Source organism: Suncus etruscus, chromosome 11 (genome assembly GCF_024139225.1).
Source record: "Suncus etruscus isolate mSunEtr1 chromosome 11, mSunEtr1.pri.cur, whole genome shotgun sequence".
In the NCBI taxonomy this organism is placed as follows: domain Eukaryota; kingdom Metazoa; phylum Chordata; class Mammalia; order Eulipotyphla; family Soricidae; genus Suncus; species Suncus etruscus.
In genome coordinates, this window is record NC_064858.1 from 75,608,344 (window position 1) to 75,680,432 (window position 72,089).

The window sequence follows — 72,089 nt, forward strand, 5'->3', positions numbered from 1 at the left end:
GAGCATAGAGCCAGGAGTAAGTCCTGAGCACCACCAGGTGTGGCTTAAATTTCAAAAGAAAATGAAAAAAAAAAAAAAAAAAGAATATCATAGGGCCAGAATGACAGTACTGTGGGCAAGGCACTTGCATTGCACAGGCCTGACCAGGGTTCAATATCTGGCATCCCATATGGTCCCTGAACAGCACTGCGTGCAAGACAAAACCCTACCTATGTTTTCTCTCTGGCTGAACTCAACATTTATTGAGAGTTGACACATGTAAGACTTTGTATCTTGGATACATAATGTCATTCCCCTATTACCTTTTGTTGTTGGGGATTCTTGTTTATTTGGCTATATGTTGTCTGGCTGGACAGTGGAATTAATTTTTGTTGCCTTAATATAAAGCTTACATATTGAGATGTTGGGAACATGTTCAAAGGGCTGGTGCACGTGTTCTGCACACTGGAGACCCATATTTGATCCCTGGCATCACGTGGTCTCCCTAGCAATAATACATTAGGAATGTCTCTCTGTAGTGTTAAGAGGTAGCCACCAAGAACCAGAGTGTGGCTCAAAAATAAAATGAAGGGCCCGGAGAGATAGCACAGCGGCGTTTGCCTTGCAAGCAGCCGATCCAGGACCAAAGGTGGTTGGTTCGAATCCCGGTGTCCCATATGGTCCCCCGTGCCTGCCAGGAGCTATTTCTGAGCAGACAGCCAGGAGTAACCCCTGAGCATCGCCGGGTGTGGCCCCCCAAAAAAAAATAAATAAAATGAAACAAAAAAGCCAAACCTATCTAATACTTCCTATACTTCAAGGAGAAGAATCAATGATGGAAGGGTTGTTCTTTTAGGTGGTTTCTTACTAGAAATGCTCTCAGAATAATGTTTAAAAATAGTGTTCTGGGGCTGGAGAGATAGCATAGAGGTAAGGTGTTCAAAGGTGTTCAGAAGGTCGGTGGTTCAAATCCCGGCATCCCATATGGTCCCCCGTGCCTGCCAGGAGCGATTTCTGAGCATGGAGCCAGGAGTAATCCCTGAGCACTGCTGGGTGTGACCAAAAAACCCAAAAAACAAAAACAAAAAATGCACAGTGTTTCAAAACTATAATAGAAGGATATGCAAAGTTAGAAGTTAGGATGAATCTTCTCAGGAAGCACATGATATGAGCCAAAGATGGATATATGCAGAGAGAAAAGTGAGAGCAGGGGATGAGAATGTCAAGAAGTGGGATTAGGAAGCAAACAGTGCAGATGAAAGAGAAGAAATAATAAAAGTTTCACTGGGGCCGGAGAGATAGCACAGTGGTAGGGCATCTGCCTTGCATGCAGACAAATGGTGGTTCGAATCCCCATATCCCATATGGTACCCCAAGCCTGCTGTGGTGATTTCTGAGTGCAGAGCCAGGAGTGGCCCCTGAGTGCTGCTGGGTGTGACACCCCCCCAAAAAAAAAAACAACAATTAAAAAAAGTTTCAGGGCCTGGAGAGATAGCACAGTGGTGTTTTGCCTTGCAAGCAGCCGATCTAGAACCTAAGGTGGTTGGTTCGAATTCTGGTGTCCCATATGGTCCCCTGTGCCTGCCAGGAGCTATTTCTGAGCAGACAGCCAGGAGTAATCCTTGAGCTCCGCCGGGTGTGGCCCAAAAAAAAAAAAAGTTTCAGAAATAAGCAATAAAGAACACAATTACTATTCTAGTTTTAAAACTCAAATAAAATGAGTAAAATTTTAAAATAAATATTCTGATTCCTGCTCATTTACTATTCCACTCTATAACTGCCTTGCAACAATAGAATTATCTCAAAACTACAATAGAACCTCTCTGATGATCACTTAATGCAGACTTACCCTACTTTGTGATAACTCCTATAAACGCAATTCCTGGGGAAGCATAAAATTTTTACTTATGTCATAATCCCTCTTCCCGTAAAACATGAGCAGTAAAATCAATTCAATAGGGAGTACTCTTTTAAACAAACACAATAGTCTTTTGGATTTCATAAAAAAAAAAACAAAGTATTTTTATGGGGGCTGGAGTGATAGCATAGCGGCATGATAGCATGCCTTGCACGTGGCTGACCAGGGATGGACCCAGATTCAATTCCCAGCATCCCATATGGATCACTGAGCCTGCCAGGAGCGATTTCTGAGTGTAGAGCCAGGAGTAATCCTTGAGAACCTCCAGGTGTGCCACCCCTCTGAAAAAATAACCAAAGTCTAGGCTCAGAGAGATAGTACAGCAGATAGGGTGTTTGCCTTGCACGTGACTGACCTGGGATTAATCCATATAGATAGTAGTTCCCGAGCCTTGCCAGGAATGATCTCTGAACACAAAATTAGCCCTGAACATGCTGGTATGATCCAAAATTTAAAAACAACAAAAACAAAAATCTAAGACATAAAAGTAAAACAAAAATGGGACATATCTAACTAAAATTATTTTGCACAAGAGAAATCATGAAAAAGTGAAATTTTTTTTCATACAGAATAAGGGGCAAATATGTTCAAATAATATATCTGAAAGGGGTTAATGTTTTTTTGTTTTTGTTTTTGTTTTTGGGTTACACCCGGCAGCGCTCAGGGGTTACTCCTGGCTCTGTTTTCAGAAATCGCCCCTGGCAGGCTTGGGGGACCATGTGGGGTCGAACCACTGTCCTTCTGCATGGAAGGCAGATGCCTTACCTCCAGGCTATCTCTCTGGCCCCGGGGTTAATGTTTAAAAATAAATAAATAAATAAATAAATAAATATTTTAAAAAGATTAAGGGAGCCACAGAGATAGCACAAAAGGCAGCTACCACAAGTCTTGCATTTAGGATGCCTTAGTTCAGCCCCCAGTACTGAGAAATACTGAGTGAGTCCAAAGCACTAAGACCAGGGGTCTCAAACTCAATTTACCTGGGGTCACAGGAGGCAAAGTCAGGGTGAGGCAGGGCCGCATAAGGGATTTCACACACACAAAAAAAAGTCCTCAAACGTCATTATTAACAGTTTTAATTATTTCTTCTGAACATGAATAGAACATTGAGTGAAGATTGAAGATTATGAACAGTTCTTCTGAACATGGCATCTTTTGCCTATTCCTTGCTGCCAGAGACTTGACAGCGCTTCTTCTCACAAATCTGAACCACATTTGGCTTTAGAGAGGAAGCAGTTGAGACCCTCAGTATGGCTTGAAGATGATCATCATTAGGTCTAGACCTGTACTTTGACTTATTGAAGTTCAATGTGGAGAATAACTTTTCACACAAATATGTGCTCCCAAAAAGGCACATGGTGTGCTTGAACATTCGGGAAAGCTCAGGGAAGCTGGGGGCAATTCTCTCAAAACTTGCCCATGCATGTCTGTTTTTCCACTAATCTCCCTGAATTTGGCTTTGAGATCAGAGTTGCATTGCAGGTCAATGAGCTCCATTTGAAGCACAGGAGGGACATCTTGCACATCAAAGGAAAAGGGGTCCACAAAAATTTGGAAAGTGGCTCTGTGCTTTTTGAAGTCTGCAAATCTGTGATCAAATTCCTTCTCTAGCTTAAAAATAGCATCAACATATTTCTCACCACTGAATGGTATGCCTGCATCCACAAGTTCCTTGCATGCTGCTGGGAAATGGCAAAGGTTTGTCTGAGAGAGCTGGGATTTCCATAACACAAGTTTTGTGGAGAATGCTCTCACCTTGTCATGGGCAGCACTGATAAGCTGCCCCAGGCCTTGTAACATCTTGTTTAGTACATTCAGCTTATGTGTGATATCAACAAGAAAAGCTAAGTCCATGAGCCATTTGTGATCACTCAATTCAGAAACAGCATTCCCATCCTTCTCCATGAAGGCTTTCACTTCTTCTCTCAACTCAAAAAATCTTTTCAGGATATTTCCCCTGCTGAGCCAACGTACCTCAGTGAAATAGAGCACATCTCCATATTCTGACTCCATGTCCTCTAAAAAAGCACGGAACCTCCTGTGCTTTAAGCCCGTGGATCTGATTTGGTTGATGCATTTCACAACAACAGACATCACATTGTCACATGGCAGGCATTTACTGCAAAGGGCCTGCTGATGGATAATGCAGTGAAGAGCAATGGCCTTCTCTATACCTTCCTCTTCAAGTTTTTTTTTTGAACAAGTGCCACCAATCCATTTTCCTCCCTGTCATCGATGGCGCTCCATCGGTTATTATTCCAACAAACCTCTTCCATGGCAAACCTGCATTCTCAATGGCATCATACAGATGCTGAAATATCTCATTAGCAGTGGTCTGGCCATGCATTGGAATTATTGTGAGCAGCTCCTCTGTCAATTCAAAATTGCAATCAACACCACGGACATAAATTGTGAGCTGCACAGTGTCTGTTATATCAGTGCCTTTGTCAAGAGCAACTGAGTATGCATCAAAACATTTGGCTTTCTCACACAGTTGATGATAATTGTCACTTGACATGTCAGAAATGCGCTCTGCCACAGTGTTGGCAGAAAGGCTGATTTTGGGGCCGGGCGGTGGCGCTAGAGATAGGGTGCCTGCCTTGCCTGCGCTAGCCTTGGATGGACCGCGGTTCGATCCCCCAGTGTCCCATATGGTCCCCCAAGCCAGGAGCAACTTCTGAGCACATAGCCAGGAGTACCCCTTGAGCGTTACCGGGTGTGGCCCAAAAACCAAAAAAAAAAAAAAAAAAAAAAAAAAGAAAGGCTGATTTTGCTAAACTGACCTTTCTTTTCCAGACAGATAATACTTGTGGCCTGTAACATGCATATATATATATATATATTTTTTTTTTTTTTTTGGTTTTTGGGTCACACCCGGCAGTGCTCAGGGGTTACTCCTGGCTGTCTGCTCAGAAATAGCTCCTGGCAGGCACGGAGGACCATATGGGACACCGGGATTCAAACCAACCACCTTTGGTCCTGGATTGGCTGCTTGCAAGGCAAACGCCGCTGTGCTATCTCTCCGGGCCCTAACATGCATTTTTTTTAACAAACTCTCCTGTGAATGGTTTCCCTGCCTTAGCAATCATCTCACTAAACATGTAACTAGCTTCAACTGATGCAACATTCTCTTTGGTTGCTTTCTTGAAGAAATCTTGTTGCTTCATTAGACATGCTTTAAGACTGGCAACCCGCTTGGCTCTCTCATTTTCTTGATATTTTGCACATTCCTCTGCATATTTAGTTGAATAATGGTATTTCAAGTTGTATTCCTTGTGCACTGCAACTTTCTCTGAGCAAATAAGACATATGGGGATGCCCCTGTGCTCAACAAAGAAATGCTGCGTCTCCCACTTTTCCTGAAATTGTCTGTGCTCGTCATCAATCTTTCTCTTCACTGCAGGCTTTGATGAAGTCATGATGAGGGTATGACAAAAATCTAATTCTGTAATAAACTTCTCTCCCTTCTCTCCCTTAGGCCTCCGATAATGCAAGGGACAGCGGGCAGGAGCAGCGGAAATGACGTCTGCGCTAGGCGCAAAGTATTCGCGATTATTCGCTTACCAAATATTAGCAATAAAAAATCGTATTAGTGGGCCCGGAGAGATAGCACAGGGGCATTTGCCTTGCAAGCAGCCAATCCAGGACCAAAGGTGGTTGGTTCGAATCCCAGTGTCCCATATGGTCCCCCGTGCCTGCCAGGAGCTATTTCTGAGCAGACAGCCAGGAGTAACCCCTGAGCACCGCCGGGTGTGGCCCAAAAACCAAAAAAAAAAAAAAAAAAATCGCATTAAACATTTGCATACCCCGAACGGAACTGCTCGGGGTATGCGAATGTTTAATGCGATATTTTTCTTACTAATGCGATTTTTATTGCGATTATTTGGTAAGCGAATAATCGCGAATATTGCGATATTTGAAGGGCGGCCGTGGGCCACAAAATGTTGTATGGAGGGCCGCGAGTTTGAGACCCCTGACTAAGACAGATCTATCCCCTGAAGACCAGCACGTGTAACCCTAGACTTCCAGACTTGTGACTGCCTGCAAATAAAGAGAAAAAAGCTGGGGATCTGGCTCAGCAGTAGCATTGCGTGTCTGAGACTCTGGGTTTAAAGAGTTAGAGAAATTGACTGGACACATTTCCAAAGACACAAGCAGATGCAAATTAGTTAGTATATGAACAACAGTAATTGACATCACTAATTACTAGGGAAATGCAAAATAAACTCATATCACCTCATCCCTGTAATAATAGTAGCCTTTCTAGGGGCCAGAGAGAGTTCAACAATCTGAGTGCATGTTTTTCATACCAAAAGTTTGGGTTAGAACTCTGGCACTGCATAGTCAGTTGCCCTGAGCACAAAGCCAGAAATAGCCTCCGGAGCACAGCCAGGTGTGATGAAAAACAACAACAACAGGGGACTGGAGAGATAGCATGGAGGTAAGGCATTTGCCTTTCATGCAGAAGGATGGTGGTTTGAATCTTGGCATCCCATATGGTCCCCTATGCCTGCCAGGGGAGACTTCTGAGCATAGAACCAGGAGTAACCCCTGAGCGATGCCGGGTGTGACCCAAAAACAAAACAAAAAAAAACAAATAGAACAATGACAACAACAACAACAAAACCAACGAAACCAAATGAAAAACAACAGTAGCTGTTATGGGACTGAAGTGATAGCACAGCCGTAGGGCATTTGCCTTGTACAAAGATGACTCGTGACAGATCCGGGTTTGATCCCCAACATCCCATATGGTCCCCTGAGCCTGCCAGAAGCGATTTCTGAGTACAGAGCCAGTAACAGTTGAGCACTGCCAGGTATGGCCCAAAAATAAAAAACAGAGACCAGAGCTATAGTGCAGTGGTAGGGCCTTGCACGCAACAGACCCAGGAAGGACCTGGGTTCTATCCCTGGAGTCCCATATGGTCCCACACGCCAGGAGCAATTTATCTGTTTAGGCTGTTATCTAAAGGACAAGAGAGAAAAAGTGCTGGAGAATGCCTTGCCGTGACATAAGACACCTCCAGATGTATCTGCAGATTTTCCTGGAGCAATGACCTGATAATCCCCAAGAAATATTTTAGTCAGCAGGCCAGTTGGTGGACGTTAATTATACCTCCTATGTGGATTACTGGCAATATTTCTGTAATTCATGACATGATAGTGACATTATAATTTCTTTCTTAATATCTGGCACATTTTCTCCCTTGCAAAATTACAGGCCAAAATTACAGGCCTCAGTCAATGACTCAGGGACATTTTCAGCACCAAGTCTACAAAGAGTTTCCCTACTGGCCTAATAAATCTGCATCCCAAAAGCCTAGGACCAAGGAAGACATACCATTGCTCTGGCATTGACTTTCTCCGAAGAGTGCTCTCAACACCTAGACGACTCAGCAACAGCCTGCTTGCAGGGCAGATCGCTCCGCATCTAATGGTGTGCAGAAACTAGGGGATGCTCCACATCAACCTGAGTTCCATGAAAGAAATGCATAGAATCCAGAATCTTTAAATATAGGAACCTGTGGGGCCGGAGAGATAGCACAGCGACGTTTGCCTTGCAAGCAGCTGACCCAGGACCTATGATGATTGGTTCGAATCCTGGAGTCCCATATGGTCCCCCGTGCCTACCAGGGGCTATTTTTTTGTTTGTTTGTTTTTGTTTTGGGGCCACACCCGGCAGTGCTCAGGGGTTACTCCTGGCTGTCTGCTCAGAAATAGCTCCTGGCAGGCACTGGGGACCATATGGGACACTGGGATTCAAACCAACCACCTTAGGTCCTGGATCTGCTGTTTGCAAGACAAACACTGCTGTGCTATCTCTCCGGGCCCCCAGGGGCTATTTCTGAGCAGATAACCAGGAGTAACCTCTGAGCACCAATGGGTGTGGGCCAAAACCCAAATATATATATATATATATAGATAGATATATATAGATATATATAGATATATATATATGAACCTGATACCAACAACAGCTAAAGTGTGAAAAAGTTTCACCGGGACCACAGAGAATGACTCGGGTTGGACAGACTGGTATGCCTGGAGCCCAGAGTGGGTCTTATGCCAATAAACCTCAGGGGTGAAGCCTTCTTGTAATCAGGGTTTTTTTTTTTTTTTTCGTTTCCCCATATTTTTTTTTTTTTTTTGGTTTTGGCCCACACCCGGTAACGCTCAGGGGTTACTCCTGGCTACGCGCTCAGAAGTTGCTCCTGGCTTGGGGGACCATATGGGACACCGGGGGATCGAACCGCGGTCCGTCCAAGGCTAGCGCAGGCAAGGCAGGCACCTTACCTTTAGCGCCACCGCCCGGCCCCGTTTCCCCATATTTTTCTGGGCTTATGCAAACAACGGCGATTGCCACTGTCACACCTTTACTATTTTTTTTAGCCCTTATCCTTTAAGAAAAAAAAATTACTAAATTTAAAAACAAATAACTGTAGTAGAATGCCTGTCTCGAATACAGGCAGGGGATGGGAAGGGGGGCATTGGAAGGGGAGGGGGAATGTTACACTGGTGAAGGGGGGTGTTCTGTTTGTGACTGTAACCCAACTATAATCATGCTACATAAATAAAAAATATATTAAAAAAAAGAAAAGCCTAGGACCAGGTAAGATGCAAACCCCACCCCCTCTTCTTCTTAGGTTACTTCCTCCCTTTCAGCTTGGATTCTTTTTACTTGTACTGGCTAGCTTTTGATATGTATATTTTAGGGCCTGCTGTCATTGTGTCTCTTCTATGACTCCCCGCCTTTTTGTCAGTGAGGAAATTTCTGAGACTGGGTTGAGGGTATATTACCAACATGGAAGAGTAAAATTGTCTCACATCTATTGAAGACACGGATCCCATGCAATTTATTTTGTGTGATTTTATTATCTCATATGCATATTTCGCCACCCATGCAATCCACTCTCCCTGAAGTGGATTCACTGAAATCCCATTGGTGCTGTAGAACAGAAGCCACCTACAGCAGGAGAAGATATGGAGAATACGTAATCCTTGTGTAGGGTTGGAGGCAATGTAAATGGATGTATCACTATATAAAACTATGGGAAGTCTTCAGTAATAAAAGAATATGTAGTTCAGGGGCAGGAAAGATAGTACAGCAGGTAAAATGTTTGCTTTGCACTCCACCAACCCGGGTTCAATTCCCAGCATCCAATATGATCCCATATAGTCGCCCAAGCCTGCTAAGAGTAATTTCTGAGCACAGAGCCAGGAGTAACCCCTGAATGCCATCAGGTGTGACCCCAAAACAAAACAATCATAAAGCGGGGCTGGAGAGATAGCATGGAGGTAAGGCATTTGCCTTTCATGCAAGAGGTCATCGGTTCGAATCCCAGCGTCCCATATGGTCCCCCGTGCCTGCCAGGAGCAATTTCTGAGCATGGAGCCAGGAGTAACCCCTGAGCACTGCTGGGTGTGACCCAAAAACCACAAAAAAAAAAAAAAAAACAATCATAAAGCAATGTGTACTCCAGAAATTCTACTTCTGTATATATATATATATATATATATATATATATATATATATATATATATATGTATATATATATATACATATATATAGGAAAGACAAAATGGTTATCTCAAGGGGCCAGAGCAGTGGTGTGGAGCAGTAGGGCGTTTGCCTTGTTGTGCTAGCCTAGGACGGACCCCCGTTCAATTCCCTGGCATCCCACATGGTTGGTTGCCCAAGCTAGGAGTGATTTCTGAGCTCACAGCGCCAGGAGTAACCACTGAGCATCACCGGGTGTGGCATAAAAATATAAAATAAAATAAGTAAAAATTGTTATCTCCAAATACTATCTCCATTACTATCTCTGTGCTCATGCAGCTTTGTCATGTAGCCAAGACATAGAGTTCATCTCTGGAAGAATGAACAAAGAAGGTGTGGTATGCAGTTATGTGGGCACACATTGCCCGTGCGCGCGCACACACACACACACACACACACACACACACACACACACACACACGTGGTTATTTATCCAGTCCAGTCACAAAAAAAGAAGGGAATTCTGCTATTTATGGTAATATGAATGACTGTGATAGTTTTATATATATTAGGTAAAAATGTCAGATCAGGAAAGACAAATGCTGTACAACTCAATTAGAAGTATAATAAGAAAATATAAACTCAGGACCAGCTAGACAGTACAGTACATACCTTGCATGCAGAAGACTCAGGTTAAATTCCTAGCTCCGGGCCCAGAGAGATAGCACAGCGGCGTTTGCCTTGCAAGCAGCCGATCCAGGACCAAAGGTGGTTGGTTCGAATCTCGGTGTCCCTTATGGTCCCCCATGCCTGCCAGGAGCTATTCTGAGCAGACAGCCAGGAGTAACCCCTGAGCACCGCCAAGTGTGGCCCCCCCAAAAAAAAAAATCCTGGCTCCACATATGGTCCCCCAAGCACCACCTTGAGTGACTATATCAAGTCAAGCTAATAGTGACCCTAAATAAACTATAATACTTAAGTCCTGGCAGATAGTCCAAGATCAAGATACCATTAGGGTATTTCTGTGAGCCCTTTCTTCCAGTGATGCAAGAAGCCACCTTTTTATGTTTCCTTTATGATTTTTTTCCTTTGTGTACATGTGGAGAGTTCCTAGAGTTTTTTTTTTGTTTGTTTGTTTGTTTGTTTTTGGTTTTTGGATCACACCCAGCAGTGCTCAGGGGTTCCCTGGCTCTGCACTCAGAAATCGCTCCTGGCAGGCACAGGGGACCATATGGGATGCCGGGATTCAAACCACAGTCTGTCCTGGATAAGCCACAGGCAAGGCAAATCCCCTACCACTGTGGTATCACTCCTGCCCCAGAATTGTGTTTTGTTTTGCTTTGCTTTTTGGGCCACACTTGGTGACATGCAGGGGTTACTCCTGGCTTTGTGCTCAGAAATCTCTCCTGGCGTGGGAGACCATATGAGATGCCAGGGGATCAAACCACAGTCTGTCCTAGGTCAGACGCATGCAAGGCAAATGCCCTACCACTTGTGCCACCGCTCCGGCCCCTCATTTATTTGTTTTTTAATTTTTTTTTCCATAAGCAGTGATGCTCAGGGCTTTCTCCTGACTCTTCAGGAGTTATTCCTGGAGAGCTCTGGGACCTGTCATGTTGGAGGGCTGAACCCAAGTCGACACAATCAAGACAAGTGTCCAACCCATTGTACTATCTTTCTAGCCCCAAGAGTTTCTACTTAATACAAGTGACCAAGGGGGGGAAAAAAAAAGAAGAAAAAAAATACAAGTGACCAGTTTATTGGATTAGGAGACCACCCTATTGGCCTCACTCTCCCACAGTTCCCTCCCTTAAAGATATTATCAAAACTAGTCACACTAGAGACTAGGACTTCAAGATATGACTTCAGAGTAACATGTTTAGTCTATAAAGAAATATTAATATTTTATTTATTTATTAATTTATTATTTATTTACTTTCTATTTTGGTTTTTGGTCCACACCCGGCAGCACTCAGTGTTTACTTTTGGATATGTGCTCACAAATTGGAAATGCACTCAGAAATTACATGTAGGGAATCATATGAGATGTCAGGGATTGAATCTGCGTTGGCCGTGTGCAAGGCAAACACCCTACCTGCTGTGCTATTATTCTGGCCTCATAGTCATTATCTTTTATAACCCTGTAAGAAGGAGATATCATCCTCATTACTTAGGTGAGTAAACAGACAAGAAGTTAAGTAGGACTAAAGAAGATAGTACAGAGGTTACAGGGCTTGCTTTGATTGTGGCTATGACTGTTGCTACAATCCTTTGTTTGAATTCCCAGAACCACATAGGGTTTCCCCAAACACAAACCCAGGATGATCATCAGCAGGTGTGATTTTAAAAAAAGTTGAATATATATAAGGTCATATATCTAATAAGTGTTATCCCTGGCACTGAGTCTGGCATTATGATTCTTTTGTGAGAAGTGAGAGGTTAGAGAAGACTGAAAACATGGAGGCTAGCTTGAGGATCCTTTAGTTTCTAGGGAAAAATATTGCTCTTAGTTAATTGCTTCTACCTCCTTATTTATGCCTACCAGGACACATCCACATCATTCCTATCCCTCTTCTCAAAGGGCTTTAGAAAAATGTTTATTTTCTAAGAAAGGTTTTGTTTTGTTTTGTTGTTTTGTTTTTGGGTCACACCCAGCGGCGCTAAGGGGTTACTTCTGGTTCTGCACTCAGAAATCGCTCCTGGCAGGCTAGTGGGAGGGGGGGACTATATGGATTGCTGGGATTTGAACCACCGTCTGTCCTGGGTTGGCTGCATGCAAGGCAAACGTCCTAACACTGTGCTATCTTTTTGGCCACTTGGAAAAATTTGGGAGAGAAATCTGAACACAGATATTTAAAAGTTTTTTTTAAAAATAATTTACCAAAAACAGAATGTTCTGGTAAGGCCTTGTATATTTCCAACCCTGTTATGAATCATGATCACTACATATAGCCCCCAGCACCACCAGGACTCACTGCTGAACATAGAGCCATTGAATAGACTTTGAGCACTGTCCTGGGGTGATCCAAAAGTCCCAAAACAACGAACCCTTTACCTCCAAAATACCTCAGATTGTTCTTCTTTTTCTCTTTGCTGATTAATCCTTACTCATCTCTTAAAATGTGGCTTAGTTCACCTCTTTCATGCCTTCTCTGGGTTGGACTGAGAGTATTTCTGTGAATGTCCCATCCTATCTCTATCATCACACCATGAAATCATCAGATTGCATAATTTCCTCCAGGGCATATTCCTAATATCCTGTAATAGCACCCACTCGATGTCTGTTATATGCTCAGTGAGCAAATGAAAGATTTAATACCTAGTCACAGTTTTCTCACATAATAAGAGTCTTTATTCTTATCCTGCTCCCCTCCCCCATACAATCTGTTTCTGTCATTCAGGAAACAAAACCCCCTAAGCAATTTAAGAACACAAGGATGGAGTGTTCACAGAATCAGTTGCAAAGCCTAGAGGAACCTCTTCTGGGCTAAAACTTTGGGAATGACATCCAGAACATGGTGAGCATGCTCTACCTGGGAAGCTGTTGTTGCCTCTGCCGTAGGCAGGTAGGTGGTTGGGGTAGGGGTGCTAGAGGAGTTTACTGATGATTAGTTTAATCAAGTAACGACAGCTGTGATCAGGAGATCTAGAAGATCAGGACATTGCTGCTACATTATGATGCAACCATCTCTCAATATTTGCAAAACTAGAGACAGACTGACTCACTCTAGAGATAGAGCACATTGCTATGGCCTTGTTTGTGAGGCAAAATAGGCTCAGCTGCACTACAATGTGAACCTTTGTTTCACATCTGATTTTTTTGCTGAGAAGGGGCCTGGGCACACCCAGCTGTGATCAGAGTTTACTTGTGTCTCTGTACTTGGGAATCACTCCTGGTGATACTGAGAACCATATTTGGTATCAATGGTATAGACTGATTGCGAGGCAATTAATTGTGTGCCTTAAGAAACCGTGCTGTGGGGCTGGCAAGGTGGCACTAGAGGTAAGGTGTCTGCCTTGCAAGCGCTAGCCAAGGATCAGGACCGGGGTTCGATCCCCCGGTGTCCCATATGGTCCCCCCAAGCCAGGGGCAATTTCTGAGCCTTAGCCAGGAGTAACTCCTGAGCATTAAATGTGTGTGGCCCGAAAAACCAAAAAAAAAAGAGCGACTTCTCAGCACATAGCCAGGAGTAACCCCTAAGCATCACCGGGTGTGGCCCAAAACCCAAAACCCAAAAAAAAAAAAAAAAAAAAAGAAACTGTGCTGATGGGGCCGGAGAGATAGCATGGAGGTAAGGTGTTTGCCTTTCATCCTTTCATGCAGAAGGTCGGTGGTTCGAATCCTGGCATCCCATGTGGTCCCCTAAGCCTGCTAGGAGGGATTTCTGAGCCTGGAGCCAGGAATGACTCCTGAGCGCTGTGACCCCAAAAAACAAAAAAAAACAAAAAACAAAAAAAGAAACTTTGCCAGGCTGAGAGATAGCATGGAGGTAAGGCTTTTGCCTTGCATGCAGAAGGACTGTGGTTCGAATTCCGGCATCTCATCTCATATGGTCACCCAGGAGTGATTTCTGAGCTCTTAGCCAGGAGTAACACCTGAGCGCTGCCGGGTGGACCCAAAAACCAAAAACCAAAAAAAAAAAAAAAAAAAGAAGAAACCCTGCTGTTTTTTTTGCCCCTTATAAAGCATTGTTAAAGGAAGTAAAAACAAGTCACAAATTGAGAGATTTGTAAATCACATTTTCTGACTTGTATTCAGAATACATAAGTAAAAAAATACATTGATAAAAAAGAATTCAAAGGGGCCGAGTGGTGGCGCAAGTGGTTAGGGCATTTGCCTTGCATGTGCTAACCTAGGATGGACTGCAGTTTGATTCCCCGATGTCCTATATGGTCCCCCTAGCCAGCAACGATTTCTGATGCATAGGCAGGAGTAACCTTGAGCATCACTGGGTGTGGACCAAAAAGCAAAAAAAGAAAAAAGAAGAAAAAGAAAAGAAAAAATAAAGAGTAGCTAGAGCGATAGCTCAAAAGGTTGGGGTGCAATACTTTGCAAGTGCAAGACTAGAGTTTGATCCCTAGTATCATGGGATGACCTTGGTGGCTCTCTGCACTGCTAGGCCTAAGCAGCACTATAGTACTACCTCAAGAACTACTAGTAAAGACTTTTCCTTTTTATTTTATTTTATTTTATTTTTTTGGTTTTTGAGTCAGAATGAGAAATTGATTCCCATCCTCACAGACAGGAGGGTTAGGGGGTAAAAGATTGGGCAAGGAGAGTCCTTTGTTTACCTGCTGCAAGCTCCAAAACACAACTTGAGCCAGCCAGCCAACTCTGGCAAAAGACCCTGAAAACCTCGCTCCCAAACTATTTATTCGGCTCTCAACAGCGCCCCCACCTGGAAGGTCAAGGTGGGACAACAGGCAAATAATAATCTTATGGAAATATTTTCATATACAACCAAGACCAGCTGTTATGTGAGGAAGACACTCAATCATGTAAAGTTTCAGGTATGGAATAACTGAGCCTTTTTTGTCTCCCCTCATAATTGAGGCTTTTGCTAGCAAGGAACTGAGGTGTCCTGCCAAAAGTCAAGTGAATGAGACAAAAGCAATCAAACCTCAATATAACTGGATATATAGCCTTAATGCAAGATCCTGAAGTAGAAACATCCAGCTAAGCCTCCAGTGATTTAATATGAAGGTATGAGAATATGGTGCTGCTTAGTACCTGCAGTGCCAGGGACCACAGGGCTATCCTTGCTATACTCAGGTACTCCAGGGCCAGACCCAGGAATGGTCAGGGATATCCACAGTTACACCTGACAAGACTTGGTTGACAGGGTGGTTCTGATGTTTGAACCAGTCAGGTGCAGTGCCTTCCCAGTCTAACATTTTTAACTGTGTCTAACATTTTTTTTTGTTTTTTTTTTTTGTTTGTTTGTTTGTTTGGTTGGTTTTTTTGGGGGGGGGTTCCTCCTGGCTCTACGCTCAGAAATCGCTCCTGGAAGGCTTGGGGATCCATATGGGATGCTGGGATTCGAATCACCGTTCTTTTGCATGCAAGGCAAATGCCTACCTCCATGCTATCTCTCTGGCCCCTTTTTAACATTTTTTTTTGGGCCACACCCGGCATTGCTCAGGGGTTACTCCTGGCTGTCTGCTCAGAAATAGCTCCTGGCAGGCACGGGGGACCATATGGGACACCGGGATTCGAACCAACCACCTTTGGTCCTGAATCGGCTGCTTGCAAGGCAAACGCCGCTGTGCTATCTCTCCGGGGCTTTTTAACATTTTCTAATGGTGGTGTGCCTCGTGATTTTTTTTTTCATGAAAAAAGTGTGCCTTTGCACAAAAAGGTTGAAAAACACTGGATTATTTGGATGAGGGTGGCTACTAATTTCTAGTCCAATCCCTTTGCGCCTTCCCAAGAGGCACCTCCAGGTGGCGCCATCCCAACTGTAGCTCTGAATCCTCAAGGCCAAAGTCCTTCATGCCTGCAGCTGATGAAATGCCCAACCAAGAACTGTCCAGGTCTAGACTTGTCCTTTCTGCAAGTCAGAATTAGTGCGGCTGTGGAAGAGAATAGATAGCTGACCCCAATACAAATGCTATCTCTCCGGCCCCCCCTTTATTTTTTTTTGTGGTTTTTGGGTCACACCCGGCAGTGCTCAGGGGTTATTTCTGGCTCCATGCTCAGAAATTGCTCCTGGCAGGCACGGGGGACCATATGGGACGCCGGGATTCGAACCGATGACCTCCTGCATGAAAGGCAAACGCCTTACCTCCATGCTATCTCTCCGGCCCATCTGGCCCTTTTTTAACATACAAATACATTTCACCTGTTTCTATTCTATTAAATTCTATTGAATATATCTGCTATGTGCAAAGAAAGTACAGTTAAATTCTTGGGAAAACAAGTGACAAAGACCAGTGCCTGCCCTGAAGAAACTCACTATGTAGGGTTGTTTTGTTTGTTTGTTTGTTGTTGTTGTTGTTTTGATTTTTGGATCATACCCAGCAGCACTCAGGGGTTACTCCTGGCTCTACGCTCAGAAATCGCTCCTGGCAGGCTCAGGGACCCTATGGGATGCCGGGATTCGAACTACGTCCTTCCGGAGAGATAGCACAGCGGCGTTTGCCTTGCAAGCAGCCGATCCAGGACCAAAGGTGGTTGGTTCGAATCCCAGTGTCCCATATGGTCCCCCGTGCCTGCCAGGAGCTATTTCTGAACAGACAGCCAGGAGTAACCCCTGAGCACCGCTGGGTGTGACCCAAAAAACAAACAAAAAAAAATTTTTTTTGGGACCGGAGAGATAGCATGGAGGTAAGGCGTTTGCCTCACAATCAGAAGGTTGGTGGTTCGAATCCCGGCGTCCCATATGGTCCCCCCGAGCCTGCCAGGAGCAATTACTGAGTGTAGAGCCAGGAGTAACCCCTGAGTACTGCCGGGTGTGACCCAAAAACCAAAACAAAACAAAAACGAACTACGTCCTTCTTGCATGGGAAGTTCTTTTTTTGTTTGTTCTTTGTTTTTATTTATTTATTTATTTATTTATTTTTGGTCGTCACATCCGGCAGTGCTCAGGGATTACTCCTGGCTCTACGCTCAGAAATCACTCCTGGCAGGCGCTCAGAGGACCATATGGGATGCCGGGACTTGAACCACCATCCTTCTGTATGCAAGGCAATGCTATCTCTCCGGTCCCTGTGTCTAACATTTTTAATTGAATATAATATATAGAAAGCTCAGTAATTGCACCATATGTCAGACAAAACTTCATTTATTTTTGTAGCTAAATCATATTTGCACTGTATTTTTTTTTAATTTGTGCTACAACTAGCAGTTCTCAAGACTTACTCCTGGCTCTATGCTTAGGAATCACTCCTGGTGTTGCTTAAGGGACATTTTGTGGTGCTAGGGTAGACCATGTGCAAGGCAAGCGTCTTTTTTTTTTCTCTTTTTTTGGTTTTTGGGTCACACCTGGCAGCGCTCAGGGATTACTCCTGGCTCTACACTCAGAAATCGCTCCTGACAGGCTTGGGGGACCATATGGGATGCCAGGATTCGAACCACCGACCTTCTGCACACAAGGCAAATGCCTTACCTCTAGGCTATCTTTCCCGCCCCCAAGGCAAGCATCTTAATCTCCTGCTATTACTCTGGTTCAAATACAAAGTAATTTTTGTCATGATAGTTTATTTATACTAATTATTTTTCTAATTATATAATTATATATATATATAAATATATATATATTTGGTTTTTGGGCCACACCCAGCAGTGCTCAGGGGTTACTCCTGGCTGTCTGCTCAGAAATACCTCCTGGTAGGCACGGGGGACCATATGGGACACCGGGATTCGAACCAACCACCTTAGGTCCTGGATCGGCTGCTTGCAAGGCAAACAGCGCTGTGCTATCTCTCCGGGCCCAATATAAATATTTTTGTTGATGATAATCAACAAATATACCCAAATATACAAATATATACAAATACATACATATCTATGTATATATTATACAAATACATACATATATAAATACATATATATGTATATATACAAATACATACATATATATAGAAAAATGTGAACAAAATTTATGGTTAAGTTTTATTCCAAATTTAATTTGAATTTATTTTCTTTATCATTATCTTGCTGTTATTATTTGGGGGGACCACATCTAGTTGTACTCAGTGTTAACTCTTCATTCTGTGCTCAGAGGTCACTTCTGGCACAGCTGGGTGGACCTATATGAGGTGCCAAATATTGAATCCAGGTCAGCCATGTACAAGGCAAATGTTCTAACAACTGTACTATTGCTTCAAACATCATTCAGAATTTTAAACTACAAACATAGACTAACAGCTATCCTAACCATGTTCTATATATATTGGCAGGGATGGTAATCAAATCCAGGACCTCACACATAAAAGACCTTTGACCATAGGTAAATACACATAGTCACCTCTGATTCACATCCCTTGTATCCTTGTACTCGTTAAGTCGTAATCACAGACTTTCCAGGGTATAATTTCATCAGAAGACCAGTAATGTCATTTGTTCATGCCTCATTTGAACTGACTTAAAATTGACCAGGGGGTGACAGGGAAATAGTACCCAGCACTACATGCCCCCCAAAGGATTGGTAGGTATAGCTCTACGGGCCCCCCAATACTACCAGTGTGGTCCCTAGCAATGCAGTATCTAAGTAGTACCACATCCTCAGGGTCCCCAGTGGTCCCGGAACCCTCAAGCACCACTAGAAGATCAAAAAATATGAATAAATGAATTAAATTGATCCAGAGATGTGGCTCTTTGGTAGAGTGCATGCTTTGCATGCGTAGGGCCTTGGGTTTGATACCGAGCACTTTAAAAAATGACATAGAAGGGCTGGAGCAGTGACGCAAGTGGTAGGGCGTTTGCCTTGCATGCACTAACCTAGGGCAGATTGTGGTTCAATACCGCAGTGTCCCATGTGGTCCTCCAAACCAGGAGGAATTTCTGAGCACATAGCCAGGAGTAAATCCTGAGTGTCACCAGGTGTGACCCAAAAAGAAAAAAAAAATAAATAGAAGCTGGAGAAACAGCACAGCTGGGCCAAAGAGATAGTATAGATGTAGGGCATTTGCCTTGCATAAAATCTACATAGGAAAAATCCGGGTTTGATCCCTGGCATCCCATATAGTTCCCGAGCTTGCCAGAAGGAATTCTTGAGTGCAGAGCTAGGAGTAACCCCTGAGTGCTGCTGGGTGTGGCCCCAAAACAAACAAACAATAAAAACTAAAACTAAAAAAAGACATAAGAGAGAACATGATATCACCATATCCACCAGAAGCAAAAGATATAAGTTGAAAGGGGCCTATTGATATTATGAGCAATAGTCTCAAAAGCACCTGTAAATGACTAGATGAGAAAATAAGGCAATTCCCAAAGGTCTCTGTAATATATGTATCGAGTCTTTTGTAAACAGGGAGGTAGTATGTGGTGATATATAGAATAAAAGGCATGTGTTGTCACTCTTGTTCTCTAGTGCTGTGGACTCCACAGTCAATAACACTGACAGGAGGGACCAGAGTGATAGCACAGCCTTGCACATGGACAACTCGAGTTTGATCCTCAGCATTCCAGTTTAAGAACTAAACTGCCATGAGTAATATCTGAGTACAGAGCCAGGAGTAAACCCTGAGAGCTTCCTGGTATGGTTCCTAAACAAAAAACAAACAAAAACACCAACAGGAGAGGATCAACACAGGGACCTATAAACACAACTCAATCCAGTTGAGTTAGTAGACTATTGGCAGCCCCAACACCTAAAACCATCTATGACCCCAAATAGACACATCAGCACCATCCTGGAAATCCAGTCTCCATAAATTTAAAAAATGCTGTGCTGGCTAGCAAGGGTGATTGGCTTGCCAGGATACTCTCTTAGAACTGAGACTGTGTCACAGGATATTAGGATGATTTCCTAGGTAGGTGATACAGAATTCCAGGATCAAGGCATCTGGGACTAAAAGATGGCCATGAAGGGAAGAAACTAGAACCAAGGGGCCAGAGAGATAGCATGGAGGTAAGGTGTTTGCCTTGCATGCAGAAGATTCGAATCCTGGCATCCCATATAGTCCCCCGAGCCTGCCAGGAGCATAGAGCCAGGAGTAACTCCTGAGTGCTGCCGGTGTGATCCAAAAACAAAAGAAAAGAAAAGAAAAAGAAACTAGGACCAAGGATCATGCAGGACCAAGTCTGTGTTGAACCTTAAAGGCATTGCTTGCCTTGGCTTGTTCCAGGCATATTTATTTATTTATTTATTTTCTTTTTAATTATCTTTATTTAAACACCATGATTACAAATATAATTGTAGTTGTATAATTACAGTCATGTAAAGAACACCCCCCTTCACCAGTGCAAGATTACCACCACCAATTTCCTAGATCTCCCTCCTCCCCACCTCACCCACACCTGTACTCGAGACAGGCTTTCTATTTTCCTCATTCATTCACATTGTTATGATAGTTTTCAGTGTAGTTATTTCTCTAACTGCACTCATCACTCTATGTGGTGAGCTTCATGTCATGAGCTGCACCTACATGGCTAGATGGGGGGAAATAATGGTTGGGACTGAGGCAGTAAAAGATTAGAAATGAGCTTTGTAGGGCAGTATCAAGGTCACAATACAAGATGGATATTATGCATATATAAACTATATGCATACAATACTATCAATAGAAGACCAAGGAGAAAAAATTTCCTGTGGCTGTCCCAACATAAACCAGTGCTAGAATGGCCTGCCCTGCTCCCAAAGCACATTCCCATTAGTGTAGGGAGAGGTAAAGGGAAAGCCTGATGACCTCTATAGAGTCCACCTGGACTGGCACCCAGGGAAAGCCTGGAGTCCAGGGGAGAAAGAGAGGGATGGCTGGGAGCCTGCAAAGCATCCCAGCACTCCCCAGGCTAGGGAGAAGGCCTCCGACATGGGGACTCCCCAAACCCCTTACCTGGCAAGAGCTGGCCTCCAGAATCAAAGGGGAAACAGGAAGCTAGATATCTGCCCGCTCTCCTCCTCATGCACCTTCCCCCTGAAGTACGGAGAGAGGGGGGAAGCCTGAGGACCCCTAAGAGTCCACCTGAACCCACTTCTGACCATCTGAGCTGGCGCACCCAGAGAAGGCCTGGAGTCAGGGGAGAAAGAGGAAGACGGCTGGGGGCCTGCCAATCCCAGGCATATTTAAACAATTTCTTGGAAGGTTTTCCACGGTATTGGATCCTGAAGCACAGGATCCAATACAGGGGTGTTATTATATGGAAGAGGTATATGTATTTTTGGGTGTTGTTTCCTTGTTTATTTTGGGGCCACACCTGATGGTGCTGCAGGATTCTCCTATCTCTGTGCTTGTCATGTGCTCCTGGTGGTGCTGAAATTGGGGGGTGGGTTCTAACCTTGACCTTGCAAGTGTAAAGCATAGGTAATAGTCCTTTTAGCTATTTTTCCAGTCATGAATACTGGTTATTTTGATAATGTCATAAGAAGAACTCCCAATTTGCTCTATCACTGGATTTCTCACTCTGAGAGAAATTAAGACTCATGGTCTGTGGGGGACTCCTATGGTCCAACAGTAGCTAGCAACAAATTGTCAGCTTTATGGGTGAGCCACATAGTAAGACCTCCAGCCTAAGGATGACAGTGGGCCCTGATGCCACTGCAATCACTAATGGACTCTGAGCTGAAAATGAACAAAACGGGCCGGGCGGTGGCGCTGAAGGTAAGGTGCCTGCCTTGCCTGCGCTAGCCTTGGACGGACGGCGGTTCGATCCCCCGGTGTCCCATATGGTCCCCCAAGCCAGGAGCAACTTCTGAGCACATAGCCAGGAGTAACCCCTGAGCGTTACCGGGTGTGGCCCAAAACCCCCCCCCCAAAAAAAATGAACAAAACAAACTATGTCATCAGTGAACAAAAACCTAATGTCAAGCAAGGTACAAGTCAAATTCTTAGCAACTTACTGTTCTAGGTGAAGAATTAAATAGTAACTCTACCAAAAGTTTCTTATGCATTGAGTGTGTCATGGAAATAGAACTAAGGCACAAAAAGGGTCAATAGTATGCAGGTGAAAACCTCTATAGCACTGCGTAGGTGATGCCTAGGTCAGGAAACAGCCTGCTCCCAAGCACCTGGACTTTTAGAAATGTGGCTGAAAGTAGGGTAGGATGAGAGAGAAATTCCAAAGATAAATAATACATTTTCTCCCATTCTTGTGAAATGAGGTTCAGGATAAATACTAGGTTGCACTATATAAAATGAAATTATATTTATCACACACCTGGATTTATTTACTGAGAACCATACCCAGCACATTCATATTTTAGGGGAGGTGGTAGTGGTGCAGGGAATTGTATCCAGGGCCTCATTTATGCAAGACATTTGCTCTATCACTGAACCACTTTCCAAGCACATTTGTATTTTTGCTTGTTTGAGGCCTTACTTAGTGGTGCTCAGGGGTATTGGGGGGCTACGATTCAGGAATTCCTTGCCCTTGATTCAGCTTTTCAGCCATCAATTTGTATTGTTTATTGAAAAGATACTATTTTTAAAATAAATCCCCATGGTTTGTGAGACTACCCCTCACACCATGTTTCCACTCCTAGGTGGATGGGTCTGAAGAAGCCGGGTAGCAGCAAAGAATTAATCATCCAAGCCAGTTCGGAAAGAGTCATGGAGTCAATGGCTTCTCTCCTTGTGGTATCTTGGTAAACTCAACCAGCCAGACTGCTCTTTCTTTATTAAACCAATACTAATTCATTAGGAAGGGGAAGGTCAAGTGATCCAGGTGGGCTTTTACATATCAAAGGACTAGGTAAAAATGAAAAAGGAAATTGAGGAATGCCTTTGTTTTGCGTTAATAATAGGGTGTCATCTTATACTAGTCTACCTTTCTAGAAATTAATTTTTTTGTTCTTGGGTCACACCCAGCAGTGTTCAAGGGTTACTCCTGGCTCCATGCTCAGAAATTGCTCCTGGCAGGCTCTGGGAGCACATGGAATGCCGGGATTCAAACCATGGTCCTTCTGCATGCAAGGCAAATGCCCTACCTCCATGTTATCTCTCCGGCCCCAGGAATTAATTTTTTAAATCCTGGATACTGATCTAATCCCCACTGATAAAATGTTTAATCTGAATTTTTGGGGTAGGGACTTGAGCCATACCTAGCTGTACTCAGGAATAGCTCTAAGGAGAATTTGATGAACTATATGTAGTGGCAAGGAACCTGGATCTGCCATGTGCAAGGTAAGTGCCTTACCCACTGCATCACTGCTTCAATAATTATTATTATCTTTAGAGTTATTGTAAAATATAGAAAATATGTAAATGATGATGTTGATCTATTTCATAACTACTTAAAATTCTTGCATGAGGGGCCCGGAGAGATAGCACAGCGGTGTTTGCCTTGCAAACAGCCGATCCAGGACCAAAGGTGGTTGGTTCTAATCCCGGTGTCCCATATGGTCCCCCGTGCCTGCCAGGAGCTATTCTGAGCAGATAGCCAGGAGTAACCCCTGAGCAAAGCCGGGTGTGGCCCAAAAAAAATTCTTGCATGAGTAGTGTTTTTTTAAATTTTTTTTAAGATGCTCTCAATGGGTGCTCCAAGTCACTACTAGCAGTGCTTAGGGGACCATATGGTACAATGTAAAACACTCCTGTATGCAAAACACTTGGTCTGTTGGGCTATCTCTAGTCTTTCAGAGAACAATCTTTGGCAGAGCTTCAACTCTAACTTCCTTTTTAGCCCCTAGTTTCCTCTCCTCCCCATCATTTCCTCTCAACTTGAAGGACAGTGGTGACAGTTAAAAATCTAGTTCTCCTCAGGATCCTGGCAAACTTCCGATTCAGAAAAGGGGTTAAAATAATTCTTCTTCTTCTTTTTTTTTGTGGACAATGCCTGGGGGGTACTCAGGAGTTATTCCTGGCTTTGCTCTCAGGAATTACTGCTGGCAGGGCTTTGAGGGACATAGGAAAGCTAATATAAAACCCAGGTAGGGAATGTGCAAGGTGAGTGCAAGGCAAATGTACTATTACTTTGGCCTTTTTGATCTTTTGTAAAGCATTTTTTTTTTTATAGTTGAACTCCATTAGAATCACAATGATAGGGCTGGAGAGATAGCATGGAGGTTAGGCATTTGCCTTGCATGCAGAAGGACGGAGGTTCAAATCCCGGCATCCCATATGGTCCCCTGAGCCTGCCAGGAGCGATTTCTGAGTGTAGAGCAAGGAGCAACCCCTGAGCGCTGCTGGGTTCCCTTGGAGAGAACTTTTATCTATCATCTATCTATCTATCTATCTATCTATCTATCTATCTATCTATCTATCTATCTATCTATCTATCTATCTATCTATCTATCTATCATCTATCCATCCATCCATCCATCCATCTATCCATCCATCTATCCATCCATCCATCCATCCATCCATCCATCCATCCATCCATCCATCCATCCATCCATCCATCCATCCATCTATCTATCAATTTATCTATCATCTATCTACAGTCACCATGAACTTAAGCTATTCATGATTGAGTTTCAGGCATACAAGTTTCAACACCAAAGCTTCTTCATCAGTGTTCTCTTTCCTTCACCAGTGCTCCTTCCTCATTGGCCCCCATGCCTTCCACCCACCGATCTGCTTCTAGGAGTAGGGCTTCTCGTTTTTTAGTTTTTTGCACTTTGACTTACAATACTGTTGCTGATAGAATTTTATACATAATTCTTTGCCTCCTTTCATATCTCCTTCCCACCACCAATCCTTGCTTTCTCCTTGTCCTATCCCTCAGTCCCTTCAGGTGGCATATTTCCTACTGAATACCAGTTCTCAAGTTCTTTGTTTCAGTCTTTGGCCATTCATTGTTTAATCATTATGTTCTTTTTTTTTTTTTTTTTTTTTTTTTTTTTTTTTTTTTTTGGTTTTTGGGCCACACCCGGTAACGCTCAGGGGTTACTCCTGGCTATGCGCTCAGAAGTTGCTCCTGGCTTGGGGGACCATATGGGACGCCGGGGGATCGAACTGTGGTCCGTCCAAGGCTAGCGCAGGCAAGGCAGGCACCTTACCTCTTGCGCCACCGCCCGGCCCCAATCATTATGTTCTTTATATCTTTATATATGAGAAAAGATCACTTTGTGTAGGTCTCTTGGAGAATGCTTTCTAAGTGTTCTCTAAATCTCTTTTCCCTATGATATAATTTAAAACCGGAATCTGAGACTTTGGGGTGTGTGTGTGTGTGTGTGTGTGTGTGTGTGTGTGTGTGTGTGTGGTCTATCACGTACCACGTACTTGTGTGTGTGTGTGTGTGTGTGTGTGTGTGTGTGTGTGTGTGGTCTATCACGTACCACGTACTTGTGTGTGTGTGTGTGTGTGTGTGTGTGTGTGTGTGTGTGTGTGTGTGTGTGTGTGTGTGTGTGTGTGTGTGTGTGTGTGTGTGTGTGTGTGGTCTATCACGTACCACGTACCAGGTGTCACGGTTGGAGCCTGCTCCACTTCACGTTTTCCACTAGAGGGCGATTTGGACGGTGGCTTCCTTACTATGATGAAAGGAGGCGGAAACCTTTTTCTAAGACGCGATTGGCGGGCAAACTCTTGATCGACGTGGCTTTAAACGAATAGCTCTAAACTCAATTGCCGTTGTTTATGCGCGTTCGGCCAATAGCAAGGCAGAACGGAGGCCAGCGACCAATGAGACACGGACAAAAGTGGAGTGGGAGGGCGGGGCTTCGGCGGAGGGGGCGGGCTCTGTATAAAGAGCCCCGAGCAGCCCGGGGAGAGCCAGAGGCACTTCCGGCATCTGAAGGGCTGTGTGGTCTTCGGGCAGGCGGTGAGCGGTAGGTACTTATGAGGCTGGGACTGTGCGGAGCGGAAAGGAGAAATGGAAAGAGGGTCCGTGGGGGGGGGGTTATGTTAATAAGTCTTCCGTTTGGGGATTTATTGTACCCTGGGAGAGGGAACCGTGCTGGACGTCAGACTCGGGAATGTTGGGCGGAGAGGGAAAGAAGCGAGGGAGTGCTGACTGCGCACGCGCGGTGCCGCCGGAGTGGGGGGGAGGGGACGAGTCCGGGTTGAAGGCGTCGAAATGCGCTTTTTCAGGTGACTGGCCTCCTCCTCCTCCTCCTCCACTTTGTCGGCATTTCGCCCCTGGCTTTGCACTCAGGTACCTTTGGGCCTCTGATCCGACCTTTAGAATCCCAGACACGCCCTCTGGCCACCCCAGCTTGCTTTCTCTCTTCATGAAGTGGTAATGAAAGCGAAACCTCTCGTCCCACTCGGCTGTTGGGCTGCCCCTTGCTTGGGCGCTTGTTGGGCCTGGGACGGGGTCGCCTGCCACGGCGGGGACGGTGATGTCACATGCCTTCCACTGTGACTCTGGACGCTCCTTAGTTCTTTCCTTGGAAACCCAGCGATCGCAGAGAGAGGCAGGCTCGGCCTGGCTTCCCCGGCCCAACAGGGCGAGTCCACTCCACTCTGGCCGGATTGGTTCCCTTTGGAACAGGTGAGGCAGGTCGGTGGCCTTGGCTGGGTCCCGAGTTGTGTGGGTGTCTCTCAAGCCTGTCGCCTTTGGACACACATCGTGGGGGTTGTTAGTTTTTTTTTTTCCTTGAGCCAGGTTTAGTAATCTCTTTGTGCTCTTGGGTATTTCCTAAGTGAGGAACTTGCTAATTATTCCAGTCCAGTTGCAATCGCTTTACTAAACCCTCAACCGCTCCCCGGACCCAACGAAACCCTCTGAACTCTTGACTCTTCTGAACCCTCCGAGTCTGTTCTGGCAATAGCTCGTTTGTGAATATGTAACTCCGAATAGCTGAGTTTCCTGCAACTCGGAAGATTGCAAGGTTAAAGGTTAATGCTGAGTGGGTTTTTCTGGCTTGTAATTGATAATTATTTCTAGTTTATTATTTTTTGGGGGGAGTTAGCTGTCAGGGCTGGAGAGTATGTTTGGCATAGGGTTTCTCCCCCAATCAGAAAAGGACAAACAAAAAAGATAAAGTTTCAGAGTGACATTTCTTAACCGTCTTTCGCAAACACAATCAGCAGTACCAGGCTTACTCTTCTAGTGTTCTTTTATTCTTCATATTTTTCTGGTCTCAAGGATATGCTGACATTTAGATTTTTGCTATTTTCCTCCAGTAGGAACAGAATGTTTGAATCCTTGAGAAATGCAATCTGTAATCTGGATTCACAGTTTCCGTCTTTCATTATTCATCTTGTGGAAACATGGCATCCATTCTCTTACTGGCTACTGCTCTGACAGGTCTTAACTCTGCTAGAGAACTGGAAAGGTGAGGCTGGAGAAATAGCAAATAGCTCAGTGGGCTGATCACATGATTTGTATGCAGGATGCCCTGAGGTATCACAGCTCAGCTCTAGACCAGGAGTAGCCCCTTGGACCTGGTCAGCAAAACAGAAGAATAGAAAAGGTAATTTTAATGTTGATACTTGTACATTTTTCTTCCACAGGTGAATGTAATGCATACTTTTTGTTACCCAATTGTAAAGTATAGAAAGGTTTAATAGGAATTCTCTTGAAAGGAATACTTTCTATACTAGTATTGGGCATGGTAATAAGAACACTAGATCTGGGGCTGGAGAGACAGCACAGTGGTAGGGCCAGGAGTAGTAGTAACCCCTGAGCACCACCGGGTGTGACCCAAAAAACAAACAAAAAAGATCCCAAAAAACTACTAGGTCTGATTCTGACTGTTTAACTTGTATCATTGGCCAAATCAGACCTAATGTCTTTGTAGCACTTTACAGTGATTTTGTAGACTTTTTTTGTCAGTCACTTAACTTGATATAGCAGATGTTCATGATATTTATCTTTTTTCATTTTTATTTTTGGTTTTTGGGCCACACCTGGTGGCATTCGGGTTACTCATGGCTCTGTGTTCAGAAATTGCTCCTGGCAAGCTCGGGGGAACCATATGGGATGCCAGGAATCGAACCCAGGTTCTTCCTGAGTCCGCCTCGTGCAGGGGGCAATTGCCCTACTGCTGTGCTATCTCTCTAGCCCCCATGATATTTATCTTAAATATAAAGAGGTGACTTTTGGTAAAATTATTTTCCTGAAATTTCATGGTAAAAAATGACAGGATTTGTAACTCCGGTGTCAGTGGTCATTCCACTGTTGCATAGCATAGTTGACCTTATTTATTTATTTATTTTTTTGTTATTTTCTCCTCCTGGTCCAGCAACAGACAAAGGAAAAAATGATAGTTGACCTTTTTTTGGGGGGGGGGTGAGAGAGATGAGAAAGAGATAGTGAAGGAGAGGGAGAGTGGAGAGAGAGAGAGAGAGAGAGAGAGAGAGAGGGAGTGAGAGGGAGATGGGGAGAGGGAGGGGGGAAAGAAGAAAGTAATAAGAGGGAGAGAGAGGGAGGAAGAGGGAGGAGAGAGGAAAGAAGAGAGGAGGAGGAGAGGTAGGAGGAGGGAGAGGTAGGGAGAGGGAGAGAGAAAAGAGTGACAGGGAGAAGGAGAGAGAGGGAGAGGGAGGAGAGAGGAGGAGGAGAGGGACAGGGAGGGAGAAAAAGGGAGAGAGAGAAAGGAATGTTAGGGAGAGGAAGAGAGGGAGAAGGGGAGGGAGGAGGAGAGGGAGGAGAAAGAGAGAGGAAGAGAAGGATAGGGAGGGGGAGAGAGAGGGAGAGGAAGATAGGGAAAGGACTTGAGGAAGGAGAAAGGGAGGTAGAGAGGGAGAGGGAGTTTTTCCAGACCTGTGATAGTTGACCTTTTTAATCTTTTTTTTAAAACAATGTAGAGAGGGCTGGAGCAGTGGCGATAGAAGTAAGGTGTCTGCCATCAAGTGTGCAGTTTAATCCCCAGAATCCCATATAGTCCTCCAAAGCCAGGAGTGATTTCTGAGCACATAGCCAGGAGTAACGCCTGAGCGTCAACGGGTGTGTGCCAAAAACAAAACAAAACAAAATAAAACAAAAAACAATGTAGAATGATAAACTCTACACACGTGTTCTCACACGCGAGCAGAGACACCACCACTGATAGACATCCCTGGCTCAGTTCTCCTTTTTTTTTTTTTTTTTTTTTGTTTTGTTTTTTGTTTTTGGGCCACACCCGGCAGTGCTCAGGGGTTACTCCTGGCTATCTGCTCAGAAATAGCTCCTGGCAGGCACGGGGGACCATATGGGACACCGGGATTTGAACCAACCACCTTTGGTCCTGGATTGGCTGCTTGCAAGGCAAACGCCGCTGTGCTATCTCTCCGGGCCCCTCAGTTCTCCTTTTTTAATCTTTAAAATTTTGACCTAATGGCATGATTGATGTGAAGATCAAAGGAGATAAATAAATGCAGTCAGTGTTTTTATCATAGAAGACACTGCTGCTGACCTGAAGTTTCACTTTATTTCATAAACTACCCAAGAGTATTAATATCCACTGGGAAAACACTGAATAGTCTCTTGATACTCTACTACATTTTCCTTTGCTACTTGGGCTTACCATGAAGCCTACTAGAAATGTCTTACACTTCACTATTACCCAGTTTATAACCAAATTACATGGAGCAGTTTTTTTGGGTTTTTTTTTTTTTTGGTTTTTGGGCCACACCTGGCAGTGCTCAGGGGTTACTCCTGGCTGTCTGCTCAGAAATAGCTCCTGGCAGGTACTGGGGACCATATGGGACACCGGGATTCGAACCAACCACCTTTGGTCCTGGATCGGCTGCTTGCAAGGCAAACACCACTGTCCTATCTCTCCGGGCCCCAGTTTTTTTTTTTTTTTTGTTGTTGTTGTTGGGGGGCCACACTTGACAGCGGTTGAGTTACTCCTAGCTCTGCATTCAGAAATTACCCCTGGCAGGCTCAGGGGACAATAGGGGATGCCAGGGATAAAACCTGGGTTGGCTGTGCAAGGCAAATGCCCTACCCACTGTGCTATTGCTCTGGCCTCCATGGGGCAGGTTTTTTTGGTGGGAGGGGTTTGGGCCACACCTGGTGGCACTTGGGTTACTTCTGGCTCTGTGCTCAGGAATTGCTCCTGGCAGGCTTGGGGACCATATGGGATGCTGGGAATCAAACCCAGGTCCATCCTGGGTTGGCCAAATTCAAGGCAAACACCTTATCACTGTGCTATCTATCTGGTCCCCATGAGGCAGTTTTTATATGAACTAATTTTTGTTTTCCAAAGACTTCAAAGCGAGGGGACTAGAAATTGGTTTTTCAGAGTCAGAACCACTTGTAATGACTGCCCCCTCCAGATATCTCCTGGGGAATGTTGATTTGATGTTCTAACATTTAATTCAGTTCATGGGTTTGATTTGCTCTAAAGACTCCTGGTATATTAGAGAATTAAGCATGGTGACTTGAATCAGATTCAGCCTTTGTCGTGAATTGTCTAGGCCAGTGATGGCTAACCTTTTTGAGCTCGAGTGCCCAAACTGCTGCACAAAACCAAAGAATTTCCTCAAAAGTGCCAGCACATCAATTAAACCTTAATAACAGGATTTTAGTATCTAAAAACTCTATAAATTTTATAAATTTATTAATTGAGGACTTTCCCATGTGCCAGCTGCAGGGCTTTCGAGTGCCACAGCTGGCACGTGTGCCACAGGTTCGCCATCTTGGTCTAGGCACAACTATGTATGAAAAAAGTTCTGGACACAATCTGTGCCTCTTACTATTTGGTCTAAGTATACTGTTATTAAGAAGCAATTGCTATTTTTATTGGACCATGATAAGGTCATTGAAGTCTTGTGATTTAATGTCTTCCAAATAGTTTATAAAAGATTTGATCATGTCAAAGTTGGGTACAGGGAATAATTTGAGTTGGAGAGACTGTCCTAAGACTGTATGGTACTCTGGGGTACCATATACCCCCTGGGGATGGCCCCTAGACACGGGCAGAGTAGACCCCCTTACCACAATTTTTAAAAATTAAGACAGTAGGGGCTGGAGAGATGGCACGGAGGCAAGGCTTTTGCCTCTCATGCAGAAGGTCAGTGGTTCGAATCCCGGCGTCCCATATGGTTCCCTGAGCCTGCCAGGAGCGATTTCTGAGCGTAGAGCCAGGAGTAACCCCTGAGCACAGCCAGGTGTGACCCAAAAACCAAAACCAAAACCAAAACAAAAAAAAAAGAATTAAGACAGTAGTTTTTTGTTTTGTTTTGTTTTTTTTTTGGTTTTTGGGCCACACCCGGCGATGCTCAGGGCTTACTCCTGGCTGTCTGCTCAGAAATAGCTCCTGGCAGGCACGTGGGACCATATGGGACACTGGATTCGAACCAACCACCTTTGGTCCTGGATCGGCTGCTTGCAAGGCAAACACCGCTGTGCTATCTCTCCGGGCCCTAGATTTTTTTTTTTTTTTTTTTGAGGGGGGAATCACATCCAGTGGTTCTTTTTTTTTTTTTTGGTGGTTTTTGGGTCACACCCAGCAGTGCTCAGGGGTTTTTCCTGGCTCCGTGCTCAGAAGTTGCTCCTGGCAGGCACGGGGACCATATGGGACGCTGGGATTCGAACCGATGACCTTCTGCATGAAAGGTAAACGCCTTATCTCTATGCTATCTCTCCAGCCCCACACCCAGTGGTTCTTAAGACTGACTTCTGGCTCTCTGCCCAGGGATTATTCTTGGTGGGGCTCTGGGAGCCATATAGACTGCTGTTTGACTGCATCAAAGGCAAGCACCCTATCACTACTATTGCTTCAGCCACCCAAGTTTTTTTATGATCTATATAAAAGGTGGATATTTCAGTTTACACTAGACATTTGTTTGGTTCTGAGATAGCCCCTAGACAGTATTCTGTGTTGCCTAATCCACAGGGTTAGGTCCAAGTTAAGGGAAGGGATTTGGGCTCTATTTAATGTCAGGTCAATTAAAGCCTAGTCCTACTCATTGGAATTATTTGAATTTCTAGAACCAACCTGACTATCTCCATTATCAATTAGTGGTTAGTAGGCCTTGGCTTATGGAACAAGAGCAACATTGTAGTACTGGAGAGACAATACAGGGTTTAAAGCACTTATTTTTATGCGATTAACACTAATTTGATCCTTGACACCAGTGGTTTCCCCCAAGCACAAGACTTTCCCTGTCAATGTGCCAGAGGAGAGTTCCATTTAAATAAGTCAATTTAACCAGATTTATCAAGTTCCTTTAAATTTTAGATTTTTTTATTGTGCAATGTTAAATGCATATTTTTTGGCTACTTGGCCATGTTTTGTATGCTCTTATTTTTTGGGGGAGGGGGCAGGTGTGGCCCTAACCATCTCAAATTATAAGCTTTTTTTTTTTTGTTTTTTTTTTTTTGTTTTGTTTTGGGGCCACACCCTGTGATGCTCAGAAGTTGCTCCTGGCTTCTTGGGGGACCAAATGGGACGCCGGGGGATCGAACCGCGGTCCGTCCTAGGCTAGCGCAGGCAAGGCAGGCACCTTACCTCCAGCGCCACCGCCCGGCCCCAAATTATAAGCTTTTTTAGAATCCTACCATAATTAATCTAAGTTAGTGATAATTTAAGTTATAGTAAATAAAGATTTAAAAATTAGCTTACATAGCATATGTAAGGTCTGCAGTATGTCTAGAATCATGCAAATTGAGACTTTCTGAGAACATAAGAGTAACAACAGTTCGACATTTTGTGTTCTTTCACTTAATCATACTATAAAGTAGGGAAAATTATGTATAGCTTTTTGATAAATGAGGAAACTGAAGCATTAGTATTGCTAAGAATCAGGAGCTTGGTACATGTCAGACAGCTATGGAAATAACAGGAAATAATGGTCAAAATAATCAAACATAGCAGGTCATGATCCATAACTGACAAGGTTGTGCCATCAGGAAGTAGCAGAACTTTATGAAAGAAGCAAGATGCGGGGATGGAGAGATAGCAAGAAGGTAGGGCGCTTGCCTTGCATGCAGAAGGACGGTGGTTTGAATCCCGGCATCCCATATTGTCCCCCGAACCTGCCAGGAGCAACTTCTGAGCACAGAGCCAGGAGTAACCCCTGAGCGCCACCGGGTGTGGGGACCCCCCCCCCCCAAAATCACATGTAGGAATTCAGCCCCATGGCCTTCTGCCATAGCCTTTCTTTCTTCTTTAACTGAAATTTGTCAGTTAATAGACTTCCTCTTACTGAACTGCCATCTTAGGACTGTTGAACAAAGCCTATATAAGGTGGGGTGGGGGCTAAAGAGAGTCTGCCTGATAGTCTAGGGAAGCCTGCTGGCCTGGGGACCCCAGGGTGCCTGGTTTACCTGCCTACCTGTTGCTATGGAGAATCAAGTCCGAAGAGCTTGCCTCCCTGCTTGCCTGACTGCTTAGTCGTACTCCTTCTGTTGCTGTTGCTCCTGTGCCACAGGGTGTGTGGTGTCTTGTTTGTTCTCTCTGGCTCTCTGTGTCTCTTACAACAGTCTCTCTCTCTCTCTCTCTCTCTCTCTCTCTCTCTCTCTCTCTCTCTCCTCTCTCTCTCTCTCTCCTCTCTCTCTCTCTCTCTCTCTCTCTCTCTCCCCCCTCTCTTCCCCTCTCTTCCCCTCTCCCTCTCTCTCTCCCTCTCTCCCTCCCTCCCCTCATTAAATGTTTATTTATTAAACCTGCCTCAACCCTTTTACCTGGGGATTGCTTAGGCCTAACATTTGTTGGGGATGGACTAAGCCCCCAGACATACACACATATATATCACACATAAATCTTCTATTTTATTACATGGATTTTGTTAAGTATTAATTTGATCCTTTTGGATTTGGGGGAATTAGGCTCTTGGTTGAATTATTACAGCAGCAACGAAGAATTATGTAATTGACAAACTAGTATGAGCTATGTCTTTGACTTGACTGCTTTAATATTGCTCAGGAGTTACTCCTGGCTGTCTGCTCAGAAATAGCTCCTGGCAGGCACGGGGGACTATATGGGACACCGGGATTCGAACCAACCACCTTTGGTCCTGGATCAGCTGCTTGCAAGGCAAACACCGCTGTGCTATCTCTCCAGGCCCTAATATCGCTAAATTGTTAAACTGATAGAGCATCTACACTAACCTCAGAAATACTTTTTTTTTTTTTGTGCCACACTTGATGCTTGGGCTAATCCTGGATCTGTGCTCATGGTGGTGCTTGGCGGTGTTGCCAGTATTCAAACCAAACCACAGCCATGTACACTGCTCTCCTCAGTATACTTTCTCTCCTTCCCCAAGTTATTATTTTTTTGTTTTTGTTTTTTGGTTTTTGGGTCATACCCAGTAGTGCTCAAGGGCTACTCCTGGCTCTACACTCAGAAATCGCCCCCTGCAGGCTCAGGGGACCATATGGGATACCGGAATTCGAATCACAGTCCTTCTGCATGCAAGGCAAACATTTTACCTCTCTGCTACTCTCCAGCCCTCCCAAGTATATTTATATTGCACAATATTAAATGCATAACTTTTGACTACTTGGCCATGTTTTGTATGCTCTTATTTTTTGGGGGCCAGGTGTGGGTTACTCCTGACTCCATGCTTAGAAATCGCTCCTGGCAGGCTCAGGGGACCATATGGGATGCTGGGATTTGAACAACTGTCCTTTTGCATGCAAGGCAAATGCCCTAACTCCATGCTATCTCTCTGTCCCCCCCTCAGATTTTTTAATGCAAGTCTTGAGAAGGACATACCATATGTTGCTTGGAATTGTTTCTATATAAAGAGCATATGCTCAGGGGCCAGCGCAATAGCACAGTGGTAGGACGTTTGCCTTGCACGCAGCTGATGCAGGATGGACCGGGGTTTCATCCTCGATGTCTCATATGATCCCCCGAGCCAGGAGTGACTCTGAGCTCATAGCCAGGAGTAACACCTGAGCGTCACCGGGTGTGGCCCAACACCCCCCCCCCCAAAAAAAAAAGAGCATGTGCTCAACCATCGGGCTCTTTCTCAGGCCCTCATTATTTCTCTTAGTCAAGTAAGTTATGCAGTGATTTTTTTGTTTGTTTGATTTTTGTTTGGCTCTGGTAAAGGAGACTGGTCCAGAGAACCAGAAAATGGTGACACTTCTAACAAATATTTTGCAGTTTATTCATGACATTTAATTAAGCAAGGCAAGCACTTTACTCACTGTACTGATTACTCTCCAGTCCTGATTCTGATAAATGTTGGGATTCCTGCTCCTATGAATGAAGGATTAGGATGAAGTTCTTAACCAAATTAAAGGAATTTGGTTATGATTAGCACTTCAACATTTTCTTGACATTTAAGATTCAGTATAACCAAGTTTATTATTGTACTGTCCAGAAGCACAGTTCACTTTTTTTTTTTTTTTTGGTGGTTTTTGGGTCACACCCGGCAGCGCTCAGGGGTTATTTCTGGCTCCAGGCTCAGAAATTGCTTGCTCCTGGCAGGCACGGGGGACCATATGGGACGCCGGGATTCGAACCGATGACCTCCTGCATGAAAGGCAAACGCCTTACCTCCATGCTATCTCTCCGGCCCCACAGTTCACTTTTAAGTTTATGTAAACAATACCACCTCCCTGTTGAGAATTAACTATAGAGAACTAGAGAAGATCCAGTTACTCAGTTCATCTATGAGTTGGAATCCAGAGTAAGACAGACTCAGGCCAGAGCATAGCATAGGGTCAGGTGCTTGTGTTTTAAGTGGTCAACCCTGGTTAGATTCACAGCACTCCATTTGACCCCCTAACCACCAGGAGTCATCTTTGAGTGCAGAGCCTGGAGTAAGGCCTGAGCACCACCGGGTGGCCCAAAAACAAAATGAAAGAAGACTACTGATATTCACTAATGGGATTAGATGTGTTTTATGCTATAAGAAAGAATTGAGCAGCGAGTATGTACCTTTTCCTTTATTTTAGTAGAGTATACCTAACAAAATTTGGACCCTGTGGGGGCAGGGTTTCTGAAATTGAACTCTCAACCTCATAAAAGCAAATTATGTGTCCCAACACTGAGCAACATCTCTGACCTCTTAATATACTACTTTTTGGCCACTCTGGTGGTGGTCAGGATGTACTCCTGGCTCTTATCAGGGATCACTCATGCTAAAACTTTGAGGACCATACAGTCTGCTGGGCTTAAACCCAGGTGGCTTCTTACAAGGCCTGTGCCTTATCCACTGTACTGTCCACCTCAAAAACTAAAAATTTAACCTTCAAAAACTGATAAGGTTTAGTTTTGTTTTATAGAGCCTACCCTCAGAGGTTAGGGAATGAGGGCCACTCTAGGTAGTTTTCAGAATTCTGATAGTAAGGACTTGATTGGATGGACTGTCTTGCTTCTATACTTGAGACTCTGGACTACAGCCAGTGTTGCTCACACAAGGCAACTCTCTCCTTGGGCTCTCCTTCACCTAAAACTGATAGGTTTAACTCCTTTTTTTTTGGCTTTTGAGGCCACACCCATTTGATGCTTAGGGGTTACTCCTGGCTAAGCGCTCAGAAATTGCCCCTGGCTTGGGGGGATCATATGGGACGCGGGGGGATCAAACCGTGGTCCTTCCTTGGCTAGCGCTTGCAAGGCAGACACCTTACCTCTAGTGCCACCTCACCGGCATTAACTCCTTATTTATATCCTGGTTCTTGTCTTTTTTATTTTGGGGGGGGGCACACCCTGCTGTAACCCTGTTTGGGTTACTGCCCTCAGAAATTACTCCTGGCAGGATGAGGTGACTTATGAGGATCTAACTTGAGTCAGCCGCATGCAAAACAAAACTTCCTATTTGCTGCTTTGGCCAGGTTCTTGTCTTTTTTTGGAGGGTGGGTGGGTCACACCTGGCATCGCTCAGGGGTTACTCCTGGTTCTGCTGGTTCTGTGCTCAGAAATTGGTCCTGGAAGGCTCAGGGGATCATATGGGATGTCGGGAATTGAACCGGGGTCTGTCCCATGTTGCCCACGTGCAAGGCAAATGCCCTACAACTGTGCTATTGCACTGGTCCCCAGGTTCTTGTCCTTTTGAAACATATTTAGAACAAACTATCCTATCTCCTTGATTTTTCTCACATTTTTTTTTTTTTTTTTTTTTTTTTGGTTTTTGGGCCACACCCAGTAACGCTCAGGGGTTACTCCTGGCTATGCGCTCAGAAGTTGCTCCTGGCTTGGGGGACCATATGGGACACCGGGGGATCGAACCTCGGTCCGTCCAAGGCTAGCGCAGGCAAGGCAGGCACCTTACCTTTAGCGCCACCGCTCGGCCCCGATTTTTCTCACATTTCTAAAGTTGTCATATATTGTGTAATAGTTATTAAAAATGTATGTTTAATTTATTGCATCTTGGGGATTGGAAGCTATCTCAAAAGGTTGGAACACATGCTTTGCATGTAGGAACTGTAGGTTCCATCCATCCCTGCCACCTCATCGTTCTCCACACATTGCCAATAGCAGCCTTAGTACAGCAAGAGGAACAATTCTTGAGCAGTGTCAGATAGTCCCAAAGCAAAAGCAAAAACAAAAAAACTAGAAGGTGAGGGGAATTCTCCCAGTTCAGTCCTGAAGAATCCATTCTTTTAAGACATGCTGTGAGATCATATGATACCAGGGATTGAACCCAGGCCTCTTATCATTCAAAGGCTATGCCCTATTCTTTTTGTCACTTCCTTGCCTCTGGCCTTGGAGGATTTTAAAACACAAGTCATTACTAAATAATGGAGAAATTTCCACTGCATCACTTCCTTCTTGCTCGTATATAGTGTTGGTTTTTTTCCCAATAGTAGTTGTAAGAGGGGCAGAGTATCCTCTGGGAAAAGTCAAAAGTAAACTTTGGAAAATGATTTTCTGTCAGCCCTCCTATGATTTCCATTCATTGGGGTTTGGTTACACAATATTGCCACCCTTTTTTAAACCACCCCATCCCCCATACTGAGTATTTGACTCTTTGCCTCCCCCTTTTTAAATTAAATTAAATTAAATTAATTTATTTTTTGGTTTTTGGGCTACACCTGATGGTGCTCGGGTTACTTCTGGCCCTCTCCTCAGAAATTGCTCCTGGCAGGTACAGGGGACCATATGGATGCTGGCATTTGAACCACAGTTGGTCCTGGGTTGCAAGGCAATGTCCCCCTTTTTCTAAAACTTTTTTTTTCTTTTTCTTTTTCTTTTTTTTTTTGGGCCCGGAGAGATAGCACAGTGGTGTTTACCTTGCAAGCAGCCGATCCAGGACCTAAGGTGTTTGGTTCGAATCCCGGTGTCCCATATGGTCCCCCGTGCCTGCCAGGAGCTATTTCTGAGCAGACAGCCAGGAGTAACTCCTGAGCACCGCCGGATGTGACTCAAAAACCAAAAAAAAAATAACCAACTTATTTTGGGGGGGGGGGGTTTCCACACCCGGTGGCGCTCGGGTTACTCCTGGCTCTGCATTCAGAAATATGGGGTAGCATATGGGATACCAGGATTTGAACCACCAGTTGTCCTGGGTCGGCTCCGTACAAGGCAAATGCCCTACCCCATTTTTTAAAAACTCTTGAAACTGGAAGCAAGAGGACTTGAGTATGTTGTGTATACTGAGAAACTTGGCTCTGACAGTTGCTTCAGTCAGTTCTCTCTGGGGAGATCATTAGAGGTGTTAATGGAAGCCTTAAACAAAGACACTTTACTGATGCTGGATTCTGCCATCCTGTAAGTGAGCTCTCTAGAGATCTGTTCGTTGTGGTCATGGAAGGCCGTGGTTGGCGCTGCAATTGCCTGCAATAATTGCACCATCTTGATCAAGAGGGCCTAGAATCCTGTGACTTGAAAGTGAGAGTAGTAGCATTCATAGGTTCTCCTGTTTCTCACTGTATCCATCCAAAGAACAGAACTACAAAAGAATAGAGGTAAGTAGAGATGTTGATAAGAAAGGAAAGAGGAAGTCAGAAAAAAAAAACAGCCATTTGATTCTCTCATTTTTGAAAGAATTAGGAAATAGTGTAGTGATATTTGTGAGCTCTGAGAATTACATCTTTCCTATACCAGTTGATTTGGAGATTGTAACTTTCTTTTTTTTTTTCTTTTTTTTTTTATGGGGTGTTCATGCTCAGGGGTTACTTTTGGCTCTGTGCTCAGATATCACTCTGGTAGGCTCAGGGGACTGTATGGGATGCCAGGGATTCAGCCTAGTCAGCTGCATGAAAACGCCCCTCTTCACTTTACTAGTGGTTTGGCCCCCCTGGAGATTGTAACTTTTATTGGCCAAAATAATTTTTCTGAATGGAGGGTTGGATACTGTTTAGGAGAGAATAACTGATCTATCTTTCTTTATCCTTATTTTTTTTTTTTTTTTTTTGGTTTTTGGGCCATACCCGGCAGTGCTCAGGGGTTACTCCTGGCTGTCTGCTCAGAAATAGCACCTGGCAGGCACGGGGGACCATATGGGACACCGGGATTCGAACCAACCACCTTTGGTCCTGGATCGGCTGCTTGCAAGGCAAACGCCGCTGTGCTATCTCCGGGCCCCCATTTTTTTTTTATTTTAAACTTTTTTGATTGATTAATTGATTGGTTTTTGGGCCACACCCAGTGGTGCCCAGGGGTTACTCCTAGCTCTCTACCCAGAAATTGCCCCTTGCAGACTTGGGGATCATATGGGATACCGGGAATCAGACCTGGTCCCTTCCGGGTCTGATTGTGCTATATGCTACTGCTGTGCTATCTGGCCCCCTCTGACCTATCTTTCAAACAACTCAATTTTTATGTAACCCCTCCTCCTTTTATATAAGAAGGTATTAAGATACATTAACTGGCCGGAGAAATAGCATAGCAGTAGGGTTTTTTCTTTGCACGTGGCTGACCCGGAATGGACCCGGGTTTGATTCCCAACATCCCATATGGTTTCCCAAGCCTGCCAGAAGTGATTTCTGAGCACAGAGCCAGGAGTAACCCATAGTGCTACCAAGTGTGGCCCAAAACAAACAAAAAAAGACTATATTAACCTGGAGGAGAAATATATCTGTATATATACATACATATATATATCTGTGGGGTTATATATGTTTAATATAAAATACTGATTTTCTTTTTTTTTTTTTTTTTTGGTTTTTGGGCCACACCTGGCAGTGCTCAGGGGTTACTCCTGGCTGTCTGCTCAGAAATAGCTCCTGGCAGGCACAGGGGACCATATGGGACACCGGGATTTGAACCAACCACCTTTGGTCCTGGATCGGCTGCTTGCAAGGCAAACGCCGCTGAGCTATCTCTCTGGGCCCAAAATACTGATTTTCTAAGTTCTATAAATTGATTATGTTTATTTAGTATTGCATGTGAGATATAAGGAGCAAAGTTAAAAAATTGCACTTTTTGATACTGAGATAATGTAACTTGAACAGTTCAGTCGTAAGCCTAGCACCACAGAATGGGGAATAGCCTTTTACCACTGTAGGGTGCCCTCCCCAAAAAACCCCCACATTTTCCCTGACATGCTGTAGTTGGTAAGATTTTAGTAAGATCTATACATCAGATAATAGTTTTGTATCAAATGTTTTATTTCCTGAAAAGTTTTTGGTAAACAGTTTGTACAGATAAGGGCATAGAGTCTGCATATTTAGGGAAAAAATTGAGATGTATTTCTGCATATGTGTACTTTTTGGAGAAAAGAATAATATAAGTAGGATGAAATAGTAGCATTTAGGAAATCTGGGTAAAGGGTATATACAGAAATCTTTGTACTGTTTTTAACTGTTTTTTACTGTTTTCTCAAATATTCAACTCAGAAATTCTGTTAAATCTTTTCTGGTACTAGAAACATAATTTTAAACACTTGCCTTGCATGTGTGAGACTGTCTGAGTCCCCCGCCTTTCTTTTCTAAAAAAAAAAAAAAAGGAATGGAAATCAAATAAAATAGTTTGGAAAGAAAATAGGTTTCATCCTTGCAATATAAAATGATCATGTTTGCAGATGTATTCTAGAAGGTCTACATGTAGGTCATGTTAGGATGATGGGGTTTTAAATGACATATCTTCTAGCAAAAGTTGTTGTTTTGTATATACTTGTGACTTTAAGATGACCTTTCTTCTTTTTATTCTTGATTCACAGAGTGAAGGCTGTGTCCCACAGATTCTGGCATCATGAACGTTTTTGATCGGAAGATCAACTTTGATGCCCTCTTTAAATTCTCCCACATGTAAGAGCTTTGACCTTGACTGAAGTTTCTGGTGGCTTCTCCCTTCAAGTTTGGTCTTTTTCTTGGTTCATTAACTTCTGTATATAGATTGCTATTAACTCTACTAGACTCTAGAGGATATGAATCAAGTACCAGATTTTAAGTGTTGCTCTATGGAAAACCAATGTTACTTAGTTTGGATACTGATGGTTTAATACTTGGGGCTTTGATTCTGTTAACCTATTTTTAAAAAATTGAATTTTACATAGTTCCAGGGAAGGATGGGAGGTAAATGATTTTTAGCTTAGGGATGAGATTGGTCCTGGAGTGATGCTATTGTCCTTCTTTCCTAGAACCTCCTCAACACAGCAGCACCTGAAGAAGGTCTATGCCAGTTTTGCCCTCTGTATGTTTGTAGCAGCTGCAGGGGCCTATGTCCATGTGGTCTCTCATTTCATTCAGGTAAGAGCAAGTTTTCCTTTTGGGTTGCCTCTGCGTCTCCTTACTACTTTTTTCAGTAGTTTCAGAACTGAACTCAGCCAGAGTCAGTCATTAAAACAGGAGATGTGCAGTCATCGGTATTTCATCTACACAACTGCATTTGTGCCCTCCCTCTGTACAGTATCTTTTGGGGGTTAGGCAGTAAGCTACACCCAGAAGTTTTCAGGGGACTAAGACATGTCACTCAGGAGCCCTGCTTTGCTGTAAATATGCTCTGTCACTTTGAGCCATCTCTCTGCCCCCCCCCCCAATCTTTTTGTTATGCTGGGTATTGATCCGAGAACTCTTTTGCATGTAAGGCTTGCACTTCATTGAGCCACATATTTGGCCCCCAAACAGAATGTCTTACCCTAACTCTGAAAGATGGGTAACTGACATACCAGGCCCCCAACCACAGTGATTTCCTGCTTTTCCCCTCTCAAGTCTTTATTTTTGCCTATTTGACTATGGAGTACTGCTGCAGGGTTGTTACTTTATAAGGATTTGTCTCATTTTCTGCTAATAGTTATTGTTACATGGTTGAGTGGAAATCTTCTCTTCTTTTTGCTTTTGTTTTTGGGTCATACTTGACAGTGCTCAGGGCTTAGTCCTAGTTATTGGCAGGCTTAGGGGACCATATGTGGTGCCGGACATTTATACCTGCAAGTCAAGTTCCTGCTGTACTATCTCTCCAGCCCCAACAATTCATCCTTTTTTACGTTGAGGGAGCATTTATATCTGACCAGTAGGAATAGAAGAGACAGTTGAGGAATATAACCAAAAAGTTTGAAGTTTTTCACTAACCAAGATGTATACATTGTATTTTTTTTCTCTTTTTTTGGGGGGTTGGGGGGAGGAGGGAAAAGATGGGAGGGGGAGACGGGCGGGGCAGGCTGCCTCGTTGGGAAGGGGAGGGAGGAAGGGAATATACATTATATTTATTAAATTTTGGGACCATATCTTGCTGTGTATCAGTGTGAGAACTCATTAAACCTACCTTCAAGGAGCCGTAGAGATAGCATAATGGTAGGGCATTTGCCTTGCATGCAGCAGACCTAGGATGAACTCAGGATTCCATATGGTTCCCCAAACCTGCCAGGAGCGATTTCTGAGCGCAGAGCCAGGAGTAACCCAAGTGTGGCCCAAAAACCAAAAAAAAAAAAAACCAAAAAAACCCAAAAAACCAAAAACCTACCTTCAAAATAAATTTGATTAGGTATTTATTATTATCTGTCCTTACAGGCTGGCCTGCTCTCTGCCTTGGGATCCCTGGGATTGATGATTTGGTTAATGGCAACACCTCATAGCCATGAAACTGAGCAGAAAAGGCTGGGTCTTCTTGCTGGATTCGCATTCCTTACAGGTTTGTTAGGCCTTGGTTTGTTAGAGTCGGGGAGTACTATTCTTAGATTTTTTTTTTATCACACCTACATGTTCAGTAGTTACTTTTGGTCGTGCATGGGGACCACATGGGATGCCAGAGATCAAACCTGTGTCGACTGCATCCAGGGTGCATATCTCCTATTGTACTATTCTGGCCTGGTCCCTATTCTTAGTATTTCTTTAGATTAATGCCCAGAATTTATATTCTGATTTATATATTCTGTTCACTTTGTCTTTGACTATTGTTTGCCTTGAGATGCTTTTCACTTCAGCTTGGTATATTTAACATTTACAGAATAAGCTCTTTGTCACTGAATTTTCTTTTGCATCCAAAAATAAACTTGTGCTTGAATGAATGAAAATTTAAAACTTAGGTTAAAAAACTGTTATGGTAGATGTGGAACTCAGTTCAGCTTCTCTTAATTCAAAGAATTCTACTTCTTTGAACTCAGGTTGACAACTCTCATAGAACTTTGTGGCAGTTAATTAAAGCCATACACTGGGCCTTAAACTACAGATGCTGATTTTCAAGAAAAGATGTAAAAGCTCTTCTAGAGTTAAGATTAAGGGAAACCTGTCTCAAACTACAGAATGTAATTGCAGAGAAACATTTGAATTCATACAACTCATTCTGAGTATTATCTATACAGTTTGAACAGAAAGGAAAGGATTAAGAGATTAAGATTTTTTTTTTTTTTTTTGAGATTAAGATTTTTTTGATGAAGGAGCCCTGGTATTTGAATGCATTAAGCAGGGTAATTATTTACAAGGAGAGATAATAGTAACCAGAGTAGAGGAAATCCGGGTGCTGGGACAGATTGTTGCTGTGCTTCTGGTTGGCAGGTTACCACCTGCAGAACCGGTCTGGCCTAGGCCACTCTTGCTATTAAGGGAAGCCGTCCTGCATGACTGGCTATAAGACATAGCTTTGCTCTTTAGCCTTCTCTTCTAGTATAATTCTTGATCTGGTCACATTATAGTTCACTTTACTTCTCTTCAATGTTTTGAGGATTTAAAATGTTTGATTCCTTTTCTTTGTGTCATCCAGGATATTTAGCAATTAAGGACATTTATGTCTTATTGTTGTACATTTATGTCTAAATAAACTGTCAAGTTTTCAATAATTAAAGAGTATAGAGGAGAGAGATTTAATTCTTTTCATGGTTCTTGTTGAGGAATTTTAGTTACGTGGGTATGGCTGTACAAGTTGTTTTGGGGCCACATCCAGTAGTGCTCAGGGGTTATTCCTGTCTCTGCACTTGGAAGTTAATACTGAAAGGCTTGGGAAACCCTATAGGGTGCTGGGGATCAAATTCGAGTCAGCTGCATGCAAGGCAAAACACCCACTATGCAATCACTCCGGCCCCAATCTGTCCCAAGTTTTTAATGATCATTTTGGACAAGGGTCTATTTCAAGAACTGACGGTAATATTTATGTTCTGGACTTTTTTCTAGGAATCGGCCTAGGCCCTGCTCTGGAGTTGTGCATCGCCATCAACCCTAGGTAACTTTGTCTTTCTACTTTGATACATAGACTTTTCAATCCAGCTCTGGAGTCCTCAATCTAATGTCTCTCCTTAATAGTATCCTTCCTACAGCCTTCATGGGCACAGCGATGATCTTCACCTGCTTCACCCTGAGTGCACTCTATGCTAGGCGCCGGACCTATCTTTTTCTTGGGGGTAAGTATTGGGTAATAAACAGAGGGTCTCCTTGACTCTTAAATTTCTTACTAGAACTTTTTCTGTCTCCCAGTTCTTATGACTTGGGTTAATATCGTAAGGTTTCATTTTGGGAGCACAGTAAGGAATACCTTTTGGGGATTAAAATATATATAAGCTTTTATCAAAATGAATTTTTGGGTTTCTTGTAGGTATCTTGATGTCAGCCATGAGTCTGATGCTCTTGTCTTCCCTGGGCAATCTTTTCTTTGGATCTATTTGGCTTTTCCAGGTAAGACTTAGCTATACATTTCTAGGGACCATGTGGATCTTTTTCGCCTAACATTTAAATAAGATAGACTAAGGAGTCCTAACTTTGCTGAACGGTTTCTTTTAAAATTTTATTTTTTTGAATTTGTAGAATTGAATCATATTGAGATACAGATTTGTTCATGATTGAGTTTCATTCATACAATGTCCAACACCCGTCCCTTCAATAGTGCACATTTTCTTCTACCAGTACCCCTAAGTTTCTCTGTCTCCTTCTCTCCTCCCAATCCCACTGCCACTTGCCTTTATAGCAGGTCTCTCTCTGGTCACTGTGGTTTGCAATATTGTTACTGAAGGGGTATCATACACATCATTTGACCTTTTAACATCCAGTTCTTGTCCAGAGTGATCATTTGTTATATTGTCACATTGTCATAGTCGTCTCTTTTCTACCCTAAGAGCATGTCCTTACTTTTTGTGGTAAGCTTCCTACCATGGCCCAGTCCTCCTGGACATCTCTATTGTCTTTGAGTATTGTGCTGCCAGGTTTGATCTCCGTCATCCTACATGGTTGATCACCAGGAGTAATTCCTAAGTGTAGAGCCAGGAGTAAGCCCTGAGCATTGCTGGTGTGGCTCAAAAACAAACAAAAAACAAAATAAGTATTAAGTTTTAGGGGCTGGAGTGGCAATTGCTGGTGCTAGCCTAGGATGGACCATGGTTCGATCCCCTGGCGTCCCATATGGTTCCCCAAGCCAGGAGCGATTTCCGAGCGCATAGCCAGGAGCAACCCCTGAACGTCACCAATATGGCCCAAAACAAAACAAAAATGTATTAAGTTTTAGCTACTATGATTTATAGCACTGGTAGGGTTTTGTGCATACAACGTCCCAACACCACACTCCAGTGAGTATCCATGTCTCTCCACCATTGTTTGAGTCCTTATATCTTACTGAAGAATCCCATTAGCTTTCTTTGGATACTGCCTTCTGCTATGGGGTGAAAGCACAGACCAAATGAGTGTTTGAGCTTCATTAAGGAGGATACTGTTTTCCAGAGGTGAAAAATTTATTGGAGGGGCTGGAGAGATAGTACCTTGGGTAGGCGCTTACCTTGCATGCTTCCAATTTATGTTAGATCCCCAGCATCCCATATCATCTTTGCACCATTAAAAGTAATATTCTGGGGTCAGAATGATAGCACAGTGGGCAGTACTTTTGCCTTGCATGAGGTCAACCTGGGTTTGATCCCTGGCATTCCTGATAGTCACCTAAGCCTGCCAGGAATGATTTCTGAGCTCAGAGCTAGGAGCAATCTCTGAGTATCACTGGGTGTGGTCTAAAAAACAAAAACAAATAAACAAAGTGGGGCCAGGGGCCGGAGAGATAGCATGGAGGTAAGGCGTTTGCCTTTCATGCAGGAGGTCATCGGTTTCGAATCCCGGTGTACCGTATGGTCCCCCGTGCCTGCCAGGAGCAATTTCTGAGCCTGGAGCCAGGAATAACCCCTGAGCACTGCCAGGTGTGACCCAAAAACCACCAAAAAAAAAAAAAAAAAAAGGTGGGGCCAGAGAAATGGCATGGAGGTAGGCGTTTACCTTGCATGCAGAAGGGCAGTGGTTCAAATCCCCGAATCCCATATGGTCCCTTGAGCCTGCCAGGAGCGATATCTGAGTGTAGAGCCAGGAGTAACCCTTGAGCACTGCCGGGTATGACCCAAAAACTAGAAAACAAACAAGAAAACAAATAAAGTAATTCTTGAGCACAGAGCTGTGAGAACAGTAGGCTCCCAAACAGAATTATTAGAGTGGCCAAGGGATGACTCAAAAGTTAGAATGTTTGCTTCACAGGTGGGAGGCTTCATTTGCTCCCTGGCAACTTCTTGTTTCCTGACCACTACTGGGTATTGCCCAACTCTTTTCTTCCCCAGATTGTGCAGAATTGTGCCTAGCAAAGTGATGGCTTTAGCATAGGCTTTAATTCCCATGAATATTAATGTCAATAGGCTTAGAATTTAATGTACTTTTTTAGATGGATAGGTGAGAATTCATGGCCCATCTGATGGTATAGGGCCTGCTCTGTCCTACTCTGGCTTTGCTCAGCGATCACTCCTGGTGGGATTGGGATTCCGTATGGTGCTAGAGATTAAACCTGAGTTGTCTCAGTCCAAGGGTAATGCTCTACCCTTGTACTATCTATCATTCCTGCCTCTAGAATTTGATGTACTTTGAAGTGACCAAGAGCCAGGGAAAATGTGTTTTTTTCTCTCCTCCTTGATGTTTACCATATAATAACTTTATTAATTTTTTTTCACCAGGCAAATCTCTATATGGGGCTGCTGGTTATGTGTGGCTTTGTCCTTTTTGATACTCAACTTATCATTGAGAAGGCTGAAAATGGAGATAAAGATTATATCTGGTGAGTATAAAATGGTTATAATGAATATGAAAGATGAAACATGTTTCCTTTCTTTTTTTTTTTTTTTGGAGGGGGGTCACACCCGGCTGTGCTCAGGGGTTACTCCTGGCTCCACGCTCAGAAATTGCTCTGGCAGGCACGGGGGACCCTATGGGGTGCCGGGATTTGAACCGATGACCTTCTGCATGAAAGGCAAATGCTTTACCTCCATGCTATCTCTCCAGCCCCATGTTTTCTTTACCATGACTTTTTTTCTTTTTTTTTTTTTTGGTTTTTGGGCCACACCCGGTGACGCTCAGGGGTTACTCCTGGCTATGCGCTCAGAAGTCGCTCCTGGCTTGGGGGACCATATGGGATGCCGGGGGATCGAACCGCGGTCCGTCCTAGGCTAGCGCAGGCAAGGCAGGCACCTTACCTCCAGCGCCACCGCCCGGCCCCACCATGACTTTTTTTCTAAATCTCTGGACCCACCTTTCTGTCCATATTGGTGGGCTTACGGGTAGACTATGTCACACTGAGTGAATTTATGTGACCATGCTTTAAGAATGTAATTAGGGGGCCGGGCGGTGGCGCTGGAGGTAAGGTGCCTGCCTTGCCTGCGCTAGCCTAGGACGGACCGCGGTTCGATCCCCCGGCGTCCCATATGGTCCCCCAAGAAGCCAGGAGCAACTTCTGAGCGCATAGCCAGGAGTAACCCCTGAGCGTCACAGGGTGTGGCCCAAAAACCAAAAAAAAAAAAAAAAAAAAAAAAAAAAAGAATGTAATTAGGGGCCCGGAGAGATAGCACAGCGGCATTTGCCTTGCAAGCAGCCGATCCAGGACCAAAGGTAGTTGGTTCGAATCCCGGTGTCCCATATGGTCCCCCGTGCCTGCCAGGGGCTATTTCTGAGCAGACAGCCGGGAGTAAGCCCTGAGCACCACCGGGTGTGGCCCAAAAACCAAAAAAAAAAAAAAAGAATGTAATTAGTAGAAAGCCTATGGTTTTGGATCCATATACCCATAGTATAGTCTCGTCATCTGGGGAGAAAAAAAAGGCACCCTCCCAGTCAAAGGCTTTGATGCTTTTAAAAGGATTGGTGAGGCTGGATGAGAGATTTTTTTGGGGGGAGGGGCACACCCAGTTCTCAGAGGTTATTTCTGGCTCTGTGCTCAGCAATCACTCCTGGCATTCTTGGGGGACCATATGGGATGCCAGGAGTCAAACCGGTGTCTGTCCTGTGTTGGCCTTGTCCAAGGCAAACGCCCTGCTGCTGTGATATTGCTCCAGCCCTGAGAGTTGTGGGTTTCTTTTTTTTTTTTGGGGGGGGGGGGAAGACCCACAGCACTCAGGTGATACTCCTGGCTCTGTGCTCAGAAATTGCTCCTGCCAGATTTGGGGGACTATATGGGATGCCAGGAATCAAACCAGTGTCTGTCCTGTGTTGGCCACGTGCAAGGCAAACACCCTGATACTGTGCTATTGCTCCAGCCCTGAGAGTTTTTAAAATATCTTTTACCTTCATGAGTTTGTGTAAAAATTAATGCAGAAAGTTCAGTTTTTGTAAGTAATCTGATTCTCTTTCAGGCACTGTGTTGACCTCTTCTTAGATTTTGTCACTCTCTTCAGAAAACTTATGATGATCCTGGCTATGAATGAGAAGGTTAGTTAACCTTATAATAGAAGTTGAGAATTGCTTCCAAACTCAGTGTATACCTTAAAAAAAATTGAAATCTGCTCACACACATTTGAAAATTAGGCTAGAGGTATCCTTTGGATAAGTTGTTGAGCAGAATCTTTAGACCAAGCTATTCCTTATTTTCCTAAGACACTTTCTATATAGTTAGTAAGTGTCAAACATAGTTTGGCCTAGCAGTAGGGGAGCAGATAAAATCAGGAACTTTGTTTTATTGTAGGAGTCACTCTCAGTTGTGCTTGGGGGCCACTAGGACCACAACTTTTTCTCCTGGGGGTGGGAGGAGGGACATACTGTGTCAGGAATCAAATCCAGGGTTTTACCAAATGCAAGCCATATGTTCTAACATTTGTACCACTCTCATTCCTAGAGTGCATGGGTGGGTCTAGTTCTTTTTTAGGATAGACTGCTTGTCTGTAAGCTTTGCTGGTTAGGATCTAAGCCTATGGCAGCAATAGTGGTCAGGCAGCCTACCCATGCACTCTTGGAAGGGATGTAGGGGCAATTAAACTGCACATCTTATTCTGTTCATTTGTCAGCAACTTGGGGAATTAGTTGAGATTCAACTTCTGTGTTGTGGAAATTTTTTTTCTTTCAGTCCTTAACTAAAGATATTCAGGTATTATCTTACTCAAGGATTAATCATGTAATTTTTAACCCATTTCTAGGATAAGAAGAAAGAGAAGAAATGACGTGACCATCTAGCCTTTCCCAATTGACTTCTCTCTCCACCCCTCATTTCCTCTTACACACATTACAAGTGGTGTGTCCTATGATAATGAAAGCATCAGAAAAGCTTTTGTACTTTGTGGTTTTCTGTATTTTGAATTTTTTGATCAAAAAATCTGATTAGCAGAATATAGTTTGGAGTTTGGCTTCATATTCCCGGGGTTCTTCCCTATTCCCTTTTCTGCCAATCCCACCCTTGCCTTTGTCCTCTGCTCTGGCAGCCAGACACCATGATAGGAGTGAGGTGAAGAGGCAGCAAATGCCAAATGTCCGCTTTCCGACTGCGCTTCATTGAGTGGACTGAACTGTTAGAGTCACATAGCCAGTCCTTCACTTTTGTTGGTTTGTACACAGCTCCTGTGCAACTAAGCAATATGTTTTCCATTGAAAAGAAATTTGCTGGTCCTGTTGTTACTCAGGCTCATTAAAGCTGAACATCTCTCAACCCCTCCAAGGAAACTGAAGAGCATTTTTGGTGAAAATTTTGGCCTCCCAACTTGCGATTGGTCTGGCAAATACTATTTTCTTGTCATCATGAAAGGAATGTGGATGTGTGGGGTTCCCTTCACATTCCTTATCTGAATATTGGGGAGCCTGCTTGTTCTCCCCCCACAGGGCAGGAGGACCTCAGCACAAAAGGAAGACTTGGCAGGCATTGGTGAAAGGCTGATTATGGCGTAGCGGAGAATCTCAGCTTACTCTGGGTCTTTGTTATTTTTTTTGTTGATTATTCTGTGACCTCCACCAGGTAGCTGTGTTTAAAGGTTTCAGGAGAGAGAGAACGGGAGGAATGATCATGGACTCATCTACGTGGACAAGCCTAGATTAAGATCTGCCTGGGCAGAGAAGCAAAATCTCTTAGTCGTTCTTTGTTGAGATCAAGATCATTTATAATAGTCTTTTGGTAGGTTTGTCATATCCTACCGGACACTTAAAAGACAGGGTCAGATTAGAGTTTTGGGCCGTAGACAAATGTTCATTTTACTCAAACTAGAGCTTTGGAACAGTAGGTAATTTTACACATGCACTTTAGTTTTGGTCTAATAACCTGTTTCCAGAAATCAACGTCTGGATGGGACACAGGTGGTAAAAGTTGCAAAATATCTGATTATCTTCTATGTGATGGTTAAACTTGTGGGAGGGCAGCACTGTAACACAGGTCACATGCCTCTTCTGTGGGCTGCACAGGCAGAGGAGCAACAACAGGATTGGTAGCAGTGTAATTCTGGCTACTTGCAGGATTCCATGGAAGGGACTCTGAACCATTCAAAGCTCATTGTCAGGTATTTGCCTTTCATGTGGTCAAACTGGGTTCACTCCCAGGCATCCAGTGATCCATAAAGCACCACCAGGAGTGATCTGAGCATTGCTGCTTGTGGCCCAAAAAGCAAAAAGAACAAAAGCTTATTGCCAGTAGGATAACATTTTTGACTCCCTGTTCCCACTAGCTAATCAATAATGGCTCACGCTTGGTCACTGTATGTTGCCTGAAACAATGTCCTGCCTATGAACTGCTGCTGGAAGGGCCTGCCCCCAGAAGGCTCACTCACACTGGATGCTACTCTCTTGACTTAGCTGCTGCCTCCAGCTTCTGACCTGGGAACTTCCTGAAGGGATGTCCCATTCAACCCCCACTAATCTACTCCATAAATTTACTTCTCTGCTAGGTCTGAGAATCTTAAGTAACATCTTTTGAAGCCAAACTCCACCTCTTGTGCTTTTTCGCTTGGGATAAAGAAGTCTTTCTTTAGAAACAGTGCCAAGAATGACAAGATATTAAAAAAATACTACTTTTAAAGAAAATGTCTAAAAGGTTTTTAATACAGTAATCACTGTAATTGTCACTTTCTTTTCTAGTTCTTGGTTGTCAGCCCAGGCTGCATTTTTCTCATACTGTGAAGACAAAGATGTTTTTGATTCAGAAATATATGAAATCTACATAGTCTTTAATTTGTAAAAAATAAAATTCCTTAACCTTTGTTGATGTTTATGTGTGTTAAGTTTAGTGCCAGAGCTGTGTGACTTGGGTATTACTGACTTGCTGGTTGGGACTGTTAATGAGATGGGTCAAGATGGTCTGCTCAAGTAAAGAACAAGGATCACTGACTGAGGTAGACCGATTTGTTGCTTTTGCTTGCCATAGATATTGGTAATCTTTTCTGTCCAATTGTCTGATTCTGTATCAGATTTCTTCTTGGGGTGGGGGAGGCAGCCTCCCCCACAGCCCCTAACCCATACTACCAGAAAGCCACACCCACATTCCATACTATACCTCTATGTAAAATGGCTGAGCTTCACAGCTTCAGGACATATCTTGGAAGAGATGCTAAGCTGATAAAAGAGCCCCTTGGAAGGGACTAGGCCAAGAATTATCTTGGTTCCACAGATCCATGTAACACCTTAAAATTCTACAATACAAATTAGATGGTAATAATCCCATGGAGCTCAAAATCAATAACAGAAGGCTCAACTAGCAACAGTAAATTCTCAAAACAATGAGTTTTTGTTTTTGGACTACACTTGACGTGGTTGGCTCTGACTCAGACTTACTTGGACTCCTGGTAGATAACTATAATGGATACCAGGGAATGAATCCAGTCTTGTGCAAGGCAAGCACCCTATCCCCTGTACTCTTGCTCTAGCCCAACAGAAAAAGACCTTAATAACAAAAACCATTGTGAGCTACAACTATTTTCACAGATTTTCTTTTATTGAACTTTTTATAATTCAGCTTACGTTTTATTGTGACAAATACAAAATACAAAAAATATTTTGTGCCTGCTGAGGGAGAAGCTTGGAAATTGGGGACAATTGTGGAGGTAAAGTCACACTGGTGAAGGGATTTGTTGTTAGAACATTGAAGGCCCCAAACTACTGTGAATCACATTGTAAAACAATGTTTTAATGTTTTTTTTTTTTTTTTTGTATTGCTTGTTTTTAAAGAAGGTCAATCTCTAGGACTGTTAAAGCTCTTAGCTTACAGGGTAGGCAAAGATAATGATAAAGTAAATAGGATGCTTGTCTTACAGCTAACCTGGATCAATCCCCCTCCCCTGTATGGTCCTTTGACACCCACCAAGAGTGATCTTTTGAGTGCTGAACCAGGAGAAAGCCCTGAGCACTGCCAGGTGTGGTGCCAAAAATTTTGTTCCCTTGGCCTGTGTAGCCTTCGGTTTTGGGTGGAGGACTACAAAATGTCAGGTACTGTACAAAGTGGCTTAGAGGTTTGATTTAGTATTCCTAGTAGACTAATCCATAATTGGATTATTATTATTATCAATAGACTGATCCATAATTGACAAGGTGGAGCCATCCGGAAGCAGCAGAACTTTTTTTTTTCTTTTTGGTTTTTGGGCCACACCCAGCATTGCTCAGAGGTGACTCCTGGCTGTCTGCTCAGAAATAGCTCCTGGCAGGCACGGGTGACCATATGGGACACCGGGATTTGAACCAACCACTTTTGGTCCTGGATCGGCTGCTTGCAAGGCAAACACCGCTGTGCTATCTTTCCGGGCCCGCAGCAGGACTTTCTGAAAGAAGCAAGATGCACTCAGTTCTTCCTTTTTGCCCTTTGTAAGTCATGCTAGGCCCAGAGAGTGGAAACCTTTGTACCCTGACCTTTATTCTCTAGAAGGAAAGGAGCAAGTCTTCTTTTTGTTTTTGTTTCTGTTTTTGTTTTTTTGGGCCACACCCGGTGACGCTCAGGGGTTACTCCTGGCTATACGCTCAGAAGTTGCTCCTGGCTTGGGGGACCATATGGGACACCAGGGGATCGAACCACGGTCCATCCTAGGCTAGCGCCACCACGCCGGCCCCGGAGCAAGACTTCTACCCCAAATTTGGTAACTAGTATAAAAGTGAGCTTTTTAACCATCCCCCCCTTCTGGATAAGACAGATTTAGGGCCAGGAGACAGTATGGATTTAGGGTGCATGTTGAGGATGTGCTTAACCTGGCTTCAATCCCTAGTACTATGTGGTCTCTTGAGAAACCACTGCCAGTGTATCCCAGGTATCCCTGGCACCACAGGTCTTGAGTAGCAGCATCACATTGTTGAACTCAGCTAAGGATTGCTTGTGAATACCTATATGTAGGCCTTCTGAGTACTTCAGAGCCACCCCTAGATAAAGATACAGAGATGAGAACTGGAGTGATAGCACTGTTGCAGGCTAACTTTGGTTCGCCAGATCTTGTGGACTGGCCTTGGGGTCCAGATGCTTTAGAGGGCTTCTTTTGAGTCCTCTCTGGAGAGAGTGGCTACACGGACGTGAAATATGAAGAAAATGAGACCACACAATGTATGGGGAAACACGTTCTGGCAAGAGTGTTGCAAATTTAATTTCCAATCTAGGAGTATTTAAAGGGTAAAAACCAGTCATAGATATTGAGAAGAATGTTTACAATTACAGAGCAGAGCTTAACAATAAAACAATACTTCAAGTTATGGGTAAATCAGTGAGTTTCTGAGTTACAAAGGAGAAGGTCATAACTCAAGGCAATTCCTTGCAAACTAGTTTTAGATGCAAAATAAAGGATTAGTGAGAAGTAGGAAAAAAATCTAGGAATTTTATCTTCACCTGGGATGGGCTCTATTTTAGAGGTCAAGTGAAAGAAAGAACTCAGTTCACTAAGGTGTAATTCTCATTTTCTGGAAAAAGTCAATAGCCCAGAATCTGCATTCTGGCTATGCCCTTGCATCCCAGAAGCTGGCACGTTGAGGAGAGAGAAAAAAATATTGTCTGATTTGGTGCTAAAAATTATCCAGGTAAAGGGGTTTTAATCAAGGCTTTATTTTACCTGTGAATATCAGTGGAAGGCAGATGTTAAAGGGAGTCCGTAAAAGGGTCCATAGAAGCCCACCCACTCAATAAAAAACATGAAACATACCTTTAGAGACTGTAAAAGCAAAACGGGGTTTATTTAATTCAGAGCTCTGGGGCACCGGGGACTGCCATGCAGATTGAAACCAGAAGCCCCAGGTCATCTAGGAAGGTGTCTTTTATAGGTTTAAGGAACCTTAGGAGGAGGGTCAGTATGGAAAGTAGGGCTTGTAAAATGCGCCAATACCAAGTCTAGGTTCAAACACAATGTCCAATCAGATGGTGAGCTTGTCCTTTTTCAAATAAGGCGAGAACTTTAGGAGGGGCGAGCAGAAGTCCATTTTGCTCAAATATGTCAAGTTTCTCTTAGGAGGGCATTGGCTGATGGTTACCAGGGCAGCAGGCTGTTGATATCTTTTTTTTTTTTTTGGTTTTTGGGCCACACCCTGTGACGCTCAGGGGTTACTCCTGGCTATGCGCTCAGAAGTTGCTCCTGGCTTCTTGGGGGACCATATGGGACGCCGAGGGATCGAACCGCGGTCCGTCCTAGGCTAGCGCAGGCAAGGCAGGCACCTTACCTCCAGCGCCACCGCCCGGCCCCAGGCTGTTGATATCTTAAGGCAAAATTCCAGATGAGGGGCTTGCCTAGCAAGCAGCCGACCCAGGACTTAAGGTGGTTGGTTTGAATCTCTGCGTCCCATATGGTCCCTGTGCCTGCCAGGAGCTATTTCTGAGCAGATAGCCAGGAGTAACCCCTGAGCACCGCTGGGTGTGGCCCAAAAAAAACAAAACAAAAAATTCCAGATTAAGGGGATTAAGAAGGTGGGGTGAGGGCCCGGAGAGATAGCACAGTGGCGTTTGCCTTGCAAGCAGCTGATCCAGAACCTAAGGTGGTTGGTTCGAATCCCGGTGTCCCATATGGTCCCCCATGCCTGCCAGGAGCTATTTCTGAGCAGATAGCCAGGAGTAACCCCTGAGCACCAGCGGATGTGACCCCCCCCCCCAAAAAAAAAAAGAAGGTGGGGTGGAGAAAGGTTTAACAGGCATCTATCACATATCTGAGTTATTATAATATCTATTTTTATAAATTTCCCCCTAACAATATATATGTAATTATTGTAGGCCAGGAGACAAAGGAAGACAGCCTAGTTTGGTGGTTCAGGGGAACATGTGAGATGATACCTGAGATAAGGCTAACTCTCAAGAATTAGTAGGAGAGAAAGGTTGAAAAATTCAGTGGTAGGGCATATGCTTTGGATGTATATAGGCCCTGGTTTTTATAAATCCCTGGCATCACTGGGTTGTGTGTGTGCACACACGTAGCTGTAAATGGGCATGTTTACAGATCAAGAGATTAATATGAGAAAGTGCACAGAAGTATGATTGGGCTTGAGAGTACCAAGGTGCAAATAGGCTAGATTGGGGCTAGAGTACAGTATGTAAGGTTCTTGCCTTGAACATGGCCAACATGGGTTCAATCTCTGGTACCCTATGTTTCCTGATCTGTGCCAGGAATGATACCTGAAGGCAAAGCCTGAATGTAAACCCTGAGCACATCACTGGGTATGCCTCTCCCCAGAAAACCTAGTTTTTTTCTGGGTTATTTGAAAGAAACTTAGCAAGAAGAAGGGCTAGGGCTGGAGCAATAGCACAGAGCGTTTGTCTTGCACATGGTCGATTTGGGTTTGATCCCTGGCATCCCATATGGTCCCTTGAGCCTGCCAAAAGTAATCCTTAAGCGCCACCAGATGTGGACCATAAAACAAAAACTAAGAAGCCCTTGGTGAGTAAAAAGTCATTAAGGACCTGGTATTCCAGACTAAGGAGTTGGTTTATTATTAGGGTTAGAGACTTGAAACAAGTGAGGATCAGGTTTTCTCAGGTGATTGGAAATAAATTGGGAAAAGTGGCCAGTTGAAAGGTGGTTATATTCTGCTCACTCATATTTCCTAGAAGGTTCATAGCTCCTTGGAGAAATGGTACTATACAGGAAATGTGATGAATTTGGATAATTATTATGTGATAGCAAAGAACTATCAAAGGTGACAAATTTCATTCATAAGGACCCAGAAACCAACCTTCCTAATGGCCAAAACAGTCATTTGAGCATTGGTAAAAAGTATTAAGTTGCAATAAATAGAAGTTGTTTAAAAGTTCATAATGATATATTTTGTTTTTATTTTTTATTTGTTTTTGGCCACAGCTGGAAGTGCTCAGTGCTTACTCCTGGCTCTGAGCTCAGGCTTCACTCCTGGCAGTACTTGGGACAATGGGATGGTGGGTATCAAGCCCAGGTCACTGACAGGCAAGGGAAATGCCCTATCTGCTGTCCTATTACTCAAGCTCCATCTCATCCTAGTGAGATGTGTGTGTGTGTGTGTGTGTGTGTGTGTGTGTGTGTGTGTGTGTGTGTGTGTATTTGGATTTTGGGTCACACCCAGCAGTACTCAGGGATTACTCCTGGCTCTATCAGAAATCACTCCTGGCAGGCTCGGGGGACCACATGGGATGCTGGGATTCGAACCATCGTCCTTCTGCATGCAAGGCAAACGCCCTGACTCCATGCTATCTCTCCGCACCCCCAAGTGATATTTTTTAAAGAAAGAGAGAATGGGGAAAGTGAGGAGAGAAAAGAAAGAAGAGAGAAAGTAAAAAGAATATAAAAGAGAAGAGAGGGGCTGGAGCAATAGCACAGCAGGTAGGGTGTTTGCCTTGTAAGTAACTGACTGACTCAGGTTCGATCTTTGGCATCTCATATAGTCCCCCAAGCCTATCAGGAGTGATTTCTGAATGCAGAACCATGAGTAATCTCTGAGTGCCGCGGGGTGTTGCCGAGAGAGAGAGAGAGAGAGAGAGAGAGAGAGAGAGAGAGAGAGAGAGAGAGAGAGAGAGAGAGAGAGAGATAGAGAGAGAGAGAGAGAGAGAGGGAGAGAGATGGAAAGAGAGGGAGAGAGAGAGAGGAGAGAGAGAGGGAGAGAGAGAGGGGAGAGAGCGAGACATAACTCCAGGCATCTATATGAATTGAGGGTCTCCCACCCTCTGTAACTTCTAGCAGGAGAAGAGAACAGCAGAATATGAACCAGAAAAAAAAAAAAAAAGAATATGAACCAGGGATCCAGTTTGCATGTAAGCTTGGCTTCCTCATTTCACTTGGGATCAAGCGTCCCAAGTGGCTTGGAAAGTAGGTTGCAAGGGAGAGAGCCTTGAGAAAACAATGTTGCCACCACTCTGCTTGACCTGCTTGGTCAGCCAAGGGAAAGGGTCCGCTGGTAGTCTGCTCCTAGCTTCTACTATATGAACTCTTGCATGCCACCAATCCCTCGAGGCAGCCTTAAAGCTGTACCCCAAGCCCATTATTTTCTGCATAGAGGAGAATGGATCCCCATTATTTAACTTATCAGAGCCATGAATTCAGACTGGAGTGAGGAATTGTTCTTTGCAAGAAAAGGGAAGACAATTCCTGCCTCAACACAGACTTTTCCCAACACAGGTCCATTGCCTTCCTCTCCGAAAAGAAGCACAGGAGAGGGGCTGGAGTGATAGCACAGTGGGTGGAGAATTTGCCTTGCATGTGTCTGACCTGGGTTTAATCCCCTGCATCCCATATGGTCCCTGACCCTGCCAGGAGTGATTCCTGAATGCAGAGCTAGGAGTAGCCTCTGTGCACCGCCAGAGGTATCACCCCCATTCCAAAATAAAAGAATCTCACGAGAAGGAAAAATACACTTGATCTTAGCCAAAAGGCCGAGAAGCGATGAGAAGGAAAAATAGAGAGGCAAAATAGTTTTTATTGAGAAAAATGTGAGAGGAAAGAGAGATCCATATTCAGGAGAGAACATAGGCTTCTTGAGAGCAGAAAAAACCCATAGTGATATTTAAAAAAACGTCTTATTGGTCACCACTTCCCTCTTTCTTTGCTGTGATGATGAAGATGATGAAGTGGGGTTGGGTCACATCCTCAAATGTGTATGGTTGCACTCACCAGGGCACATGCACATACTGGGCTGTGGTGCTTAGCACTTCACATACTACAGTGTTTGGTTCCACAGGGATGGAACTTGCATGCCTGCAAAGCAGACACCAGGCTATTGTGGAGTTTGGGCCCTTGGGCCTCACCCAAGGCTTAGGGCTTACTCTCGGCTCTTTCTGTGCTCAGAGATCACTTCTAGTAGGGCTCAGGGGACCATACAGGGTGCAGCACTGAACCAGGGTAAGCTTCATGACAACAAGTTCTTAACCCTGTATTATCTTTCCACCACCTTGTTTTTCTTCAGTTTAATATTTTTGTGGTGTCAGAAATCAAACTCAGGACATGCAAGGCATATGAACTGTCACTGAGCCACAATGCTAGCCTGCTGGACTCCTTGCTTACCTTTGTAAGACGCTGGAAAGAATCACTTCCAGAAACTAGTTCTATTTAGAAAGAAGCAGCAGTTACACTTCTGTAGTAATTGTGTTTCCAGATAATCATGATAGGAAAGTGAAAGTTTTAGGGCTGCAGAGATGGCTCAAAGAGCTGAACAAATGCTTTTACATGCAGGGGTACTTAATTTTATCCAGAGAAACATGGGGGGTTACCCTGAGCACCCCCAGAAGTGATCCCAGCACCATGCCAGAAGGAGCATTGAGCACTATTGTGTGACCCCAGTACAAATAAAACCAAGCAAGCAACCAACCAACCAACCAACCAAGCAAACAAACAAAAAAGAAAAACTCAGATAACTGAGTAAAGAAACTTCGGTAAAGGGCCAGAGAGATAGCATGGAGGTGGGGCATTTGCTTTGCATGCAGAAGGATAGTGGTTTGAATCCCGGCATCCCATATGCTCTCCTGAGTCTGCCAGGAGCAATTTCTGAGGGTAGAGCCAGGAGTAACCCCTGAGGGCTGCCAAATCCCCCCTCTCAAAAGAAAAAAACAAACACAAAACTTTGGTACACAATGGATTACTACTTGGTCATTGGAAAAATTAAGTTATGTGATTTTCTGCAATGTAGATGGATCTGGAGAGTATCATATTGAATGAAATCAGTCAGAGGACTCAACAGACTGAGTGACCTTTCTCATGTGTGGGATATAAAGAAATTTCCCAAGGGAGTTGGATTTCAAAAGCCCAAAGGCAATAGAAATGGAGAGCAGGAGAATTGGTGTTCAGTAGGAATCTTGCCACTGGGGTGGACAATTGAGGAGGGAAATGTGCCTGCCATAGAGGCAAGCAGGCAGAGGGGCAGCAGGAGAGGAGGCATTGGTGAGAGTAGTGGATACTGATGAAGGGATTGGTATTGGAATACAATACAACTGAAACTCAATCACAAATATCTTTGAAGGGGCTGGTGAGGTGGCGCTAGAGGTAAGGTGTCTTCCTTGCAAGCGCTAGCCAAGGAAGGACAGTGGTTCCATTCCCCGGTGTCCCATATGGTCCCCCCAAGCCAGGGGCAATTTCTGAGTGCTTAGCCAGGAGTAACCCCTGAGCATCAAATGGGTGTGGCCCGAAAAGCCAAAAAAAATCTTTATAATTTTTTAATTTATGATGATAAATACAAATAAATTTTAAATGTTTAAAAATAATATATGTGTGTATATGTATGTATGTATGTATGTATGTATGTATGTGTATACTCCTAGCTCTGTGCTTAGAAATTGCTCCTGGCTGAACCATATGGGATGTCGGGTATCGAACCCAGATCTGTCCCAGGTTGGCCACATGCAAGGCTTATGACCTACCGCTGCACTCCAGCCCCAATAAATAATTTTTATCCTAGAAATATTTCAAGGATAACAAAATTACAGAATTCTTGTCAATTTGCACACCCCTGCTGAAATAAGGATGATAATGATATAATAATGACATCCACCACCATCTTGGAGACAACTCGATGTACTTCCTAATGGAAGTTAACACTGCCAGTGATGGGGTCCTGCGGGAAAACAAAATGAAGGCCTGGAGCTAGTGCGCGGTATGCAGGCTGAATGTGGGAGGTTGTGGGAGGCCTGATTGAGGTTCTGGTATCACATGGTCCGTCAAGCACCTCTTGGAGTAACACCAGTTCTACCATGTGTGGGGAAATTTGTAACTCTACAGGGTAATCCTGAGCGTCACCGGGTGTAGCCCAAAAAACAAACAATCAAATATATATATATATATATATATATATATATATATATATATATATATATATATATATATATTTCAGTTTTGGGTCACACCCAGCAGTGCTCAGGGGTTACTCCTGGCTCTATGCTCAGAAATAGCTCCTGGTAGGCTCAGGGGACCATATAGATGCCGAGATTTGAACCACGGACCTTCTGCATGAAAGGCAAATGCCTTACCTCCATGCTATCTCTCTGGCCCCACAATAAAAGATTTCTATAGTAAAGGTCAGGCAACAAAAATTATATGCAAAAAGCAATGGCTTTCTACATACAAATAATCTAAGAGAAGAAAGAGATTAAAACAATCTCAGTTATAATTGTGTCTCAGAAAATCAAGTATTTTGGAGTTAGGTTAACTAAAGAGGTAAAAGGCCAATATAAAGAAAACTACAAAACATTACTTCAAGAAATAAAAGAGAACACAGAAAAATGGAAATGTATCCCCTGCTCATGGATTGAGAGGTTCAACATAATTAAAATGGCAATATTCCCTAAAACATTGTATAGATTTAATGCAATCTCTTTAAGGATATCTATGACATTTTTCAAATAAATAGATCAAATATTCCTAAAATTTATATGGAACAATAAACCTCCATGAATAGTTATAACAATCCTTGGGAAAAAGATAAGAGGCATCACTTTTCCCAACTTCAAACTGTATTAGTATGAAAAAGTAGTAGCTATCAAAGCAGCATGGAATGGAATAAAGTAATGGAATAAAGACAGACCCTCAGATCAATGGAACAGACAATTTGAATATTCTGAGACTGACTTTTATATATATGAACAATTAATCTTTGATAAAAAGAAAAGAATGTATACAAAGTGAGCAAGGAATGCCTCTTCAACAAGTGATGTTGGGACAACTGGTCAACTCTTGCAAAAAAAAAAAAAGTGAACTCAGACTTCTCTCTAACTTTATGTACAAAGGTCAAATCAAAATTAATTAAAGACCTTAATATCAGACCTAAAACCATAAGGTACATAGAGGAAAACATAGGCAGAAAACTCTCCATGACATTGAAGCTAAAGGCATCTTCAAGAATGAAACTAAAGGGGCCGGCAAGGTGGCACTAGAGGAAAGCCTTGCAAGTGCTAACCAAGGAAGGACCACGGTTCGATCCTCTGGCATCCCATATGGTTTCCCCCCAAGCCAGGGACAATTTCTGAGCACTTAGCCAGGAGTAACCCCTGAGCATCAAATGGGTGTGGCCTGAAAAAAAAAGAATGAAACTAAAATACCACTAACCAAGCAAGTGGAAGGAAATATAAACAAATGGGACTACATTAAGCTAAGAAGCTATGAACCTTAAATGAAATGGTGAATAGGATACAAAATCTCCCCATAGAATGGAGAAATTTTCACTACATACCCATTTGTTAAAGGGCTAAAGGGCTAATATCTATGATATACAAGGCACTGTTAAACTTTAGCAAAAAAAAAAAAATCATCTCACCCCATCCAGAAATGGAAAGAAGAGATGACATTTTTTTTTCCAATTTTTTATTTTTAATTATGAGAACAAAGATGCAAAGAAAGAGGACAAGGTAAAGTTACAGTGGAAGGACAATCACCCATAAACAGAATTCTCAGAAGAAGTCCCCTTGCTGATATCTTAACTTTGAACTTTCAGCCAAAGAACATTAAGATAAATAAAACAGAACCCGAGTACAATTACTTTATCCCTCAAGTCCCCAGATTGTAATACATTACAATATTTCTTAGCAGCACACAAAGCAATCTAAAGCCATAAAACTTATGCAACTCCTTAAACATTAAAGACATAGTATTTTTTTACATTTCCATGCACATGCATATTAGTTTAAGTTAACCTCAAAAGTTTTTTTTTTTTTTTTTTTTGGGCCACACCCGGCAGTGCTCAGGGGTTACTCCTGGCTGTCTGCTCAGAAATAGCTCCTGGCAGGCATGGGGGACCATATGGGACACTGGGATTCGAACCAACCACCTTTGGTCCTGGATCGGCTGCTTGCAAGGCAAACGCCGCTGTGCTATCTCTCCGGGCCCAACCTCAAAAGTTTAAGTGGTATTTTTTTAAGGATTAGAGTCAAAGGAGCACAGTAAAAACGGTGTTAGAGTGGCAATTATTGTTTGCATAGGCCCACCAAAATATGAGGGACATGGAAAGGAAAAATCTTGGCCTAAATATAAGGAGACCCTACCCCTGAAGTTTCCTGGCATAAGACCAACTCTAGGCTCCAGGCAAGCTAGTTTGTCCAATCCAAGACATTGTCTGTAGAGCCAACACACTTTTATTTTTCACACAGTCTCTGTTGTTGGTATCATGTTTCTGTATTAAAGATCCTGGAATCTGCATATTCTACATTGAAGTCAGGATGTGGAGCGTCCTCTAATTTCACCTCACAATTAAAGGGCAATGCAGAGAGCCCTGTCCTGTAAGCAGGTCGTTGTTGTTGTTAAGTCTTCTCAGTGTTAAGGGAAGTCTCTTTTGAGCAGGTCGATGTCAGAGCAGCGGTAGGGTCTTCCCTGGTAGAGGATTGTTTCCAGGTGATGTTAAACTTGGATGCTTCATGGATGGCTTCCCTGGTTCAAGGGTGAATGGAGAATGCCCATTCTTCTGAGGCCTGTGCCAGGTCATTATGTCAATGTTCAGGGTGTAAGGTCCCGTTGCACTACAAGATTTGTGTGTTCCGATCTCTATTAGATAAGATCTTATTTGTATGTATAGTATTTTCCTTTTTTTTTTTTTTTGGTTTTTGGGTCACACCTGGCAGTGCTCAGGGGTTATTCCTGGCTCCAGGCTCAGAAATTGCTCCTGGCAGGCACAGGGGACCATATGGGGCGCCGGGATTCGAACCGATGACCTCCTGCATGAAAGGCAAATGCCTTACCTCCATGCTATCTCTCCGGCCCCGTATTTTCCTATTTTAATGTGCCTATGCAAACAAGGAACAATGCCACATGGCGTTATCAGCGCATATGGGGGCCATAAGAACAAGTCCAACAATCCCCATGACATGGTACAATCATAAGCATTAAACTGGGGGACTCTTTTACCAAAATTTCTTATTGAACAGCTCACAAAGAGAAGAAAAGATAAAAAGTGGTTAGAATCATTATTGTATAAGAGAATATTTAGTAAGACATATAGCTGTCAGAGAAAAAACGGGCCCGGAGAGATAGCACAGCGGTGTTTGCCTTGCAAGCAGCCGATCCAGGACCAAAGGTGGTTGGTTCGAATCCCGGTGTCCCATGTGGTCCCCCGTGCCTGCCAGGAGCTATTTCTGAGCAGACAGCCAGGAGTAACCCCTGAGCACTGCCGGGTGTGGCCCAAAAACCAAAAACCAAAAACCAAAAAACCAAAAAAAAAAAAAAAAAAAAAAAAAAAAAAAAAGAGTAATGTGGGTCACTGATGGTTGGGGGGGAGAGAGAGTTAAGGAGTAAAAATGAGCTTTCTTGGGTGTGCGAAAGGACAGAAAACAAAATGGACATTCTGCATACGCAAATAGGGAATACTCTTAATATATATTGTGTGCGCGGGGGCAATAGCCCCCATGCAGTTTTGAATATGTAGACTGGTAAGAAATTGAAAGTGACAACTTTAGTGCAACCGAGAAAATCTCAGCACACCCCAAGTTAGGACCCACCATTTCGGTAGAGAGCCGGAAGCCAGAGTCTGCCCGCCCTCCACCCTGTGCCCTTCCCACCCTAGTGCTGGGGTAAGGGCAGGGAAAGCTTGGGACCTAATCTAGAAGGGACCACCCGACACAGCACCCGGGGACGGCCTGGAGTCCGGGGGCAGAAGAGGGGACGGCTGGGGGGGCCTATCAAGGCTCCCAGCACACCCATGCCTTCGACATGGAGTCTCTCCCAAACCCCATGCCGGCTAGAGCTAACCTCCAGATCAAGCAAGAGATGACATTTTCTCAAAGAAGAAATACAGATGGTCAAAAGGCACATGAAGAAAATGCTCCACATATTAATTATCATGGAGGTGCAAATCAAAACAACAACAAAATATCAACTCACACACAGAGACTGGCACACATCACAAAGAACAAAAACAACCAGTGCTGGGATGGATTCAAGGAGAAAGGTATTCACATCCACTGCTTGTGGTAATGTCAACTAGCCCAGTCTTTTTGGAAAACAATATAAATATTTCTCAAAAAACTAGAAATTGAGTTTTCATAAGATTCAGCAGTACCACTCCTAGGAATATAGCCTAGGATCCCAAAAACCAAAAATAAATAAATAAATTAAAAAAAAAAAAAGAAATTGCCAGAAATGTTGATGCTCTCACAGCACACAACCACCACCTTTCGGCCCAGCAGCACTTGCTTGGCCACAAAGGTCTGCCAAGTGGCCCAGGAGATGACCCTGGCCATCCAGCACCAGCACCTGCCCCTCCACCATCTTCAGCAGCCACCCGGGCTGTAAACTTTTTTTTTTTTTTAAATCTTTCTAACTATGAGTCTCTGTATCTTTATTATTCAATATATTCATTCTTGAAAATATTAAAGAACCTGGGCACCATGTGTCTTCTACTACTGCTGTACTGCTGCAATTACTCAGTTAAAAGAAGACTCCATAACTAATCTGAAAAAGAACAATGAACAGCTGAATCTTCCCAGGTGGGACCAGTCTACTGGCTAAAAAATGGGTATTCTTGGAATGGAGGTAGGATGAATTCCCCCCCTCAACCCTCCCTGTTACCATAGGAAAAATGAGCCACCTCTGCCCACTCTCATCATCTTGCTGGCAGAGAAAAAAAAAATCCAGCTCCGCAACTAATCTCCAAAAGAACATGTTCCCAGGTGACTGACAACCCTGGGGCCTTCTTGGAATGGGGGTGGGCAGATTCCCTTACTGCCTGAAGACACAGCAGCCTGAAGACACACTGACATCTTCCAACAGAGAAATGGCCTAACTTCACAACTGAACATTATCAAACAACCAAACCACCAAATTGTTCAAGATCTACAGTTCCTGGATCATGCATGTGGCTGCATATGCAGCTGTGAGACACCTTAGAATTTCATAGTACTGCCAGCCCAGTAGGATTAGAGCAAATATGATAGGAAAGTTTCACCAGAATATCATGAAGTTCAATGAGCACAGTAGATGTCATTTTCAGACAATGACTTTAGCAACATCATTGTGAGATATAACAATGATCACAAATTGGTTCTTATTGTTTTTTGGTTTTTTTTTTTTTTGGGCCACACCCGGTGGCACTCAGGGGTGGTTACTCCTGGCTATGCGCTCAGAAGTCGCTCCTGCCTTGAGGGGCCATGTGGAATGCTGGGGATCGAACCGAGGTCCGTCCAAGGCTAGTGCTGGCAAGGCAGACACCTTACCTCTAGCGCCACCGTGCTGACCCATTCTTATTGTTCTAAGTTTTGACAATTCTATTTGCCTTTGTGTTATAACAGTATGAAGTGAAGTTGTTTGTGCTGCAAGGGGGCAGGCTTGGGTGGTGGGTAGGAAACTGGGGACATTGTTGGAGAGAAAGTTACGTGATGGTGGGATTGATGTTGGGATATTTAATGCCTGAAATAAGTATATTATCAACAATTTGATAAATCATGGTGCTATAATAAAATAAAAAAATAAATAAAAGAAAAGATGAAATACTGCAGTTCACTGCAACTTGAATTGAACTAGAGGGGATAATACTCAGCAAAATGAGTCAAAGGGAAGATGAATTCTGGATTTATCTTATTCATAAGTGGAGAACTAAGATCATAAAGTAAGGGAATGAAAAACAACCAACATGGGCCCGGAGAGATAGCACAGCGGCGTTTGCCTTGCAAGCAACCTATCCAGGACCAAAGGTGGTTGGTTCGAATCCCGGTGTCCCATTTGGTCCCCTGTGCCTGCCAGGAGCTATTTCTGAGCAGACAGCCAGGAGTAACTCCTGAACACCACCGGTGTGACCCAAAAACCAAAAAAAAAAAAAAAAAAAAAAAAAAAAAAGAAAAGAAAAGAAAAGAAAAGAAAAGAAAAACAACCAACGAGGGCTGGAGAGATATTGCAGGATAAGGCTTTGCCTGGTATTCTGCTGACCCTGGTTCAAATCTCCAGCACTGAATATGGTCCCCAGGTAATGCCAGGGGTCACTCCTGAGCAGAGAGCCAGAAAGAGTGCCTGAGTACTGCTGGGTGTAGGTAAAAAACTAAAAACGAGAAAGAAAGCCCCCTTTCCAACAAAAGACAGAGCCACTAATAGCAACTCCTCAAAGTCTGCCTTTAGAACTGAGTAGGCTGAGTATAGGGAGAGGGAGGCTGATACTTGACTGGTGGATGAGGAATACTGTGTTCCTGAAACAATATGAACACTATATAGAGTTAATAAAAACAAACAAAAACACAAGAAAAAAAAGAAACTTAAGAACATGAAAAAACTCAGAGGGGCTGATAGCTCAATTGGCACCCTTGTATGTGGAGACTCAGGTGTTGGTCCTCTGAGTAACATATTTTGGGGGAACCACTCCTGTGGTGCTCAGAGGTTGCTCCTGACTCTGCACTCGAAGTTAGGCCTGGCAGACTCGAGGGACCACATGGGATGCAGAGACTCAAAGCCTATGTATGGGTAGGCCTCGTGCAAGGCGAATGCCCTACACGCTGTTCTATCTCTCCAGTCCCCTGAGTTAATTTTTTGTCCCTCACTGTTAGGTAGGCCTGGGCCTGTGCATTTTTCTGCCTAGAACCCAGCTTCCTCATCTCATCTCCCTTGCCCCTAGTTTTATTTTTTCGTTTTGTGTCACACTTGGCAGCGCTCAGGAGTTACTCCTGGCTTTGCACTCAGAAATCGCTCTGGCAGGCTCGGAAGACTATATAGGATGCCGGGAAACAAACTAGGGTCTGTCCTGTGTTGTTGGAGTGCATTACCGTTGTGCTATCGTTCCGGCCCTGCCCCTTAGTTTTGATGGCCTCTTATCTAGAACCCGTCTGTACCTCCCTCCCAGCACCGCCCCACGCTCTGCTATGGACACCTAGCGATGCTCAGGGTTCTCTGACTTGGGATGGGACATGCCACATTCATACTTGAGTCCCATGGACTAGAGGGAAATTTGTGGTAAAATGACAAAGTGGGGTATAGGTGGATGAGTAAATAGAGGAACAAAAGGGAAGATAATAAGATTGTGGCTGGGATGGAGAGTCCTGATTCTAGACCTTGTGTGTGTTTGGGGTGTGGAGAGTGCTGGAAGGCAAACCTTACCCAGAGCTGTTTGCTGTTACAACCAAAAAGGCCACAGTGCTGCCAGCTTTAGGAAAAAAAAAACAAAAACAAAAACAAAACCCAGCATGCAGCGATATGGGGCACGGACTGGCAGGACTGTTACCGAGGGGCGAAAGATGTGGACAGGGAAGAGCTGATGTCTATCCACGTGATCATGCCCTCTACACTTGGATGGACACATCCTAGTCGGGATTTGCCTCCTTGGTCACATATTGAGGCGAACAGCCTGTACTTCCCTTTCTAGCCACAGTATGGAGCTTCAGGCCTGCTAAGTTTTTCCGGGGCGCAGCCACCCGCACTGCACCACTTGTGACAATACATATCCCAGATGTGTGTGTGTGTTGTTGTTGTTTCTGTTTAATTCCATTTAGATAATCAAAACAAAAGGCAAACTAATTTTATTTTATTTTATTTTTTGGTTTTTGGGCCACACCCGGCGGTGCTCAGGGGTTACTCCTGGCTGTCTGCTCAGAAATAGCTCCTGGCAGGCACAGGGGACCATATGGGACACCGGGATTCGAACCAACCACCTTTGGTCCTTGATCGGCTGCTTGCAAGGCAAACGCCGTTGTGCTATCTCTCCGGGCCCAATTTTATTTTATTTTTTAATTAATTTATTTAAAGAAAAAGATTACATAGTTGACATAACTGATAAAAATACATTTTTTAAGAAAACCAAAAGCAACATGTTTTAAAAAAAATAGAAAATTGAAAGAAAAACAAAAGAGATGGAAGAGAAAGAAAAGAATATTTTTGAAAACTAATGACACACTGAATTCATTGAAGCAGCAGCAGAAAGTATAATAAACTCTTCTTTTTTAAAGAAAGGATGAGTTTAAAAAAGTACAGCAGGGGGCCCGGAGAGATAGCACAGCGGCGTTTGCCTTGCAAGCAGCCGATCCAGGACCAAAGGTGGTTGGTTCGAATCCCGGTGTCCCATATGGTCCCCCATGCCTGCCAGGAGCTATTTCTGAGCAGACAGCCAGGAGTAACCCCTGAGCAACGCTGGTGTGGCCCAAAAAGTAAAAAAAAAAAAAAAAAGTACAGCAGGGGCCGGGAAGGTGGCGCTAGAGGTAAGGTGTTTGCCTTGCAAGCGCTAGTGTAGGACGGACCACGGTTCTATCCCCCAGCGTCCCATATGGTCCCCCCAAGCCAGGAGCGATTTCTGAGCGCATCACCAGGAGTAACCCCTGAGCATCAAACGGGTGTGGCCCAAAAACCAAAAAAAAAGTACAGCAATAACGGTATGAGAGTGGCAATTGTTGTTGTTTGCACAGGCCCAGCAAAATATGGATAAAATGGAAAAAAAGAAGCCTTGTCCTAAATACAAAGAGGCCTTATCTCTGAAGTTCTTTGGCATAAGAGCAAACTAATTTTTTTTTTTTTTGTTTTGTTTTTTGTTTTTGGGTCACACCTGGCAGTGCTCAGGGGTTATTCCTGGCTCCAGGCTCAGAAATTGCTCCTGGCAGGCACAGGGGACCATATGGGGCGCCGGGATTCGAACCGATGACCTCCTGCATGAAAGGCAAACGCCTTACCTCCATGCTATCTCTCCGGCCCCGCAAACTAATTTTTTTAAATAACCCCGTGGGGCCAGAGTGATAAGGTGTTTGCATTGCACATGTCTGACTCAGGTTCGATCCTGGACATACCTTGAGCCGCAAGGAGTAATCCCTGAGTGCAGAGCCAGCAGTAAACCCTGATCACAGTCGGTGTGGCCCCCAAACCAAAACCAACCAACGAAACAAACAAGTAAAATCTTCATTAGAAGGGCTTATGTCTTTGTACGACTATGCCTCATAAATCAACAGTAGAAATCTGATTTCCTGATGGCTTCTGTCCCCGGAGGCCACAGCAGCATGGCACTGCCCAGACCACCCTGCCATTTGGGTTCCCCACACCCACCACAATCTTTCTCTGTTTTGGTCAGGCGCTGCCTCCAGTTGTCCTCTGCCGAACATCAAATCCCTCTTTCTTTAGGATTGTGAGTCACACCAATCAGCTCTTCATATTCTTCATATTCTCTGGCGACCTTTACTTCTGTGTCATTATAGCCGGCAGCAGCAGGTGGGAAGTTCAGACCACAACCCACATCCTTCAGCTCTCAGTCCATCATTCTCTATGCCTACAGTTAATGATGCTGAAAGCCAGTCCTACCCTGTACCCTCTACTTTATCCAACTCTTTTCAGGACCCTTTTTGCACTTCACTTGGTTTTGATTTTCTTTTTTCTTTTTTTGAATTCAGATTCTGGAACCCAACTTTCTTTTTTTTTTTTGGTTTTTGGGCCACACCCAGTAACGCTCAGGGGTTACTCCTGGCTATGTGCTCAGAAGTTGCTCCTGGCTTGGGGGACCATATGGGACACTGGGGGATCGAACCGTGGTCCGTCCAAGGTTAGCGCAGGCAAGGCAGGCACCTTACCTTTAGCGCCACCGCCCGGCCCATGGAACCCAACTTTCTGTCCTGAATCTCAGCCCTTCCACAGCAAGCTTTGATAGGCAAGTTATTCAAGAGCCCTGATTCTTACATTCATTTAACATTGGGATAATGGGCCAGAGAGACAGTAACTTAGGGATTGCCTTACATGTGACCAACCTAGGTTTGATCCCTGGCATATGGTTCCCTGAGCACTGACAAGAGTGATCCCTGAAAGTAGAATCAGGAGTAAGCTGATAAGTGATAAGCTGATAAGGAGTAAGTGTACCTCCAAACAAAAACAAAACATAAATAAAATGAAAATAAAAATAGTATCTAACTAAGAAAATTGTATTGGAGAATAACATGTTACTATGTAACACACTTAAAAGATTTGGGACATGCTGTGTTGAGGTGTATAGTTTATTTTTAATGTGATTGATTATATCATTATTATTATTATTATTTTAGATTTTTTGCACCATACCTGGTGGTACAGAAGGATTACTTCTGGCTCTGCTCTCAGAAATTATTCCTGGCAGACTCTGTGACCACTTGGGATGCCGGAGATCAAACTTGAGCCAGCTGCATGCAAGGCAAATGCCCTACCCACTGCATTATCACTCTGGCCCCTACTATTATTATTTTAAAAATAATTTTTAATTGAATCACCATGAGATACAGTTTTTTTTGGGTTTTTTTTTTTTTTTGTGTGTGTGTGGTTTTTGGGTCACACCCGGCAGTGCTCATGGGTTATTTCTGGCTCCATGCTCAGAAATTGCTCCTGGCAGGCACGGGGGACCATATGGGACACCGGGATTTGAACTGATGACCTTCTGCATGAAAGGCAAATGCCTTACCTCCATGCTATCTCTCCGGCCCCTCCATGAGATAGTTACAAAGTTATTTGTGATTGAATTTCAGTCATATAATGTGCAACACTATTCACCAGTGTATATTCCCCACCACCAATGTCTCCAGTTTCCTTTCTACTCGCTCCCTCTCTCTCTCTCTTTTTCTCTCTCTCTCTCCCTCTCTCTCTCCTCTCTCCATCCTTAGTCTTTCTGTTTTCCTCTTCCTTTTAGACAGTGGTTTGAAATATTGTTACTTTATCTCCTTTCAGCATCCAGTTCTTATCCAGAACAATCATTTCTAATTATCATTGTCCTAGTGCTCTCTTCTCTGCCATAACTGCATTCCCTTGCTCCTCGTGGCAAGCTTTTTACCATGGGCCAACCTGCTTAGACCTCACCTCTATTGTCTTTGGGTATTATTACCATACTATCTTATTTTTTATTTTTATTTTTATTTTTTTTTTGGTTTTTGGTTTTTGGGCCACACCAGGTGGTGCTCAGGGGTTACTCCTGGCTGTCTGCTCAGAAATAGCTCCTGGCAGGCACGGGGGACCATATGGGACACCGGGATTCGAACCAACCACCTTTGGTTCTGGATCGGCTGCTTGCAAGGCAAACGCCACTGTACTATCTCTCCGGGCCCACTATCTTATTTTTTTTTAAAGTTTATATACCACATATGTGTGGAATCATTCTATGCCTACCCCTCTCCCTCTGACTCAAAATATATGGAACACTTCATGAATTTGTGTGTAATCCTTTCTATATTATTCTTTTTTTTGGTGGGGGTTGGGTCACACCTGGCAGCGCTCAGGGGTTACTCCTGGCTCTATGCTCAGAAATTGCTTCTGGCAGGCTCGGGGGGACCATGGGTTGCTGGGATTTGAACCACTGTCCTTCTGCATGCAAGGCAAATGTCCTACCTTCATGCCATCTCTCGGGCCCTCTATATCATTCTAATTTTAGTATATGTGTTGCTGAAGTGAGCACTTTGTTATTATTATCAACAAGCCACAGCCTTTGGTTAATTATGTAACCAGTCACCACAGCCCCCTCCTTAGCAGCAAAGTATATTC

General features: G+C 43.8%; 1 protein-coding gene across 2 annotated transcripts; it reads left to right on the plus strand.

Moving 5' to 3' along the window:
* Positions 1 to 25,691: 25,691 nt before the first annotated feature.
* Positions 25,692 to 51,524, plus strand: TMBIM6 (transmembrane BAX inhibitor motif containing 6). Of its 2 annotated transcripts, none has more exons than XM_049783592.1 (10): positions 25,692 to 25,765; positions 40,866 to 40,953; positions 41,286 to 41,394; positions 42,655 to 42,775; positions 44,251 to 44,299; positions 44,380 to 44,477; positions 44,669 to 44,748; positions 47,043 to 47,143; positions 48,708 to 48,783; positions 49,485 to 51,524. In XM_049783592.1, exons 2-10 carry the CDS (start codon positions 40,898 to 40,900, stop codon positions 49,506 to 49,508), a joined length of 714 nt encoding a protein of 237 aa, XP_049639549.1. In that variant the 5' UTR covers positions 25,692 to 25,765; positions 40,866 to 40,897; the 3' UTR covers positions 49,509 to 51,524. The 2 variants fall into 2 exon arrangements, with proteins under 2 accessions (XP_049639549.1, XP_049639550.1); XM_049783593.1 differs by lacking the exon at positions 25,692 to 25,765 and adding an exon at positions 27,331 to 27,355.
* Positions 51,525 to 72,089: the final 20,565 nt, after the last annotated feature.

Excerpts from the sequence above, each read along its gene's own strand:
- TMBIM6 (XM_049783592.1), top strand. The coding sequence starts at position 40,898 with ATGAACGTTTTTGATCGGAAGATCAACTTTGATGCCCTCTTTAAATTC. Across the intron at positions 44,749-47,042 it reads GATCTATTTGGCTTTTCCAG|GCAAATCTCTATATGGGGCT; the intron begins GTAAGACTTAGC and ends TTTTTTCACCAG. Across the intron at positions 47,144-48,707 it reads GGAGATAAAGATTATATCTG|GCACTGTGTTGACCTCTTCT; the intron begins GTGAGTATAAAA and ends ATTCTCTTTCAG.